At 46.5% G+C, this 60357-nt stretch overlaps 1 protein-coding gene across 1 annotated transcript; it reads right to left on the bottom strand.

Moving 5' to 3' along the window:
- Positions 1 to 1822: 1822 nt before the first annotated feature.
- LOC132833302 (broad substrate specificity ATP-binding cassette transporter ABCG2-like) lies at positions 1823 to 51543 on the bottom strand. Its single transcript, XM_060851468.1, has 15 exons — positions 51425 to 51543; positions 47794 to 47853; positions 47567 to 47681; positions 46199 to 46351; positions 43026 to 43183; positions 36938 to 37089; positions 34319 to 34402; positions 31183 to 31433; positions 26961 to 27043; positions 22791 to 22880; positions 20618 to 20742; positions 18137 to 18291; positions 17108 to 17197; positions 13396 to 13496; positions 1823 to 1970 (listed from the first exon to the last, which is right to left on the bottom strand). The coding sequence occupies exons 1-15, from the start codon at positions 51541 to 51543 to the stop codon at positions 1823 to 1825; spliced, it is 1884 nt and encodes a 627-aa protein (XP_060707451.1).
- Positions 51544 to 60357: the final 8814 nt, after the last annotated feature.

Below are 60357 nucleotides of genomic sequence, written 5' to 3'. Positions count from 1 at the left end.
TCAAAGGAAGGTACACTTAACACAAAAGTTAGCATTCAGGTGCAGCAAGTAATGAAGTTAAATGTAATTTTAGCCTTTATTGCCATGGGATTGAAATTTAAAAATAGGGCGGTCTTGTTTAAAATCACACACCAGGTTATAGTCCAACAGGTTTAATTGGAAGCACTAGCTTTTGGAGCGACTCTCCTTCAGCGGGTGCCTGTGGAGGGCACAATTGTAAGACACAGAAGTCTTGTTGCAATTGTACAGGATGTTGATGAGACTGCACTTACAGTACCTTATTCCTAGTTTTTATTTAAGAGGATGTACTGGTGTTGGAGGCAATTCCAAAGAGATTCATTTGGCAGGTTCTTAGGAGGAATGGTTTCACTTATCAAGGACAGCTAAACAAGTAAGACTTCATTAATTAGAGTTTAGCAGAAGGAAGCATGAATCTTATTGAAACAAAATTCTGAGTGGGTTTGACAAGGTAAATGTTGAGAAGATCTTTCCACGAGTGGGGAAAATCTTGACGTATGGCACACAGTAACTGAGTGTCCCTCAGTTAAAACTGAACTGTGGAGGAATTTCCTCTCCCAGAGAATGGTTGATGTGTGAAATTCTTGACCTTTGATCCCAGATAGTTGTGGGGGTTCAATGATGGAGTATTTAAAGAGATGGTGGATTTTGAAATATCAGGAAATTAATGGCGATAGTGAGCTGGAGTGAAAAAAGAATTGAGGCCATGGACTGAATGACCTTGATCTCAATAGTGGGCCAGGCCTGAGGAGCTGAATGACCTTCATCTCATCCTATTTCTGATGCTCTTACTCAGAAGACACCGATTGTTGGTTTCAAGAGGAGAAAAATTACAAATGTAGTCTTTGTTTATCTGGGAAGGGAGCAGAACAGTGAGTTCCGGATTCCTACTCCCCATCTTGTGAAGAAGCACCTCCTTCCACTCCTCACGCCCTTCCCCCCCCCCCCCCCCCCCCCAGAATAGCGCACATTGAATGATCAAGTTCACTCCTCAGTAAAGAAGTGTTTCCAGCACCACTCGAGAATGGAAATCAGTAGTGTCCCACCCCCAAAAAAAACAGACTGTATGGTTCTAATTGCCTCTCTGTTGAAGCTGACAATTAGTGTCTTATCTGTGCATGGGATTTTTGGGATCAAGCTAATCTAAATCCATCAGAATTTCCTGATCCCCTTTACATCTGCATTTTTTTTAATGAATTGAACTGAAATATTTGCTTTTATTTCTGTCTCTAAAGATACTGCTGACATTCTGAGCGTCTCCAATGTTTTCTGTTTTTGTTACTATATTACAATTGCTTCTCTGGTGGATTATATATGGGGGTGGGAATGTTAATGAATAGAATCTATTCTCCCTCTGTGTTGCTATCCATTTTTGAATTACCAGTAATTTATACAGTTTGAACATAACTGTGATACATGACAGTGTGTGAATGTACCAGTATGTTCACAGTTAATCCATGTTGAGTATTTTTTACATGTTGTGTACAGAATATTAAGCTCAATATTAGGGGAGTTAACTCTTGTTTACAAAGATAGCCATTCCCAAAACTGGAGCAAAACGTGGTCAAAATAAACATATTTATTAAGATACAAGTAAATAATTTCAAAAGGTGAAGCAAGTTTCAGTTTGTCCCACTTCACGGGGATTTCAGTAGCTTGAATAAATATGAACGTGCTTTCAGTCTGAGGAATTGGGAAAGTCTGTGCTCTGTGGCTGCAGGAAGGCAAAGTGATTGAAGTTCATCCACAAATTATTTATTCCATTCTTAATATCCAGACCAAAGGGTGGTCCTCGACTTACAGCTCATGAGAATTTCTTCATGCAGAAGAGTTTCAAATATGCAATGCAGAGGAAGGTGGTGAACAGCACACTTAATCCCACATGGTTCTGCCACAGATCCCATGAGGCTGTGCCAATCCCCATGTCCTGAAGGTGCTGAGTTCCTGTGCATCTGTAATGCAAAAGGATCAAATCAGGATTTTAACAAAAGGATTTTAAAAATAACATATGACAGTATTTACTGCAGAGAAGCTGATGCTTCAGCCCAGTCGGCCAATGGTGCTGTGTGTATTCCACTCCTCCCTCTCTTGCTATCTCGTGCTCTCTCTCTCTCCATACGTTATTCCTAAACCACGACATTTACCCAGCTTTCCTGTCATTGTATCTACATTATTCACCTCCCCCATTCCACGTGGGGCCAAATTCCACGTTCTCATTGCTCTCTAGGGATTGTGTGTAATTAAGGATGTTCTGGGGATGGAGGGAGTGCAGCAGAGGTTTAACACACTGGTTCCTCAGATGAAAGTACCGACGTTTGAGGAGAGGTTAGATCAGTGAGGATTATATTTGTCAGAGTTCAGAAGAATAAAGGAGGTTGGGGGAGATCTTGTAGAAATTTATAAAATTTTATCAGGTCTAGACTTGGGTAGATGCAGGAAGGATGTTCCCAACGACCAGGTGGTCCCGCACCAGGGGGACACACTCTGAAGGATACAGGTAGGCCAATTAAGACGGAGTTGAAGGGAAAGTCTTCACCCAGAAAGTGGCAAACCTGTGGGATTCTCTGCAGCAGAAAGTGGTTGAAGCCAAAGCATTGAATGTTTTCAATAAGTAGTCTTAGGGTGAAAGGGATCAAAAGGTATGGGGAGAAAGTGGGAACAGGGGATTGAGTTGGATGATCAGCCATGACCATACTGAATGGTGCAGCAGGCTGGAAGGGCAGAATGGCCTACCGCTCCTTTTTTTGCCAAGTTTCAAGGCATTTCTCCTGAATGCTGATTTGATATTACACCAGCGGCAGCGGTTTGTGCGTGTTAGTCTCATTCCTTGCTGTGGAGAGTGTTGTATGTGTGTGTTAGTCTCATTCCTTGCTGTGGAGAGTGTTGTGTGTGCGTGTGTTAGTCTCATTCCTTGCTGTGGAGTGTTGTGTGTGCGTGTTAATCTCATTCCTTGCTGTGGAGAGTGTTGCGTGTGCATGTTAATCTCATTCCTTGCTGTGGAGAGTGTTGTGTGTGCGTGTTAGTCTCATTCCTTGCTGTGGAGAGTGTTGTGTGTGCATGTTAATCTCATTCCTTGCTGTGGAGAGTGTTGTGTGTGCGTGTTAGTCTCATTCCTTGCTGTGAAGAGTGTTGTGTGTGCGTGTTAATCTCATTCCTTGCTGTGGAGAGTGTTGTGTGTGCGTGTTAGTCTCATTCCTTGCTGTGGAGAGTGTTGTGTGTGCCTGTTAGTCTCATTCCTTGCTGTGGAGAGTGTTGTGTGTGCGTGTTAATCTCATTCCTTGCTGTGGAGAGTGTTGTGTGTGCGTGTTAGTCTCATTCCTTGCTGTGGAGAGTGTTGTGTGTGCGTGTGTTAGTCTCATTCCTTGCTGTGGAGAGTGTTGTGTGTGCGTGTTAGTCTCATTCCTTGCTGTGGAGAGTGTTGTGTGTGCATGTTAGTCTCATTCCTTGCTGTGGAGAGTGTTGTGTGCGCGTGTTAGTCTCATTTCTTGCTGTGGAGAGTGTTGTGTGTGCGTGTTAGTCTCATTCCTTGCTGTGGAGAGTGTTGTGTGTGCGTGTTAGTCTCATTCCTTGCTGTGGAGAGTGTTGTGTGTGCGTGTTACTCTCATTCCTTGCTGTGGAGAGTGTTGTGTGCGCGTGTTACTCTCATTCCTTGCTGTGAAGAGTGTTGTGTGTGCGTGTGTTAGTCTCATTCCTTGCTGTGGAGTGTTGTGTGTGCGTGTTAATCTCATTCCTTGCTGTGGAGAGTGTTGCGTGTGCATGTTAATCTCATTCCTTGCTGTGGAGAGTGTTGTGTGTGCGTGTTAGTCTCATTCCTTGCTGTGGAGAGTGTTGTGTGTGCATGTTAATCTCATTCCTTGCTGTGGAGAGTGTTGTGTGTGCGTGTTAGTCTCATTCCTTGCTGTGAAGAGTGTTGTGTGTGCGTGTTAATCTCATTCCTTGCTGTGGAGAGTGTTGTGTGTGCGTGTTAGTCTCATTCCTTGCTGTGGAGAGTGTTGTGTGTGCCTGTTAGTCTCATTCCTTGCTGTGGAGAGTGTTGTGTGTGCGTGTTAATCTCATTCCTTGCTGTGGAGAGTGTTGTGTGTGCGTGTTAGTCTCATTCCTTGCTGTGGAGAGTGTTGTGTGTGCGTGTGTTAGTCTCATTCCTTGCTGTGGAGAGTGTTGTGTGTGCGTGTTAGTCTCATTCCTTGCTGTGGAGAGTGTTGTGTGTGCATGTTAGTCTCATTCCTTGCTGTGGAGAGTGTTGTGTGCGCGTGTTAGTCTCATTTCTTGCTGTGGAGAGTGTTGTGTGTGCGTGTTAGTCTCATTCCTTGCTGTGGAGAGTGTTGTGTGTGCGTGTTAGTCTCATTCCTTGCTGTGGAGAGTGTTGTGTGCGCGTGTTACTCTCATTCCTTGCTGTGGAGAGTGTTGTGTGCGCGTGTTACTCTCATTCCTTGCTGTGGAGAGTGTTGTGTGCATGTGTTAGTCTCATTCCTTGCTGTGGAGAGTGTTGTGTGCGCGTGTTAGTCTCATTCCTTGCTGTGGAGAGTGTTGTGTGCGCGTGTTAGTCTCATTCCTTGCTGTGGAGAGTGTTGTGTGTGCGTGTTAATCTCATTCCTTGCTGTGGAGAGTGTTGTGTGTGCGTGTTAGTCTCATTCCTTGCTGTGGAGAGTGTTGTGTGCGTGTGTTAGTCTCATTCCTTGCTGTGGAGAGTGTTGTGTGCGCGTGTTAGTCTCATTCCTTGCTGTGGAGAGTGTTGTGTGCGCGTGTTAGTCTCATTCCTTGCTGTGGAGAGTGTTGTGTGCGCGTGTTAGTCTCATTCCTTGCTGTGGAGAGTGTTGTGTGCGCGTGTTAGTCTCATTCCTTGCTGTGGAGAGTGTTGTATGTGCGTGTTAGTCTCATTCCTTGCTGTGGAGAGTGTTGTGTGCGCGTGTTAGTCTCATTCCTTGCTGTGGAGAGTGTTGTGTGTGCGTGTTAGTCTCATTCCTTGCTGTGGAGAGTGTTGTGTGCGCGTGTTAGTCTCATTCCTTGCTGTGGAGAGTGTTGTGTGTGCGTGTTAGTCTCATTCCTTGCTGTGGAGAGTGTTGTGTGTGCGTGTGTTAGTCTCATTCCTTGCTGTGGAGAGTGTTGTGTGTGCGTGTTAGTCTCATTCCTTGCTGTGAAGAGTGTTGTGTGTGCCTGTTAATCTCATTCCTTGCTGTGGAGAGTGTTGTGTGTGCGTGTTAGTCTCATTCCTTGCTGTGGAGAGTGTTGTGTGTGCGTGTTACTCTCATTCCTTGCTGTGGAGAGTGTTGTGTGCGCGTGTTACTCTCATTCCTTGCTGTGGAGAGTGTTGTGTGCGCGTGTTAGTCTCATTCCTTGCTGTGGAGAGTGTTGTGTGTGCGTGTTAGTCTCATTCCTTGCTGTGGAGAGTGTTGTGTGTGCGTGTGTTAGTCTCATTCCTTGCTGTGGAGAGTGTTGTGTGCGCGTGTTAGTCTCATTCCTTGCTGTGGAGAGTGTTGTGTGTGCGTGTTAGTCTCATTCCTTGCTGTGGAGAGTGTTGTGTGTGCGTGTTAGTCTCATTCCTTGCTGTGGAGAGTGTTGTGTGTGCGTGTTAGTCTCATTCCTTGCTGTGGAGAGTGCTGTGTGTGCGTGTTAGTCTCATTCCTTGCTGTGGAGAGTGCTGTGTGTGCGTGTTAGTCTCATTCCTTGCTGTGGAGAGTGTTGTGTGTGCGTGTTAGTCTCATTCCTTGCTGTGGAGAGTGCTGTGTGTGCGTGTTAGTCTCATTCCTTGCTGTGGAGAGTGTTGTGTGCGTGTGTTAGTCTCATTCCTTGCTGTGGAGAGTTGTGTGTGCGTGTTAGTCTCATTCCTAGCTGTGGAGAGTGTTGTATGTGCGTGTTAGTCTCATTCCTTGCTGTGGAGAGTGTTGTATGTGCGTGTTAGTCTCATTCCTTGCTGTGGAGAGTGTTGTGTGTGCGTGTTAGTCTCATTCCTTGCTGTGGAGAGTGTTGTATGTGCGTGTTAGTCTCATTCCTTGCTGTGGAGAGTGTTGTGTGCGTGTGTTAGTCTCATTCCTTGCTGTGGAGAGTGTTGTGTGTGCGTGTTAGTCTCATTCCTAGCTGTGGAGAATGTTGTATGCGCGTGTTAGTCTCATTCCTTGCTGTGGAGAGTGATGTGTGTGCGTGTTAGTCTCATTCCTTGCTGTGGAGAGTGTTGTGTGTGCGTGTTAGTCTCATTCCTTGCTGTGGAGAGTGATGTGTGTGCGTGTTAGTCTCATTCCTTACTGTGGAGAGTGTTGTGTGTGCGTGTTAGTCTCATTCCTTGCTGTGGAGAGTGTTGTGTGTGCGTGTTAGTCTCATTCCTTGCTGTGGAGAGTGTTGTGTGTGTGTATGTGCTAGTCTCATTTCTTGCTGTGGAGAGTGTTGTGTGTGCGTGTATTAGTCTCATTCCTTGCTGTGGAGAGTGTTGTGTGTGCGTGTATTAGTCTCATTCCTTGCTGTGGAGACTGTTGTGTGTGCGTGTTAGTCTCATTCCTTGCTGTGGAGAGTGTTGTGTGCGTGTGTTAGTCTCATTCCTTGCTGTGGAGAGTGTTGTATGTGCGTGTTAGTCTGATTCCTTGCTGTGGAGAGTGTTGTGTGTGCGTGTTAGTCTCATTCCTTGCTGTGGAGAGTGTTGTGTGTGTGTATGTGCTAGTCTCATTTCTTGCTGTGGAGAGTGTTGTGTGTGCATGTTAGTGTCATTTCTTGCTGTGGAGAGTTGTGTGTGCGTGTTAGTCTCATTCCTTGCTGTGGAGAGTGTTGTATGTGCCTGTTACTCTCATTCCTTGCTGTGGAGAGTGATGTGTGTGCGTGTTAGTCTCATTCCTTACTGTGGAGAGTGTTGTGTGTGCGTGTTAGTCTCATTTCTTGCTGTGGAGAGTGTTGTGTGTGCCTGTTACTCTCATTCCTTGCTGTGGAGAATGTTGTGTGTGCCTGTTACTCTCATGTCTTGCTGTGGAGAGTGTTGTGTGTGCCTGTTACTCTCATTTCTTGCTGTGGAGAGTGATATGTGTGCATGTTACTCTCATTCCTTGCTGTGGAGAGTGTTGTGTGTGCGTGTTACTCTCATTTCTTGCTGTGGAGAGTGATATGTGTGCATGTTACTCTCATTCCTAGCTGTGGAGAGTGTTGTGTGTGCCTGTTACTCTCATTTCTTGCTGTGGAGAGTGATATGTGTGCATGTTACTCTCATTCCTTGCTGTGGAGAGTGTTGTGTGTGCCTGTTACTCTCATTTCTTGCTGTGGAGAGTGTTGTGTGTGCCTGTTACTCTCATTTCTTGCTGTGGACAGTGATGTGTGTGCGTGTTACTCTCATTCCTTGCTGTGGAGTGTGCAAGGGAGTGTCACTGGGTTGAGGTTTTGGCCAATAAGGAGAGATTGAAGGAGATCTCACTGAAACACAAAATTCCTACAGCTCTTGACAGTCTAGATGTAGGAAAGATAAAAGCAAAATACTGCAGAGGCCGGGAATTGGAAACAAATGCAGAAAATGCTGGTGAAACTCTGCAGATTTGGCAATATATGCAGACAGAGAAGTAGAGTTAATGTTTCAAATCCAATATGACTCTTAAAAATAGCGTCAAAGTGTTAACTTCCTTCCTCTGGGATGCTGCAGGACTTACTGAGTTTTTCCTACAGTTGCAGACAGGAGGTTTCTCACTGGCTGGAGGTATCTATGAACAAGGGCCACAATCCTCCCTGAGGTCAGAGATAAAGAGGAATTTCTTCACACAGAGGGTGGTAATCATTTGGAATTCTCTGCCTTGGAGAGCAGTGGGAGCTCATTCACAGACAGCATGATCCTGAGAGGGATCAATTGATTAGATTAGCTACAGTGTGGAAACAGGTCATTGGGCCCAACAAGTCCACATCGACCCTTCGATCTCTTCATCCTCAAAATATTTTGAAGAATGATGCAGGAAAACGCAGTTGAGGTCATGATTGAGTTGGAATGGTAGAGCAGGCTCGATGGGTCAAATAGCCTTCCCCTGCCCCTCTTCCCCATGATGTATTAATGTGACTATTTAATTATTTACTTATGGCCACTAGTTTTGAAAGATCGGCTCACTCTGTTCAACCCTCTGCATTTTCCGAAGGCCCTCCATCAGGTGATTTTTCTGTTCCTTTGAGAAGAGACCTCCTAGTGTCCTTTCGTTATCATCCTGTAGGTCCTTTTTACACCTTCTCCAGTGCTTATCCTTATTTTGGAATATGGAGAGCACAACTGTCCAATTGTTGGCTCTGATTGTGGCGCCCACCCTCTCGTCTGTGAGTGTCCTATCCCAGAGTGGAGTGGGACAATTGGGCCCTGACACTATCTGCAGGACTGAGGGAGGGCTGCACCCTCAAAGGGACTGATGTTGAGATCAGTTGTTAAGCTGGGTCCCCACCTGCTCCCACAGGTGAGTGTAAAAGACAGTGTGTAATCAGGTAAAATATTTCCTTTGTGTATTGATTCTCACATTACTGTTTGTGGGAGTTGGCTGGGTGACGATTGGCTCTTGAGTTTTCGACAACACAGTAACTACTGCACTTCATTGGCTGTAAAATGCTTTGCTTTGTAAAATGGTTGTGAAAGGTGCTACAGAGATGAAGGCTCTTCTTTAAGTTTAACTAGTCCAGGTCACAGTGAGTGTAGGATGGCTGCTGCTTTACTGTGACTATGAATTTTAAAATCTTTAATGGGTAACATCAGAAAATGTCCTCCTCCTCTAACCAAAACCAAAAGGCTGCTGTGCACTGGATTGGTACAGTGACTAGTTTCTTTATTTTTGTTTTAGTTTTCAGTTGTCTCGTTGGGAATTTAGAATCGTGGGGATGAAGTGTAGGGCAGCTGAATGTTCCTCCTGCAGAATGTGGGAGGTAAGGGTCACCACTAGGGTCCCTGCTGACTACATCTGCGGGAAGTGCACCCAACTCCAACTCCTCGAAAACAGAGTTAGGGAACTGGAGCCGGAGCTGGATGAACTTCGGATCGTTTGGGATGCAGAGGGAGTTATTGAGAGGAGTTACAGGGAGGTAGTCACATCTCAGGTACAAGAAAAAGACAGATGGGTTAAAGTCAGGGGACGGAAAGGGAACCGGCAGGCAGTGCAGGGATATCCTGTGGCTGTTCCTCTCAAGTATACTGTTTTTGATAGGGGAGGTGGTACTTACCAGGGACAAGCAATGTGGCACAGGTCTCTGGCACAGATTCTGTCCCTGCTGCTCAGAAGGGAAGGGGGAAGAGGAGCAGAGCAGTAGTCATTGGGGTCTCCATAGTTAGGGCAACAGATAGGAGGTTCTGTGGGAACAGGAGAGACTCACGGTTGGTGTGTTGCCTCCCAGATGCCAGGGCTCGTGATGCCTCTGATTGTGTTTTTGGGATCCTCGAGGGAGAGGGGGAGCAGCCCCAACTGGTGGTCCATAGAGGCACCAGCGACATAGGTAGGTAAAAAGAAGGCAGAAATTCAGGGAATAGGGTGGAAGCTTAGAGCTAGGACGAACAGAGTTGTTGTCTCTGGTTTGTTGCCCATGCCACGTGCTAGTGAGGCGAGGAATAGGGGGAGAGAGGAGTTGAATATGTGGCTACAGGGATGGTGCAGGAGGGAGGGTTTTGGATTCCTGGATAATTGGGGTTCTTTCTGGGGAAGATGGGTCCTCTACAAACAGGATGGTCTTCACCTAAACCAGAGGGGCACCAATATCCTGGGGAGAAATGTGCTAATGCTCTTCAGGTCAGTTTAAATTCATTCAGCAGGGAGATGGGAGCTGAAATTGTGGGTTGAGTATACAGAAAGTTGACAGGAGTGAAGTCAGAACTAAGATTTCAAGATCGCAAGAAGGCACCGGTAGACAAGAGGTTGGTTTGAAATGTGTCTACTTCAACGCCAGGAGCATCCGGAATAAGGTGGGTGAACGTTCAGCATGGGCTGGTACCTGGGACTTCGATGTTGTGGCCATTACAGAGACATGGATAGAGCAGGGACAGGAATGGTAGTTGTAGGTTCAGAGGTTTAGATATTTCAGTAAGAACAGAGAAGATGGTAAAAGAGGGGGAGGTGTGGCATTGTTAGTTAAAGACAGTATTACAGTTGCAGAAAGGATGATTGAGGACTCGTCTACTGAGGTAGTTTGGGCTGGGGTTAGAAACAGGAAAGGAGAGGTCACCCTGTTGGGAGTTTTCTATAGGCCTTCAAATTGTTCCAGGGATGTAGAGGAAAGAATAGCGAAGATAATGCTTGATAGGAGCGAGAGTAACAGGGTAGTTGTTATGGGGGACTTCAACTTTCCAAATATTGACTGGGAATACAACAGTTCAAGTAGTTTAGATGGGACAGTTTTTGTCCAATGTGTGCAGAAGGGTTTCCTGACACAGTATGTAGAGAGGCCAACAAGGGGTGATGCCATATTGGATTTGGTACTGGGGAATTAACCAGCCAGGTGTTAGATTTGGAGGTAGGTGAGCACTTTGGAGATAGTGACCACAACTCAGTCAGTGATGGAAAGGGATAGGTATATACCACAGGGCAAGAGTTACAGCTGGGGGAAAGGCAATTATGATGTGATTAGGCAAGATTTAGGGTGTATAGGATGGGGAAGGAAACTGCAGGGCATGGGCACAATTGAAATGTAGAGCTTATTGAAGGAACAGCTACTGCGGGTCCTTGATCAGTATGTACCGGTCAGGCAGGGAGCAACCTACAGAGCGCGGGAGCAGTGGTTTACTAAGGAAGTTGAATCTCCTGTCAAAAGGAAGAAGAAGACTTATGTTAGGATGAGGCGTGAAGGCTCAGTTAGGGCGATTGAGAGTTACAAGTTAGCCAGGGAAGACCTCAAGAGAGAACTCAGAAGGGCCAGGAGGGGATAGGAGAAGAAGTCATCGGTGGATAGGATCAAGGAAAACCCTAAGGCTTTCTGTAGGTATGTCAGGGCGGCACGGTGGCACAGTGGTTAGCATTGCTGCCTCACAGCGCCAGGGATCTGGGTTCAATTCCCGACTCAGGCAACTGACTGTGTGGAGTTTGCACGTTCTCCCCGTGTCTGTGTGGGTTTCCTCCGGGTGCTCCGGTTTCCTCCCACAGTCACAAAGATGTGCGGGTCAGGTGAATTGGCCATGCTAAATTGCCCATAGTGTTAGGTAAGGGGTAAATGTAGGGGTATGGGTGGATTGCGCTTCGGCGGGTCGGTGTGGACTTGTTGGGCCGAAGGGCCTGTTTCCACACTGTAAGTAATCTAATCTAAGAAAAAAAAAAGAATGACTAGAGCAAGATCAGGGCCAATCAAGCATAGCAGTGGAGTCAGAGGGGATAGGGAAGTGCTGAATGAATACTTTTCATCAGTACTCACACTAGAAAAAGGCAATGTGGTCGAGGAGAATACTGAGATACAGGCTACTAGACTCGATGGGACTGAGGTGCATAAGGAGGAGTTGCTAACAATTCTGGAAAATGTAAAAATAGGTAAGTCCCCTGGACCGGATGGGATTTATCCTCGGATTCTCTGGGAAGCCAGGGAGGAGATTGCAGAGCCTTTGGCTTTGATCTTCATGTCGTCATTGTCGACAGGACTAGTGCCAGAAGACTGGAGGATAGCAAATGTTCCCTTGTTCAAGAAGGGGAGTAGAGACAACCCAGGTAATTATAGACCAGTGAGCATTACTTCAGTTGTGGGTAAAGTGTTGGAAAGGGTTATAAGTGATAGACTTAAAATCACCTTGAGAGGAATAAGGTGATTAAAGATAGTCAACACGGTTTTGTGAAGGGTAGGACGTGCCTCACAAACCTTATTGAGTTCTTTGAGAAGGTGACCAAACGGGTGGATGAGGGTAAAGTGGTTGATGTGGTGTATATGGATTTCAGTTAGAGGTTTGATAAGGTTCCCCACGGCAGGCTATTGTACAAAATACAGAGACATGGGATTGAGGGTGATTTAATGGTTTGAATCAGAAATTGGCGAGCTGAAAGAAGACAGAGAGTGGTGGTTGATGGGAAATATTCATCCTGGAGTTCAGTTACTAGTGGGGTACTGCAAGGATCTGTTTTGGGTCCACTGTTGTTTGTCATTTACATAAATGACCTGGATGAGGGCATAGAAGGATGGGTTAGTAAATTTGCGGATGAAACTAAGGTCGGTGGAGTTGTGGATAGTGCCAAAGGATATTGTAGGTTACAGAGGGACACAGATAAACTGCAGAGCTGGGCTGGGAGGTGGCAAATGGAGTTTAATGTGGAAAAGTATGAGGTGATTCACTTTGGAAGGAGTAACAGGAATGCAGAGTACTGGGCTAATGGTAAGGTTCTTGGTAGTGTAGATGAGCAGAGAGATCTCAGTGTTCAGGTACAGAGATCCTTCAAAGTTGCCACCCAGATTGTTAAGGTTGTTAAGAAGGCATGTGGTGTGTTAGCTTTTATTGGTAGAGGGATTGAGTTTTGGAACCATGAGGTCATGCTGCAGCTGCACAAAACTCTGGTGCGGCTGCACTTGGAGTATTGTGTACATTTCTGGTCATTGCATTATAGGAAGGATGTGGAAGTTTTGGAAAGGGTGCAGAGGAGATTTACCAGGATGTTGCCTGGTATGGAGGGAAGGTCTTACGAGGAAAGGCTGTTTTCATTAGAGAGAAGAAGGTTGAGAGGCGACTTAATTGAGACATATAAGATAATCAGACGGTTAGATAGGGTATACAGTGAGAGCCTTTTTCCTTGGATGGTGATGGCTAGCACAAGGGGACATAGCTTTAAATTGAGAGGTGATAGATATAGGACAGATGTCAGAGGTAGGTTCTTTATTCAGAGAGTAGTAGGGGTGTACAATGCACTGCCTGCAACAGTAGTAGCCTCGCTGACTTTATGAAGGGCATTTAAATGCCATTGGATAGGCACATGGAAGAGAATGGAATTGTGAAGGTTAGATGGGCCTTAGATTGGTTCCACAGGCCAATGCAACATCGAGGGCCGAAGGGCCTGTACTGCGCTGTAATGTTCTATGTCCTATATCCCATCGCGCTGATGTTAGCAGCTGGTTCTGGTATCAGACCAAGAAATCCTGGCTCTTTGCGAGAATTCCATTTCTTATGCACCTTCCAAACAAATGACCACTTATATCTAGAAGGACAAGGGCAGCAGATACATTGGAATGCCACCCTCTACAAGTTCCCCTCCGAGCCACTCACCATCCTGACTTGGAAGTATATCGCCGTTCCTTCAGTGTCACTGGGTCAGAATCCTGGAATTCCCTCCTTAACGGCATTGTGGGTCTACCTACAGCACATGGACTGCAGGGGGTCAAGAAGGCAGCTCACCCCCACCTTCTCAAGGGGGCAACTAGGGACGGGCAGTAAATGCTGGGCCCAGTCAGTGACACCCATATCCCACGACTGAATACATTTTAAAAATTACTTACGAGATCTCAACCGGGGTTGGATTTGGACAATGACAGCCTTTCCCCATATCCGACACATTATATGAAAAGGTCAAGTCCACAAATTCGTTCACCATGAGAGCCTGTGAGATTGAACAGGTCAGGAGTTACACTGGGGAGCCAGTGCATTTGGAAGACAGTATTCTTTGAGGAAGGCCAGGTAAATGCTGGGAATGGTAACACTGTGCTTTTGTTATTGGGCAAGTAACCTGGAGCTGAGTCCATATTCTACCGTGACTTTGAGAATTTTAGTTTCATTAATTAGATATATTTGGAATTTAAAAAGCTAGTCTCACTGATAGTAACCAGGCAACATCAGATTGTTGTGAGAGCCCATCTGGTTCATTAATGTCCTTTAGGGAAAGAAATCTGCCCTCCTTACCTGGTCTGGCCTACATGGGACTCCAGACCCACACCAATGGGATTGACCCTTAACTGTCCTCTGAAATCTAGAAGGACGAGGGCAGCAGATACATGGGAACACCACCCCCTGTGAGTTCCCCTTCACGCCATTCACCATCCTGACCTGGAAATATATCACTGTTCCTTCAGTGTCACTGGGTCAGAATCCTGAAATTCCCTCCCTAAGGGCATTGTGGGTCACCCCCACCCTCTCAAGGGGCAATTAGGCAGTTCACCCCCTCCCAGTTGAATAAAGGAGCTCAGTAGTGCCTTGTCCCTCAGCACACAGTCTGCTTGTCCATGTCATTGCGATTTTAACGTCATCACTCACTTCCAGAAAATAGTCCCATTAATTCGCTTCATAACAATGATGAACATTTTGCAGCCACGAACATATTAGAGAAAAGATGAATAGATGACAAAGGGTTCTCTCCCAGGTGGTTATTTATCAGTTCTGTTGTTTTTACCATTCTGTCAACAATAATTGTTAGTGCCTGGACAGTGTGATATCAATGAAGAAAGTAATTCGATATCAGATCAGTGCTGGGCACACGGGCAATAAATGGGACCAATCAGAGAGAGAGCTAAATTACAGAGAGTATCTACTGTGTAAACCCAGAGGGCAGGGAATGCATATGTATTTATAGATATACATTGTGTATGTGCATATACCTATATTTTATATATGTCACACTTTTCATGAAACCAGCCAATATTATTAATTACTAGTTCAGTCTCTCAGTTCAGACTATCAAGTTACTAAGTGTAATACCAACCACCACATTCCCCCTTGGCACAGGCTTCCAGTGAAAGTCTTTAACCAACAAAAATGAATTTCATTTATATGGCAGCTTGAAGGTGATCAAATATCCCAAGACAGCATTACAGATTGACACCAATGGCGACGATGATAGGGGGTCACACAGGAAACAGATTGTATGAGGGAAGGGGCGGGGGGAGTTAATGATACAACACAATCCAGAGGAGGCCAGTGTGACTGTGATAGCTCTCCAAAGGGACAATTCACCTCACTTCAACCTCCCCCACACTCTCAGTCAGTCCATTCCAGACCCTAACCACTGCCTGACCCACACTCTCAGACAGTCCATCTCAGACCCTAACCACTGCCTGCCCCACACTCTCAGTCAGTCCATTCCAGACCCTAACCACTGCCTCCCCCACACTCTCAGACAGTCCATTCCAGACCCTAACCATTGCCTGCCCCACACTCTCAGACAGTCCATCCCAGACCCTAACCACTGCCTGCCCCACACTCTCAGTCAGTCCATCCCAGACCCTAACCACTGCCTGCCCCACACTCTCAGTCAGTCCATCTCAGACCCTAACCACTGCCTGCCCCACACTCTCAGTCAGTCCATTCCAGACCCTAACCACTGCCTCCCCCACACTCTCAGACAGTCCATCTCAGACCCTAACCACTGCCTGCCCCACACTCTCAGACAGTCCATTCCAGACCCTAACCACTGCCTGCCCCACACTCTCAGTCAGTCCATCCCAGACCCTAACCACTGCCTGCCCCACACTCTCAGTCAGTCCATCCCAGACCCTAACCACTGCCTGCCCCACACTCTCAGTCAGTCCATTCCAGACCCTAACCACTGCCTGCCCCACACTCTCAGACAGTCCATTCCAGACCCTAACCACTGCCTGCCCCACACTCTCAGTCAGTCCATCCCAGACCCTAACCACTGCCTGCCCCACACTCTCAGTCAGTCCATCCCAGACCCTAACCACTGCCTGCCCCACACTCTCAGTCAGTCCATTCCAGACCCTAACCACTGCCTCCCCCACACTCTCAGACAGTCCATCTCAGACCCTAACCACTGCCTGCCCCACACTCTCAGACAGTCCATTCCAGACCCTAACCACTGCCTGCCCCACACTCTCAGACAGTCCATTCCAGACCCTAACCACTGCCTCCCCCACACTCTCAGACAGTCCATCCCAGACCCTAACCACCCAATGACTGCAAAAGGTTATCCCCATCTTATCATCACTCCTTTTGTCAGTCTTCATCAATCAATGCCCTCAGATTCTTGATCCTTCCACCAATGGGAGCTGGTTTTCTCTCTCTCTCTCTCCGCTCTGCCCAGACCCCTCGTGATTTTGAAAACCTCAATCAAAATTCCTCATGAGTTTTTCTTCCCCAGGGAGAACACTCCCACCTGTTCATTAATTAGGTTTTGAGAGAAGGATGTTCAGAAGTTGAGAAAGACTGCTGTTGGATTACAAAATAGACAAACAGGAGGTTGGAAGAATACAGCTTCAGGAGGTGGAAGAGTCAACATTTCGGGTGTAACCCTTCTTCAGGACTGGGGGGTGGGTGTGGGGGGAGCTGCAGATAAAGGGGATAGTGGGGGCATGGTGGTGAAGTTGGGATAGGTGAACACAGGCAGAGGGAATGACCAGGTTGGCCGATGGGAGCAATGGATCTGGTTGGTGGCAGTGAGCAGTGAGGGGGGAGGGGGAAAGGTCGGGAAGGGAGTCAGGGGATAGGGAGGGAGGTTACTTGAAATTGGAGAAATCATTGTTGAGTCCTCCAGGCTGTAGGCTGCCCAGGTGAAGATGAGATGTTGTTCCTCCAATTTGGAGTTTGATTCATTGTGGCAATGGAGGAAGCCAAGGATGGTCATGTCAGAAAGGGAGTGGGAATGGGAATTAATATGGACAGTGACTGGGAGGTCAGTCGGCCCCTGTGGGCCTGGCTGAGATGCTCAGAAAGCCGTTCCCTAAGTTTACGTTTAGTCTCCTTGATGTAGAGGAGGCCGCACTGGGAGCACCTGATGCAGTAAACCGGGTTGGAGGGATTACAATGGAGCCAATCTGGGAGTGAGCCTGTATCCTTGTGAAAAAACTGACTGGACCAAACCCTCCTTTATCATCTCAGATTTAATTCACCCACAGCATCTGGATTTCCATCTGAATACTCAAGGCCTGATCTCCTCAAACTGTTCTCCATGTGTCTAGAAACCTCGTTACCCATTGGCTGGTGAACTGTTTCTAAACTGAGTTTACCTCAGCAGTGCACTTGTACTTTCCTTCTGTATACAGCCCTCTACCCCCTTTTCCTTCAACTAGCTACTTGGTCAATCACACCGTGGTCCCCCAGCCTGACTCCGGGATGGATGGTGTTTGATCAGTGTTTCTGTGAAGTTTGTAAGGAGGATTTTCCAGTTTAAAGATACTCTCTCTCTCTCTCTCCCTGTTCCTCTCTCTCTCTCTATATAGATATACAAATTGTATGCAGTGATTATAATTGCAAGCCACTTACAGTGATTCCGTAGCGAGTGATGCTGAGGTATTGTAACCAGCTCAGCCACTTCACCATCCCTGGCAGATGCACCAATAATCCAGAATAGATCTAAGTGTAATTATTCAGAGTCAATCTTTTTCACAGATAGACCACAGACAACATCACTCCTACAACTAGACCATTCAATCCCAATACAGCATATCAGGGCCAGGCCCGAGGGGCTGAGTGGCCTCCTCCTGTTCCTATATTCCGCTCTCTAATGGCTCAGTTGGTTCTTCTCGTCCCTGAGTCACAGAGTTGTGTGGATAATGTTCCATTGTCGAAGCTCCAGGCAGGAAATGCAGGATCAGTCACTCCCCTCCAGTCCTGAGGGGACTGATTATGACCCCAGCATTCAGTGGCTGAGCAGGGGTTCCCTACCTACACCAAGCCCCACTCCACCCCCGCACCACCCCCCTGTTGTGTTTTCTGCATGTTGATCCAGGGCAGAGAAAGACAACTTAACATAGACCGAAAGACACTCTCCCCAAGATAACATAACATTGACAACAATGAGCATGAGGAGTCTGGAACCAATCATTCAAAATGGTGATGGAGTGCCCAACGAGTGACGTCTCTCTGACAGTGTCGTGGCAGGAACGATGAGGCAGAGGGAAGGAAGCAGACCCCGTTTCTCTGGATCTCCCTGCCCTCTGGGACCCCAGGAGAGGTAATAGACAGGAAACCCAGAGGAAGGATTTCATAGAATGATGGGAATTCTGTATTTGGGATATTGGGGGATGAAGAACCAATCAATGTGACAACAATTTGGCAGGTGATGGGTGAAAAATGGGAGCTTCTTGCCAAATGGAAGGAAAGTTACTCCAAGCCAACACTCAGGAAGAGGTCAGCTGTCCAGGCGTTTTCCTAACAATCCCATTCCCACTGTCACATCCAGGATCTTCCAACATTGACATGCTTCGGGGTAAATTGGCCACATTTCACCCTTTTACATTCTGACTAAGTAACCTGGAAAACGCGTTTGATTTGTTTGTTGGTTTGACTTACAGTCATCATGACGAAAGTGAGCGATAGCATGATGATCGCAATCGTTACAGAATTCCCACCAGCTGCAATTGCCAGGGCTAAAGCTGAAGAGGTGTATGAGACCATGACCAAGGTGAGTATTGATATAAAAATCGCAGGAACTGTCCGTTTCAGACCTGGGACAAAGAGTAAAACAGAAGTCTGAGCCCACAATCACTCTGGCTGAGATTACCATGAAGGAGTCTCCTTCTCATCCTTTCCCCTCGCCTGAGGCAAGGTCAGCCTCAGGTTAAACCACCCCCCGTCGTCTCCCTCTCTCTAAGGAGGGAGCAGCCCAATGGTCTGCTAAGACAACAGCAACTTTACTCCAAGAACCTCAGCAGGACAGCCATGGAACAGGCCCACAGCCCACTGTGTCTGTGATGACCATAATGCCATTCCAAACTAATCCCATCCGGATCCCCTATTCCCTCCCTCTTCATGTGTCTGTCTAAATGCTTCTTAAACATTGTTAATGTATCTGCTTCTACCCCCTCCCCGGGCCACACGTTCCAGGCATCCACTACCCGCTGTGTAAACACAAACTAACCTTGCACATCTCTTTTAAACTTGCCCCCTCTCACCTTAAACCAAAGCCCCCTGGTAATTGACACTCCCATCCTGGGACAAAGACTCTGATTATCCACTGTATCCATGCCTCTCGGAATGTTGTATACGTCTATCAGTCTCTGATGTTCCAGTGAAAATATCCGGGTTGGGACAGCTCTTATTCCCGTCTGTTTTTACGTAACTCAACAACAACTGTTCAACTGGAGAAGAGTCAAACTGGACCTGTAAGATTCACTCTGTTTCTCTCTCTCCACAGATCTGCCAGACCTGCTAAATTTCTCCAGCAATTTCTGATTTTGTTTCAAACTGTTTAATACCAAATGGTTTAAGGAGAAAGAAAATCTTCACGATGTTGATTCTAAATGAACCATCGAGGAATTCAGTTGGTACCTGAAATTATATGCTCTCTCTTATCATATCCTCTTATCCAGGAAATTACTCCATGGGAATTTTACTCATAGCTGGAGTTCTTCTTAGGATATGTCCCCCACTTGGTGAGTTCCTCAATGGGCCAATCCATTAGGTTCCACAGCTATCAATCTGTTAGTGTCTCATCTGAAACCTTGGGGGTCAGTTCTCCAGGTTACTACCCAGTGAGGCTCGTAATAACATCAGAGATCCCTAGAAATCAACTGCAGAGGCTCAGGGATATGGATCTTTGCTTGCTCATTATAATGAACAGAATGTGTGCTGACAAATGCCTAATCCTCCCTCCCAGCAAGACAGGAGGAGAGGGATGGGACGGAAGGAATTCTGAATCTTTACATGCAGCAAGTGGTGATGACTTGTTTATCACTGCCTGTGGATGTGGGGCTAATAGTTATTATATAATATTTATGATAAATAACTTCCTGCAGAATTTGAGTAGGATCCTGTAGAGAATAAATTGGAGTTAACAGGGATTGGATGAGGGATTGGGACCCTGCAAAGAGCTGACATCAACTTGATGGGCTGAATGGCCTCTTTCGGTATCATAATGGCGATGCAACTGTTCAGGTGATGAGACTTGTCTAATCTTATCTGATGTCCTTCCTTTGATGCGTTAACAAGTTGGTGGAGTTTGGGTTGAAAGATTGAAGCTGAGATTCAGTGCAGAAAAGTGGGAGGTGATACACTTTAATTGGAAGAACATTGTAAAACGACATAAAATAGAGGGTACAATTCGAAAGGAGGGAGTGTGTAAAGATCATTGAAGGAGGCAGGGTAGATAGAGGGAGCAGTTAGTGAACTATTCAGTGTCCTTGGCTTTATCAGTAGGATCACAGAGTTCAAAAACAAAGAGGTGATATTGAACTTGTACAGGACACTTGTTAGACCTCAGTATTGCATACAGCTGTGGGCACCACATTATAGGAAAGGAGTGCGTGCCCTGGGGAGAGTGCAGGAGGAATTTACAAGAGCGGCTCCAGGAATGAGAGGCGTCAGTGATGGGGATAGAGTGAAGAGGTGGGCATTGTTGTCCCTGGACAGAAGGCGGCTGTGTGGAGATCTGAGAGAGGTTTCCAACTTCATCAGGGGGCTGGACAGGGTGGATAGAGAGAAGTGATTCCCGCTGGCAATGATTGAGAGGGTGTAGATTTAAAGGGATGTGTAAATGAAGCATGGGTGGAGTGAGAAAACCCTTTCTCACCCAGTGAGTGGTTCGAGTGCACTGCCTGGAAATGTGGTGCAGGCAGCTTCAGTTGAGACTTTCAAGAGGGTATTGGGTGGTTATTTGGATAGAAATGACACCTGGGGGTACAGGGAAAAAGGCAGGAGGTTGGCGCTGGATAATTTAATGAGCCAGTACAGGCACGATGGACAAATGGCCTCCATGCTGTAACGACTCTGTGATTCTGAATAGTTTTATGGTGAGAGTTTGAAAACTTAAGGAGCAGCTTGGTTTCCACTGACCTGTGAGGAAGTAGGTAGTGCTGTTATAGATAATGCTCGACATTGTCCTCAGAGGGATCACTTCAAATGCTAACTTGGAGATGAAGTATGCTGGCAACGAGTAGTACCCACTGATATATTCATGGCTAAAGGAAAACAAAATAAAAATCAACAAATATCACTGAGTGACATCAATCACAACTTTGAGATTCTGCTGAAGGTACAACTTTTGAAATTACTGCCGAAAGATGTGTCTAAACTGTGGTGGACAGGCTTAGCTTCACAACTTGTTTGAATTGTTTCAGAAAGCGCCCGACCAGAGTAATTGAATGCAATCATCTGGTGACCTTTTCTAATAACAAGTGAAAGACCTTACAAGCAGTTTATCTCAGGATTACGTTGAGATTTAGTGGCTCAGACTGAGGTACATTAAACCCACTGTATACAAGACCATAAGTAATAGGAGCAGGAGTAGGACATTCAGCCCTTCAAGCCTGCTGTACCATTCTCTGGGATCGTGGCTGATCCGATGTTCCTCACATCCACTTTCCTGCCCTTTCCCTGTAATCCTCAATTCTTCGTCAGATCAAGAAGCTCTTGAACTTGTGAGGTTCTGATAAGTTATGGTCCGATTCCAACAGTGTAGGTTCTCTTCAGACCTTCCCTGATATACTGTGTTTATAATACATAATGTAAGGTATAGAATGACAGATTCATTCAGTAACATTTTTGTAATACAATTAAACCACAATGTCTTGCATTTATATAGCACCTTTACCCCAGTAAAAGTTCCCCAAGACGTTTCACTAACACAAGTTCACCATTCCAGCTACTGAGAGAGTTATTGAGTTTTTATAGGATGGAAAAAGGCCCTTCAGCCCACACTGGTCTTGAGGCATCTTTCTATTCTAGCTCCCTTTCCTAGCATGTGGTCCATAGCCTAGTTTACTACGACATTTTAAGTGCTCATTGAAATAGTTCTTAAATGTCTGTTCAGACCTATTCAGCCACTGCTTTGTGATAAACCCAGCTTTACTGAGTGCTAAACCCCACCCTGCTCACAGAGTGGAGAAGAATTAGGGCAGCACAATGGTGCAGTGGTTAGCACTGCTGCCTCACAGCGCCAGGGACCCAGGTTCAATTCCAGCCTTGGGTGACTATGTGGAGTTTGCACATTCTCCCTGTGTCTGTGTGGGTTCCCTCCGGGTGCTTCGGTTTCCTCCCACAGTCACAAAGATGTGCAGGTTAGGTGAATTGGCCATGCTAAATTGCACGTAATGTTCAGGGATGTGTAAGTTAGGTGCATTACTCAGGGGTAAACATCAGGGGATGGGTCTGGTAGGGGCTTGTTGGGCCGAATGGCCTGTTTCCACGCTATAGGCATTCTATGATGAATACCAGCCCCAGTGATGTTGAATGACAGAATAAATAGTTGTTACTGCTGCAGCAGAAGCAAAGCTCTGTTATGGGAACACCAGTAATGATTTCACAAGTTCCGTCGCCTCCCATTGAACATGCTTGATCGTATTTTTCTGATTAGGCTGGGAGTAAAGTTTGAGGTCATTGTGGAAATCCAGCTGTTCAATCACAAACTCTCAATAAACATTTTGGACTGGGTCAGATTGCTGACCTTTGACATGGAAGTGAACCTTTATTAAAAGTGGGATTGCTCTCCTTTGAGAACAGGAACATTTAAAAGGGACCTGCAAAATAATTTGAATGGAATAAAGGGCCATTAGACACCGCAGCTGAAGTAGGCCATTCAGCCCATTGAGACTGTTCTGTTATTCAATGGCTTGTGGCTGATCTGATCATCCTCAACTCCACTTTCCTGCCTTTTCCTGATAACCCTCAATTCCCTTCCTTATTAAACATCTGTTTCTCTCAGCCATGGATATAAACAAGGAGGAAAAGGGCAGTGGGAGCTGATTCAATAGGAACTTTCTGAAGGAAGTTGGAGAAATTGAAGGAAAAAGCTTGCAAGGACAGCAGGTGAAAGCATGTGACTGGGACTCATTGGCTTTCCAAGACTTTCCTAGAGCTTGCACGGGTCAGATAGAGCAAATGGCCTGATTCCATACTTGGAGATTCTGTTTTGAAAATTCTTTGGGTGGATGTTAGATGGGAGCAGCTGCCACTGAGAGACCCTGTTCTGATTTAGTTTCTGTACCATGTCAATCCAACAAGTACCTACATTAAAGTCTTCTTTTCTGTGACCAGAAGTTCAATGCTGGAGATACTGCTGTACATCTGGCAATTAACAATAAAAAACAAGAGCCCAGATCTGTAAGGAAAAGAAATAAACTAATTAGTCCAAAGGACAGTGACAGAGTTGGTCTCTCAACCACGACAATGTTTCTTGACCACCAACAGTAACTCAGCCCCAGCTCCATTTGTAGATCAATAGACCAGAGGGGCTGAATGGCCTCCTCCTGTTACTGTGTCACAGACCAGAGGGGTTTCATGGCCTGTACACATTCCTGTGTAACAGTGTGGAGGGGCTGAATGGTCTCCTGTTCCTGTGTAACAGACCAGAGGGGCTGAATGGCCTGTACACTATCCTGTGTAACAGTGTGGAGGGGCTGAATGGCCTCCTGTTACAGTGCCACTCAATACCTTGATATGGAGGGATATCAGCATTACTAGACCATCACTGGGTAAAGGTCCTGGAGCAGGGGTTAGTTCTGGGCCTCTGAACTGCTCGTGTACTGCTCCTAAACATGAAGAGGTCGGCCTGCATTGCAATGCTGGCCTGTAGTTTCTCCCTGTCCCCGTGTTATCGGAACGCTGTCTCCCTGTCCCCGTGTTATCGGAACGCTGTCTCCCTGTCCCCGTGTTATCGGAACACTCCCTGTCCCCGTGTTATCGGAACACTCCCTGTCCCCGTGTTATCGGAGCGCTGTCTCCCTGTCCCCGTGTTATCGGAACGCTGTCTCCCTGTCCCCATGTTATCGGAGCGCTGTCTCCCTGTCCCTGTGTTATCGGAGCGCTCCCTGTCCCCGTGTTATCGGAGCGCTGTCTCCCTGTCCCCGTGTTATCGGAGCGCTGTCTCCCTGTCCCCGTGTTATCGGAGTGCTGTCTCCCTGTCCCCGTGTTATCGGAACACTCCCTGTCCCCGTGTTATCGGAGCGCTGTCTCCCTGTCCCCGTGTTATCGGAATGCTCCCTGTCCCCGTGTTATCAGAGCGCTGTCTCCCTGTCCCCGTGTTATCGGAGCGCTGTCTCCCTGTCCCCGTGTTATCGGAGCGCTGTCTCCCTGTCCCCGTGTTATCGGAATGCTCCCTGTCCCCGTGTTATCAGAGCGCTGTCTCCCTGTCCCCGTGTTATCGGAGCGCTGTCTCCCTGTCCCCGTGTTATCGGAGCGCTGTCTCCCTGTCCCCGTGTTATCGGAACACTCCCTGTCCCCGTGTTATCAGAGCGCTGTCTCCCTGTCCCCGTGTTATCGGAGCGCTCCCTGTCCCCGTGTTATCAGAGCGCTGTCTCCCTGTCCCCGTGTTATCGGAGCGCTGTCTCCCTGTCCCCGTGTTATCGGAGTGCTCCCTGTCCCCGTGTTATCGGAACGCTGTCTCCCTGTCCCCGTGTTATCGGAACACTCCCTGTCCCCGTGTTATCGGAGCGCTGTCTCCCTGTCCCCGTGTTATCGGAGCGCTCCCTGTCCCCGTGTTATCGGAACGCTGTCTCCCTGTCCCCGTGTTATCGGAGCGCTGTCTCCCTGTCCCCGTGTTATCGGAGCGCTCCCTGTCCCCGTGTTATCAGAGCGCTGTCTCCCTGTCCCCGTGTTATCGGAGCGCTCCCTGTCCCCGTGTTATCGGAACGCTGTCTCCCTGTCCCCGTGTTATCGGAGCGCTGTCTCCCTGTCCCCGTGTTATCGGAGCGCTCCCTGTCCCCGTGTTATCGGAGCGCTGTCTCCCTGTCCCCATGTTATCGGAGCGCTGTCTCCCTGTCCCCGTGTTATCGGAGCGCTGTCTCCCTGTCCCCGTGTTATCGGAGCGCTCCCTGTCCCCGTGTTATCGGAGCGCTCCCTGTCCCCGTGTTATCGGAGCGCTGTCTCCCTGTCCCCATGTTATCGGAGCGCTGTCTCCCTGTCCCCGTGTTATCGGAACGCTGTCTCCCTGTCCCCGTGTTATCGGAGCGCTGTCTCCCTGTCCCCGTGTTATCGGAGCGCTGTCTCCCTGTCCCCGTGTTATCGGAGCGCTGTCTCCCTGTCCCCGTGTTATCGGAGCGCTCCCTGTCCCCGTGTTATCGGAGCGCTGTCTCCCTGTCCCCATGTTATCGGAGCGCTGTCTCCCTGTCCCCGTGTTATCAGAGCGCTGTCTCCCTGTCCCTGTGTTATCGGAACGCTGTCTCCCTGTCCCCGTGTTATCGGAGCGCTGTCTCCCTGTCCCCGTGTTATCGGAGCGCTGTCTCCCTGTCCCCGTGTTATCGGAGCGCTCCCTGTCCCCGTGTTATCGGAGCGCTGTCTCCCTGTCCCCGTGTTATCGGAGCGCTGTCTCCCTGTCCCCGTGTTATCGGAACACTCCCTGTCCCCGTGTTATCGGAACACTCCCTGTTCCCGTGTTATCGGAGCGCTGTCTCCCTGTCCCCGTGTTATCAGAGCGCTGTCTCCCTATCCCTGTGTTATCGGAGCGCTCCCTGTCCCCGTGTTATCGGAACGCTGTCTCCCTGTCCCCGTGTTATCAGAGCGCTGTCTCCCTGTCCCCGTGTTATCGGAACACTCCCTGTCCCCGTGTTATCGGAACACTCCCTGTCCCCGTGTTATCAGAACACTCCCTGTCCCCGTGTTATCGGAATGCTCCCTGTCCCCGTGTTATCAGAGCGCTGTCTCCCTGTCCCCGTGTTATCGGAGCGCTGTCTCCCTGTCCCCGTGTTATTGGAGCGCTCCCTGTCCCCGTGTTATCGGAACGCTGTCTCCCTGTCCCCGTGTTATCGGAACACTCCCTGTCCCCGTGTTATCGGAATGCTCCCTGTCCCCGTGTTATCGGAACGCTGTCTCCCTGTCCCCGTGTTATCGGAACACTCCCTGTCCCCGTGTTATCGGAATGCTCCCTGTCCCCGTGTTATCAGAGCGCTGTCTCCCTATCCCCGTGTTATCGGAGCGCTGTCTCCCTGTCCCCGTGTTATCGGAACGCTGTCTCCCTGTCCCCGTGTTATCGGAGCGCTGTCTCCCTGTCCCCGTGTTATCAGAGCGCTGTCTCCCTGTCCCCGTGTTATCGGAACGCTGTCTCCCTGTCCCCGTGTTATCGGAGCGCTGTCTCCCTGTCCCCGTGTTATCAGAGCGCTGTCTCCCTGTCCCCGTGTTATCGGAACACTCCCTGTCCCCGTGTTATCGGAGCGCTGTCTCCCTGTCCCCGTGTTATTGGAGCGCTCCCTGTCCCCGTGTTATCGGAGCGCTGTCTCCCTGTCCCCGTGTTATCGGAGCGCTGTCTCCCTGTCCCCGTGTTATCGGAACACTCCCTGTCCCCGTGTTATCGGAACACTCCCTGTCCCCGTGTTATCAGAGCGCTGTCTCCCTGTCCCCGTGTTATTGGAGCGCTCCCTGTCCCCGTGTTATCGGAACGCTGTCTCCCTGTCCCCGTGTTATCGGAACACTCCCTGTCCCCGTGTTATCGGAATGCTCCCTGTCCCCGTGTTATCAGAGCGCTGTCTCCCTATCCCCGTGTTATCGGAGCGCTGTCTCCCTGTCCCTGTGTTATCGGAGTGCTGTCTCCCTGTCCCCCTGTTATCGGAGCGCTGTCTCCCTGTCCCCGTGTTATCGGAGCGCTGTCTCCCTGTCCCCATGTTATCGGAACACTCCCTGTCCCCGTGTTATCGGAGCGCTGTCTCCCTGTCCCCGTGTTATCGGAACACTCCCTGTCCCCGTGTTATCAGAACACTCCCTGTCCCCGTGTTATCAGAGCGCTGTCTCCCTGTCCCCGTGTTATCAGAGCGCTGTCTCCCTGGCCCCGTGTTATCGGAGCGCTGTCTCCCTGTCCCCGTGTTATCGGAGCGCTGTCTCCCTGTCCCCGTGTTATCGGAGTGCTCCCTGTCCCCGTGTTATCGGAGTGCTCCCTGTCCCCGTGTTATCAGAGCGCTGTCTCCCTGTCCCCGTGTTATCGGAGCGCTGTCTCCCTGTCCCCGTGTTATCGGAGCGCTGTCTCCCTGTCCCCGTGTTATCGGAGCGCTGTCTCCCTGTCCCCGTGTTATCGGAGCGCTGTCTCCCTGTCCCCGTGTTATCGGAGTGCTCCCTGTCCCCGTGTTATCAGAGCGCTGTCTCCCTGTCCCCGTGTTATCAGAGCGCTGTCTCCCTGTCCCCGTGTTATCAGAGCGCTGTCTCCCTGGCCCCGTGTTTTCGGAGTGCTGTCTCCCTGTCCGTGAACCATACTGACCGGTTGTGCAGACCGACACGATTGGTCTTCATTCGGTAAAAGGCACATCCCAAAACCAGACACAGTAACACTCCAATTGTTACCTAGAGCCAAGCAAAGAGCTGTCAGTGCACCTCGACCTGCCCAACGATCGAAACAAACAAGAACAATAACTCCTGACACTCCGATCATGTACCTCGACTTGTTAAAGTCCTTCTTTCAGATCGACATTGAGCTGAAACTCTCCCTGTTCTCTCAGGTCAGTGTTATCAATTCCCCAGGCACTGTTTCAAAAAGGCAGCGAGGGGAGAGAGCACTCTCCCTGATATCCCCTGCTCAATATCTACCCCTTAACTCACCTGGCTCGAAAAGAGATTACCTTGGCATCATCCCTTTGTGGTATGTGGGATCTTACTGTGTGATAATTGGCTGTTGCGTTCCTATACAATAAGGATGATTGCACATTGTGGCTGCAAGGCTTGGATATCCTGAAGAAGTATGAGTCTTTCCTTAAACACATTGCCTATAGTTACAGCTCTTTTCCGAACTCCCACATTTGTGGGATTTCCAGGCGTTCCCAGTGTTAACTCGCAGTGTCTCTAGTAATGGTGCCCTCTGGGTTTACACATATCGGCACATTAACATGACCTTGCAATTGGTTATTGGCCTCTAGCAGCTACAAACCCCAGTCAGAAGGAGTAGGTGGTATCATTCTGATGGCTACAGGGATGAAAGGGATTATGGGGAGAAGGTGGGGACTGAGTAGGATGGTCAGCCATGATTCCATGAAATGGTGGAGCAAATGGCCTACTCCTGTTCCTATTCTCTATGTTTTGATGTCACCATGGAGTATTTGTACATCCACCATCCCTGATAGCCCTCGTATGCATGAACTCAGCAGCTGGGATCAGCAGTTTTATTGAATTGCAACTTGTTGATGATTTTTTTCACTAACTGTGGTGCCTTCCAGTGTTTGTTCACCAATTACAAACTGGAATTTGATGGAAGTTTGGTCACATTAAAGTCATGCTGTAATGAGAAGCAGGGTGAGGGACACGAGAGTTCTTGGTGGGGTATCCATGTAACACAGGAGATGGAGCTTTACCTCTGAACACGTTTCAAGAGTGTGTTATAAACTCTCTGAACAGGCTGGTTAGAATGACCTCCAAAATAACCCCAATGGTAAGATTCTGGCATCCTGGTGAGTTGGAAGTGGTTAGTTTTGCAAACACATACCACGTGCTCTTCCTCCACCTCCCCCCTCCCAATTTCTCTCTCCTTCGGTATATTCTTTGCTCTTTCGCTGACCTACCCCTTACCCACCCGAACAGAGAGCCCAAAGACAGGACTGGGATTGTTAGGCTGTGCAGGGAGAGGCTCCACAGGAATACACACACCATCCCGTTTCTAGGGCAGTGAGTTCAAACTCAATCTGGCAGGAAATCCCCAGTATGTTTCATTGAGTCTGGGAATTGCTATTTCTTCATTTACTAATGATGTGGAGGGACTGTTGTTGGTCTGGGGACAGAGTTAAAAATCACACCACACCAGGTTATAGTCCAACAGGTTTATTTGGAAGCACTCGCTTTCGGAGCGACGCTCCTTCATCAGGGGGTTGTTGCTCCAGAAGCTCGAGCTTCCAAACAAACCTGGTGTTGTGTGATTTTTAAACTTCATTTACTAATAAAGTTCAGCATGGTTTAGCAACTATTGTCTAACATTTTAAAGTTTCTGAAGCGAATTAAAACAATTGACAATGTACTTCTTGACTGTACCTGAAAATTCAAATCAGCAAATGCACATTCATCCCATAGACTTGTGTCTGTGTGTGTGTGTGTGTCTGTGTGTGGGTGTGTCTGTATGTGTGTGGGTGTGTCTGGGTGTGTGTGTTTGTGTCTGTGTGTGTGTTTGTATCTGTGTGTGTGGGTGTGGGTGTGGGTGTGTCTGTGTGTATGTGTGTTTGTGTCTGTGTGTGTGTTTGTGTCTGTGTGTGTGGGTGTGGGTGTGTCCGTGTGTATGTGTGTGTGTGAGTGTGTATGTGTGAGTGTGTGTGAGAGTGTGTGGTTGTGTGTGTGGGTGTTTGGGTGTGTGGGTGTGTGTGTGGGGGTGTTTGGATGTGAGTGTGTGACTTAATATCTAGGTATGTTAAATAAATTCACATCAGTTGTATGTCCAATATATCCTCCCTTTCTCTCAACTGACAAAGGGGCAGCGGTCCGAAAGCTTGTGATTTCCAATAAACCAGTTGGACTATAACCTGGTGTTGTGTGAATTTTGACTTTGTCCATCCCAGTCCAACACCAGCAACTCCACATCTTAAGTTATCAAGAACAGTTAAACAGGGTTAGCCTTTATTGAGATGAGGGTGATCTCATTGAAATGTACAAAGTTCTGAGGGGCTTGCCAGGGGACAGGGTGAGATGATGTTCCCACCAGTTTTGGAGTGGGGGTGGAATATCAGTTAGAGAATAAGGGGACACTATTTTAAAAACTGAGATGCAAGGAAATTTGTTCTCCCAGAGGAGAGTAATTGTCTAGAATTCTTTGCCCAAGGGTGGTGGAGGCTCAACCAGAGAGGATTTAAAGTGGAGGTGGGTAGGGTTTTGGAGGTGGGTAGGGTTTTGGAGGTGGGTATAGTTTTGGAGGTGGGTAGGGTTTTTGAGGTGGGTAGGGTTTTGGAGGTGGGTAGGGTTTTGGAGGTGGGTACGGTTTTGGAGGTGGGTAGGGTTTTGGAGGTGGGTACAGTTTTGGAAGTGGGTAGGGTTTTGGAGGTGGGTAGGGTTTTGGAGGTGGGTACAGTTTTGGTGGTGGGTATAGTTTAGGGGGTGGGTGCAGTTTTGGAGGTGGGTAGGGTTTTGGAGGTGGGTGCAGTTTTGGCGGTGGGTACAGTTTTGGAGGTGGGTGCAGTTTTGGAGGTGGGTAGGGTTTTGGAGGTGTGTACAGTTTTGGAGGTGGGTAGGGTTGTGGAGGTGTGTACAGTTTTGGAGGTGGGTACAGTTGTGGAGGTGGGTAGGGTTTTGGAGGTGGGTACAGTTGTGGAGGTGTGTACAGTTTTGGAAGTGGGTAGGGTTTTGGAGGTGTGTACAGTTTTGGAGGTGTGTACGGTTTTGGAGGTGGGTAGGGTTTTGGAGGTGGGTAGGGTTTTGGAGGTGGGTAGGGTTTTGGAGATGGGTACAGTTTTGGAGGTTTGTACAGTTTTGGAGGTGGGTAGGGTTTTGGAGGTGTGTACCGTTTTGGAGGTGGGTACACTTTTGGAGGTGTGTACGGTTTTGGAGGTGGGTAGGGTTTTGGAGGTGGGTAGGGTTTTGGAGATGGGTACAGTTTTGGAGGTGGGTACAGTTTTGGAGGTGGGTAGGGTTTTGGAGGTGTGTACCGTTTTGGAGGTGGGTACACTTTTGGAGGTGGGTAGGGTTTTGGAGGTGGATACAGTTTTGGAGGTGGGTACCGTTTTGGAGGTGGGTAGGGTTTTGGAGGTGGGTACCGTTTTGGAGGTGGGTAGGGTTTTGGAGGTGGGTACCGTTTTGGAGGTGGGTGTAGTTTTGGAGGTGAGTAGGGTTTTGGAGGTGAATACAGTTTTGGAGGTGGGTAGGGTTTTGGAGGTGGGTAGTTTTGGAGGTGGGTAGGGTTTTGGAGGTGGGTAGGGTTTTGGAGGTGGGTAGGGTTTTGGAGGTGAATACAGTTTTGGAGGTGGGTAGGGTTTTGGAGATGGGTAGGGTTTTGGCGGTGCGTAGGGTTTTGGCGGTGGGTAGGGTTTTGGAGGTGGTTAAGGTTTTGGCGGTGGGTAGTTTTGGAGGTGGGTAGGGTTTTGGAGGTGGTTAAGGTTTTGGCGGTGGGTAGTTTTGGAGGTGGGTAGGGTTTTGGAGATGGGTAGGGTTTTGGCGGTGGGTAGGGTTTTGGCGGTGGGTAGGGTTTTGGAGGTGGTTAAGGTTTTGGCGGTGGGTAGTTTTGGAGGTGGGTAGGGTTTTGGCGGTGGGTAGTTTTGGAGGTGGGTAGGGTTTTGGCGGTGAATCTGTCTGTTGTATCAGATTCCAGTGTGGGCCCTTTTGCTGAGATTCCTGTTTGTTGTCACTCTGTACATGGTGATAAAAACAACATGGCTCCCTCCCTCAGCAGGGTACTCCTGAGAGCATCACACCTTCCCTCACAGACCCACCTACAGATTTAATAAACCTTATTCTTACAGCAGCTAATGCAAACCCCAAAGATTACAAATGAAACTCAATGACTCCTCTCTGAACCTTACCGTTAAAATTGGCACACGTGGATCCCCCAGGTACTTTCTGAAAATCCGCCTGCCCAGCCATTTCAGTTGGTGGGAGAACGATGTTGTCTGGGTGATGTGATTTGGGGAATGTAAGATCTGGCGCAGCCGGCTATAATCAGAGAGTTTCACTAATAGTGTCATCAGCTGATTGAAATGTGTCGATGCATGATACCAACGCAGCAATGTCTCACAGATCGTGGAGTCTCCCGGCTGGTCAGTGGGTCCAAAACCTACAGCGAAATGTCAGAAAACACTTCAGTGCATTACTGATACACTTACCATTGCAGAACCTCAACCAATCAGTATGTCTGGTGTCCCACTGTCCCATTTATCTACTGCTAACCCTCCATTCCCTGGCATGGAAATTTCTCTGCTGCTAGCAACAAAATTATTCAAAGACTCTGCCCCCACCACCCTCTGAGGCAGAGAATCCAAACTTCCCTAAAACTCTGAGAGAAAATCATTCGCCTCATCTGTATCTTAAAACGGAGTTCCCTAACTTTTAAACCACGCCCCCCCCCGCTCTGGACTCACCCACAAGAGGAATTGTCAGAGTCGACTCTTACACACTTCAAGCCGGTTGTCCCTGACTGTTCTAAACCCCAGTGGGTAGAAGGCCAGTCTGTTCAAACTCTCTTCATCAGACACCCCACTCAGTTCAGCTGAAATCCAGGAAACCTCCTGAGAACAGTGTCCAACTCAATTCCATCCTCCCTTCAAAGAGGATGGCTGAGCGAAATGGGAGCAATGAGTGCGACAAGGCCGCGAGCTCCTACAGAGAATCAAAGGGTGAAATAGCCTCCCTCTGGACTGCACCATTCAACCAGGAGCCTTGTTACAAGCAACTGGGACCCATCTGTTTCTGGTACCCAGTCAAACTAGAGCTTTCTCCATTTGTTCCAAACATTTCCCTGAGGCAGCCAACCAGAAGTGACAGAGATAGGGAGAGGTGTAGAGGCTGGAGGGGGTTACAGAGATAGGGAGAGGTGTAGAGGCTGGAGGGGGTTACAGAGATAGGGAGGGATGTAGAGGCTGGAGGGGGTTACAGAGATTGGGAGAGGCGTAGGGACTGGAGGGGGTTCCAGAGATAGGGAGGTTCACTACTCAGATCCCTTGGCATCATGGTAGCCAACAAACCCACCAACACACTAAAACAGCAGCTATTGAACTTGAAAGACCCTATACAGACAACAAGCAAAACTAAAGTCATTTACAAAATACCGTGCAACAACTGTAACCAACACTACATTGGACAAACAGGCAGAAAACTAGCCACCAGGATACATGAACACCAACTAGCCACAAAAAGACATGACCCTCTCTCACTAGTATCCTCACATATGGATGAGGAAGGACACCACTTCACCTGGGACAACACATCCATCCTCAGACAAGCCAAACAAAGACACGCACGAGAATTCCTAGAAGCATGGCATTCCAACTGGAACTCTATCAACAGACACATTGAGTTAGACTCCATCCACCCCCTGAGAAAAGGAACAGGACGTGACTTCACCACAGGAAATGACATTGCCAACCCAAAGAAACCCAAACATATAAATAGAAAGCAGGAATCATCAGCTGTGCTTCATCCGGAGGCTCACTGATGATGTTACCTAGTAGGGTGGTGAAATGTCTGAAAATGAACCTTCCAGCTCAGTGAGCAAACCTACATCCAGAACTTCAACCTGAGTTACAAACCTTCTCAAAACTCGCTATAGGGATGGGGTGTAGGGGGCTGGAGGAGGTTACAAAAATAGGGAGGGGTGTAGTGGGCTGGAGGGGGTTATAGAGATAGGGAGGGGTGTAGGGGGCTGGAGGATCTGACGGAGATAGGGAGGGGATGTAGGGGCTGGAGGAGGTGACAGAGATAGGGAGGGCTGTAGGGGCTGGAGGAGGTGACAGAGACAGGGAGGGGGTGTAGGGGCTGGAGGAGGTGACAGAGATAGGGAGGGGTAAAGGGACTGGAGGAGGTGACAGAGATAGGGAGGGGTGTAGGGGACTGGAGGAGGTGATAGAGTTAGGGAGGGGTGTAGGGGCTAGAGGAGGTTACAGAAATAGGGAGGGGTGTAGTGGGCTTGAGGAGGTGATAGAGATAGGGAGGGGGTGTAGGGGCTGGAGGAAGTGACAGAGATGGGGAGGGGTTGTAGGGGCTGGAGGGGGTGTCAGGGATAGGGAGGGGGTGTAGGGGTTTAAAGTCTGGTTGAAGATTTGTAGCTCGGGTGTCCGTTGTTGTGGTTCTGTTCGCTGAGCTGGAAGTTTTTGCTGCAAACGTTTCGTTCCCTGGCTAGGGAACATCATCAGTGCTATTGGAGCCTCCTGTGAAGCGCTGCTTTGATGTTTCTTCCGGTATTTATAGTGGTTTGTTCTTGCCGCTTCCGGGTGTCAGTTTCAGCTGTAGTAGTTTGTATGTGGGGTCCAGGTCGATGTGTCTGTTGATGGATGTTCTTGCCGCTTCCGGGTGTCAGTTTCAGCTGTAGTGGTTTGTATATGGGGTCCAGGTCCATGTGTCTGTTAATGGAGTTTGTGGATGAATGCCATGCCTCTAGGAATTCCCAGGCTGTTCTCTGTCTGGCTTGTCCTATGATGGTAGTGTTTTCCCAGTCAAATTCATGTTCCTGGTTGTCTGAGTGTATGGCTACTAGGGATAGCTGGTCGTGTCGTTTTGTGGCTAGCTGATGTTCATGGATGCGGATTGTTAGCTGTCTTCCTGTTTGTCCTATATAGTGTTTTGTGCAGTCCTTGCATGGTATTTTGTAAACTACGGGGTGTCAGGGATAGGGAGGGGGTGTAGGGGCTGGATGGGGTTACAGAGATATGGAGGGGTGTAGAGGCTGGAGGAGGTGTTAGGGATATGAAGGGCAGAGGGGGATTTGAAACAATAATAGAATTTAAAATGAGAGTCCTGGTTGGGTGGACACACAGATTTCTGAATTGATTTGAACAAAGTTTAAACCGTTTAAACTGCCCTCTTTTCTGTTTACCTGGATGTAATAAATGATGGATCGAAAAGCCAAAAGTGCGCGATACAGGGGTATTATTTTTACGTGGCAGTCACAGCAATATCGGGAATTATTAAATAAATGATGGAACGCTGCTCATTGCTAGAACATACCATTCTCCATTTGATTTGCTGCAGCTTTGCACAAGATATCAAGCACAACATCAACAGGGTTACTATGCACATGAAACTTGTATCCTGCGATCACAAAAGAAATAATATATTAAACTCCATAACTGGCAACAATGTATCATCAAATTTGTTATTGATCCTTATTAAAGTTTTAGTGATTGTGACACCGTCAATCAGATGGACCTCACAGAATCTGAGTTCCCTGATTGGGGCTGTTAATCTGGTCCAATCAGAGAGCCCTGGCTGACAGATACAAACAGGGGAATCCAGGAGAAAAAAAAGTTTAAAAAAATAAATAAACAGGCGAGTCACAGATTCTGCTCACTCCGAGAGCTGGTCTGAGGGAGCTGGATCAATGTGAAGGACTCTCCCCCATGTAAATAAAAGGGGACTTGGTGACAGGATACCAGCCTCTGTGGAGTTATTTCATTAGGATCTTCAGAAAAATACTGAACAAATAATTCCAGGAGAGAGAGAGAATAGATAAGGGAACAATGCGCTGGCAGATGTTCAGATAAAATTTGTGGAGGTGACAGTATATAATGGATTTCAGGCAAATCTGTGCCACACAAGTGGGTACTGTTTGTTCCTGAGAAAACTTCTCTCCATCATGTTCATAATTGTACCTTTTTGATTGTATAGACTCAACTGTCTGATGGGCTTTTTCTGTACTGAATGATTCTATGATTCTATGATCATGAATAAGGTACCTTAATATTTTAAAAATGAATTTATTTTCATTTATCCAGCAGCCAGTTGAGGAGGAAATTGGATGTTATTACTCTAGCCCCTGGCGAGCTCTCTGTTTCCCATTAGACCCCAGAGTTCAGGAGAGCATGCGCGGGATGGGTCACAAACTCCAATTCCATCTCTTTTCAAACAGCTAAAGGACTCAGCCATTAAGATGACGGTGCTCCTGTGTGGTGGAGAGCGGTAGAAACAATAGGAGACAAAGGGACAAGGGACCAACTGGGAGGGCAGCCTGGCTAGCAGAATCAGATAGAGAGGGGCAGAAAGGGAGACCCTGGTGGGAGAGATGCTGTGGTTAGCAGGCACCATGCTGTCAGAAATCAGGAGAAGCCAGGAAGCTGCTGGAAAATCTCTGACTCTGCATTGGATCGAGACAGACAGTCTAAGTTGAAGTGTTGTATTTGACTCTGAGAATGTGGCTCATCAAATCTTGGCAGACAATGAGTGTAACTGGGGTTTGGGGTTAACATTTGGAAGCCTTTTAATTGTTCAGTGCAGCTGGGAGTGGGGGTGAAGGAAGCCCACAGGCAGTATCTGCTTGGAGCAGCTTCGTAAAAACGCTGTAGTAGTGCCAGCATAGTGAGGCTAGCTGCCTGTGAAAGACCCAGAACTGTACCCATGATGCCATATAATAGATGCTGCATTGCACTCTTGGAAATCCAATGGCATTCAATCTCATGGGAAGAGCAGTCATTAAATCAAACTGTAATCAATAGGCTTTTGAGAGTTTCTCAGTCTCTGGTACAGAGATAACATTTGAATGAGATTGGTGACCCACTATGTCGTCTTAACTGGGGAGGGGGTGGGAGGGGAGGCTTTTGAGAAATCCATGGGATAGATGTTTTTTAACTGAATCTTGTTATTCCTTGTGCAGTGATGGGTGTTTGACACCAGTTTGTCTGCTACACTATATTTAACTCAGGTTAATTAACAATGTTTGAGTATAAATTGCATATGAAGACCATTTTACTTTTCTAACTCTACAATAAAATTTTATTTGTTCAGACCCGCAGAATGAGATTTATTAATTTCTCTCAGTAAGTACCTGGAATCTCAAACCTTGGTCTATCTTTATGAAGATGAGATTGGACTCTACCCACCCTGTAAATGTGGTGGTCTCATTGGGACTAAAACATTGATAAACAAAAGAGTGAACAGTTGAATGGAGGGGTTCAGTAGGGGAACATTGACGTACACTTTCTCAATGTATCTCAAGAAATTGAAAATGCCATTCTTGTGGTTATAACAAAACCTGACCACGGTATATCACTCCCATCATTGTACATCCAGGATTAATTCTGTATCCCTTAGCTTTATTAGGAGAAAGCAGGAGAATGGGGTTGAGAAACATATATGTTATGACCAATCAGTGGAGCAGACTCAATGGGCTGAATGGCCACATTCTGCACTGATTTCTCATGGTTGTCAGATCATCATTTTGAAAAAGAATAGGTGAGTTCTCCCTGGTGTCTTGGTCAATATTTCTCCCAACACCAATATCACCAAAATAGGAAATCCAGTCGTTATCACACAGCTGTCTGTGGGACCTTGGGTAAAGATTGTTTGGCACATTTCCCGTGACTATATTCGGGAAGCATGCCAATGATTTCAAAAGGTCTTGGGCTGTCCCCTTGTGTAATGAAGAATCTCTAAAAATGCAAGCCCTTTCTCAAACTGGATAATTCTTGAATTCTCAACAAAATCCTTTCTCTCAAGATCAGCTACTGAGTCAGTCAGTTAACCTTTAATTGGCATTCTCTTTGGAATTTGAAAGCGAGAAATTGGCAAAAATGACTTAATAAACTCAAAGAAAAAACCCCAACACATTTCTGATTCATTCGAAATCCTTACCCATTGCTTTAAAGTGATCAATGGAGTTCCGAGCAGGCCCATGGTACATGACTTTGCCATTGGTCAGCAGTGTCAGAGAGTCGAATTGTTTAAACATTGAATAGCGAGGCTGGTGGACTGAGAAGATAATAGTTTTCCCTTGCCGTGCTAACCTGTGGGGAATGTATTTGGACATTTGTGAATATTTGTGGCAAAAGAAAATCCCTGAAGCCTTCTCACGGAGTCGACAGAAAGGCAACTTTCACTGATGGTGACTCACTGCTGCAGACCAGGAGACCAAATCCCACAACAGGAGATGGTGGTTTTTAAATTCAATTAATAAACCTGGGATATAAAGATAATCTCAACATTGGTGGCCGTGACAACTACTGCGAAAGTTCAACAAGTTTATTAATGTCCTTCAGGGAAGGACATCTGCTACCCTTACCCTTAATGTAGGTGACTCCGAATTGAAGTGATTCAGCACGTCCCTGAGATCAAGGGCAGTTAGGGACAGGTAAAGAATGCTGGCCTGACCAGGGATGCCCACATCTCATAAAAGGACCGTGTATCTCCAACAGGCACAGTATATCTATATCAAAGCAGTTCTTCCAAAGAGCTGCCACAAGTGTGATGGGCTGAATCACCTCCTATCTCTATCCAACAACAGATGTGTAAAATCCTGCATAACACCATCCACCAAACCTCACTCCCATTCCAAGGGAGAGCAAACAGAGATCTTTTAAAGTAAAGGGGGTTTGGTAGGATGGATTTTTAAAAAATCATTTGTGGGATGTGGGTGTTGCTAGCTGAGCCCAGCATTTATTTGCCCCGTCCCTAGGTGCCCCCTTGAGAAGGTGGGGGTGAGCTGCCTTCTTGACCCGCTGCAGTCCATGTGCTGTGGGTTGACCCACAATGTCCCTTAGGGAGGGAATTCCAGGATTCTGACCCAGTGGCACTGAAGGTGATATGTTTCCAAGCCAGGTTGGTGAGTGGCTCAAGGGGAACTTGCAGGGGGTGGTGATCCCATGTATCTGCTGCCCATGTCCTTCTAAAGGAAAGTGATTATGGGTTTGGAAGGTGCTACCTAAGGATCTTTGGTGAATTTCAGCAGTGCATCTTGTAGATGGTACACACAGCTGTTACTGAGCGTCAGTGATGGAGGAAGTGGATGTTTGTGGATGTGGTGCCAATCAAGTGCCTGCTTTGTCCTGGTTGGTGTTGAGTTTCTTGAGTGTTGTTGGAGCTGCCCCCGTCTAGGGCAAGTGGGGAGCATTCCATCGCACTCCTGACATGTACCTTGTAGATGTTGAACAGGCTTTGGGGAGTCAGGAGGTGAGTTAATCTCCACAAAATCCCCAGCCTCTGACCTGATCTAGTAGGCACTGTATGTGGTTAGTGGGGGATTCGGTGATGGTAGCATCATTGAATGTCAAAAGGACGGTCGTCAGATCGTCTCTTATTGGAGCTGATCATTACCGATGTTTTCGCGAAGCTGCATGCGCGTGCAGCCATTGCAAGATTCTTTGTACACTGATCACGGAATTGACTTCGGCTTGGGAAATTTCTGCTGCGCATGGAGCTTGGAGTCTGTGCAGTTGGAATGAAAGTTAGAGGGAAGACTGGGCATTGCCTTGTGTGGGGTGAATGTTCCTGATGACCTGAACTACAGCCTCTGGCCAGTAGGTGGCTCAGTTAAATGACTGGCATCTTGCCCAGTTGCATGGCTGTCTATAGTTATAATGAGCCACTTGCTGACAGTGTGCAATATGAGAGACGCACCAGCACATGGACAGAAATATTCTTCTGATACTCTCACTGTGTGGCAACATTTCTAGCTCATGCTTTTGCTGCATTTCTCTCAACTTTGTTTCATTCGAAATCCTTTAATTGATATTTATTCTGTTTTCTACCAAGGGTATCTCTCACTGTAACTGGCCAATCAATTGTGTTAAATCACTCCATGGGTTTGACAAACAAAAAAAACCTATATTTTTGGCAATTACATTTCTAATGTTTAATGTAAAAGTTAATTTTTTCCTTTAAATTGCACATTTTCAAACAGTAGATTTAAATGCATCCATTGAATTACCTGTCATTTAAATATTTGCATTAAATATATCGCATTGAGTTTTATTGTGGTCTAATGGGAGCTTCTTGTTTCTACACACAGATAGGAACATGGCTGTATGTTTATATATGTGTGTATATATGTATACACCTATATGAGTCAACATGTATATAGTAGATCGCTTAACGGGATGTTGGATTCACAGCAAATAAACAGGTCATTTGACCAACTGTGAAGATGACTTCTTCCTTCCTTTTATGCACCACATATCATTGCTTTCCTTATTCCTTCACCTCTTATTCTACTTTCTCCTTCTGCCTATCTATGGTCTTTGCCTCAACCATTCCCTGAGATCTCAGGGTCCCCATTCTCACTCCTCTCGGGCTAACACAATTTCTCCCCCAGCTCCAATGGGGGTGATTAGTGACCATCTCATTTTGATGATCACTCCTCTTCAATCCTTCCTGAGTGGCAATCATTGATGCATCTCACCCTAAACTGCAAAACAACCCCCACCCTCCATCTCACCCTAAACTGCAAAACAACCCCCAACCCTCCATCTCACCCTAAACTGCAAAACAACCCCCAACCCTCCATCTCACCCTAAACTGCAAAACAACCCCCAACCCTAAACTGCAAAACAACCCCCAACCCTCCATCTCACCCTAAACTGCAAAACAACCCCCCACCCTCCATCTCACCCTAAACTGCAAAACAACCCCCCACCCTCCATCTCACCCTAAACTACAAAACAACCCCCCACTCTCCATCTCACCCTAAACTGCAAAACAACCCCCACCCTCCATCTCACCCTAAACTGCAAAACAACCCCCAACCCACCATCTCACCCTAAACTGCAAAACAACCCCCAACCCTCCATCTCACCCTAAACTGCAAAACAACCCCCGACCCTCCATCTCACCCTAAACTGCAAAACAACCCCCAACCCTCCATCTCACCCTAAACTGCAAAACAACCCCCGACCCTCCATCTCACCCTAAACTGCAAAACAACCCCCAACCCTCCATCCCTATTAATGTAAAGGGAATGGAGTGTAAAATCAGTGAGGAGCCCTGGCTGAGACAATACAAGGCACTAGTCAGAGCACAGTTGGAATACGGTGAACAGTGTTGGGCCCTGTGTCGAAGGGAATGTAGACTGGGATTGGAGAGAGTCCCGGGAAGGTTCACTCAGCTGATTCTGGGGATGGAGGGACTGTCTAATGAGGAGAGATTGGGTAGGTCGGGCCTGTATTTATTGGAGTTTAGAACAATGCAAGGTGACCTTATTGAAACACAATGAGGAGGAATTCCTTCTCTCAGAGTGCAGTGAAACTGTGGAACTCTTTACTACAGAGAAAAAAAGTGGCTGACCAACTCAATACATCCTTTAGTTCTGTGTTCACAAAGGAAGACACAACTAACTTACCAGAAATGTCAGGTAACACAGGATTTAGAGAACGGGAGGTACTGAAGGAAATTAGTGTTAGTCAGGAAATAGTATTGGGGGAATTTGAAAGGATTGAAGACTGATAAATCCCCAGGGTCTGATAATCTACATCCCAGAGCACTTAAAGCAGAGGCTCTAGAAATAGTAGATGCATTGGTGATCATCTTCAAAGATTCTATAAGCTGTCAAGCAGTTCCTACAGATTGGAGGGGAGCTAATGTGGCATCTCTATTTATGAAGGGAGACAGAGAACCAACCAGAAACAGTATATCATTCTGCATGTTGTTGGTACTGGGGGAGTTCCAGAGTCCATTATAAATGATTTAATAGCAGAGTGCCTGGAAAACAGTGACAGGATTGTATTTACAAAAGGGAAATCATGCTTGACAAAGCTCTGAGAAGTTTTTGAGAAGGTAGCTAGCAGAATTGTTGAAGGGGAGCCACTGGATGTGGTTTATTTGGAATTTCAAAGGTTTTTGACAAAGTCCCACATAAGAGATCAGTGTGTAAAATGATAGCACATGGGGTCAAGGGTGATGTATTGGAAAAGATAGGAAACTGTGGCAGGAAACAGGGAGTAGAAATAAACCTTATATTTTCCCAAATGATTCAGTGACGAGTGGGGTACTTCAGAGATCAGAGCCCAGCTATTCCCTAAATATATCAATGTTTTGGATGAGGGAACTAAATTTAATACCTTCAAGTTTTCAGATGACACAAAACTGGATGAGCTGGGAGAAGGATGCAGAGAGGATCCACTGTGATTTGGATAAGACAAGGGAGTGGGCAACTACATTGCAGATGCAGAATAATGTGGATAAATGTGTGGTTATCCAATTTAGTAGCAAAAATAAAAAGGCAGCTTATTTTCTAGACGGTGATAGACTGGGAAAGGGGAAGTGCAATGGGATCTGGGTGTCATTGTACACAAGGTGCTGAGTGTAAGTAGGTGTAGCAGGTGGGGAAGGAGGTCATTGGTACATTGAGGAACAGGGATGTGTTGCTGCAATTATACAGGCGCCTTGGTGAGATGACAGCTGGAATACCGTGCACCATTTTGGTCTCCTTATCTGTGAAAGGATGTTCTCGCTATCAAGACAAGATTTACCAGATTCTGGGCTGGTAGGACTGATGTATAAAGAGAGATTGGACTGGTTAGGATTATATTCCCCAGAGTTCAGAGGAACGAGGGGGATCTCACAGAGCTCCCCTGTAACAGGACCAGACAGAGACAATGCAGGAGGGATGTTCCTGATGGTCAGGGAGACTAAGACCAGGCTTACAGTAACTTACAGGAGAAGGATATGGGGTGGGTCATTTAGGACTGAGATGGGGAGAGATGTCTTCACCCAGAGAATGGTGAGCCTGTGGAATTCTCTGCCGCAGACAGCGGCTGGTGTCAAAAACATTGAATGTTTTCAAGGAGGTGGTGGATGTAGCACCTGGGCTAAAAGGATCAAAGGGTGTGGGAGAGAAAGCAGGAACAGGGGACTGAGATGGACGATCAGCCATGACTATACTGAATGGTGCAGCAGGCTCGAAGGGCCAAATGGCCTACTCCTGCTCCTGTTTTCTATCTTTTTATGATGGAGTACCACTCTCCAGCTTTTTCCCCATTTCCCTGCACTGCATCACTCTCCAAATACCCATTCAATGTCAGATTGAAGACCACAGTGGAACCTGCCTCCACCATATTTGCAGACAGTACATTGAAGACCCTAATCACACGCTGGTGATAATGTTTCCTCTCACTTCACCCTTGCTTCACTTTAAATCTACACCCTCTCGTTCCTGTTTCCTTTTACGAGCAGGAACAGCTGCTTCCTGTTTACTCTGTCCAGCCTGCTCATGATTTTGAACATCTCCTCTTGGCCTCCTTCTCTCCAGGGTCAACAGCTCCAACCACTTCAATCTCTCCTCATCACCGAAGCTTCTCATTCCTGGAACGTTCTAGTAAATCACGTCCGCTCTCTCTCCAGGGTATTCCTGCCTTTCCTATAATGTGGCGGCCACACCTGGGCATGACACTCCTGCTCGGTCTAACAAGTGATTGTACAAGTTCAACATCACCGCCTTGCTCCTCTACTCTGTGCCTTTATTAATAAAGTCAAAGACACTGTGTACTTTATTAATTGCTCCCTGCCACCATCAGTGATCAGTGCACATATACACCCAGCTTCCTCTGCTCCCTCTGCTCCCTCACCACTTTTACAACGATTGCACCCTTTCCTTTATGTTATCTTCAATGTTCTTCCAACCAAAGTGCATTGCCTCACATGTCTCTGCATTGACTGTCACCCGTCACCTCTCTGCCCACTCCACCAACATGTGGGGTTCCACACCATCCTCCAGTCAGTTTACAAAGCTTCCAAGTTTAGAGTCACCAGAAAACTGTGAAATTGTTCCCTGCCAACTGTGATCCAGATCATTAATATTATTATAAGGCCAATCATTAATATCACATCAACAGCTGCAGGTCCCAGTGGCCTTTTGTTTTTGATCAGACAGCAGCTCAGGAAGCTGGAGACAAGACTGAACACTCTGGGGAAGAATTCCGAGAGAAGGACAGCTTTCATTTGACACTCATACCTTCTCAGTAACTGCAGAACAGCATTTGCGTTGCTAGTATCCAAACCACTTGTCGGTTCATCCAGGAACAGAACTCCAGGATCCTTTAGCAGCTCCATCGCAATACTGGCTTTCCTTTTCTCTCCATCAGAGACACCACGAGTCAACAATGTTCCAATCTGGCAAAAATATCAAAATGTTTTGGAATAAGTACTGGCCTAATGAGCAATACCTGCATCCCATGTGAGAATAAATAATTGTTAAAAACCTGATTCTCAATATACATTATACAAGGTTAAGGCAAAATGGAACTGCAGGAGCCAGTTCAGCCCATCGTGATAGTATCAGCTGGGTGAAGTGTGACAGGAAGATACCCATGAGTGGAGACTGTGGGGGGGCGGTGTAGAGAAGGGTCAGAGAGCAGCTCATACTCAGTTACTCGTTCTCAGGAAAGGTCAATCAATCTAGTAACCCTCCCAGACCTCAGCAAAACAGAAGGTTCTGGAATGTGTATCCTGACTAGTATCACCAGGTTTACTCAAATCTAGACAACCCTTTAAATCTGTGTGCTCTGCTTCCCAATCCTCAATCAAATCTCCCCCAAACCCTCTCCTCTTCAAGGTAAACAGTCCCAGCCTTTCCAATTGATCCATGTCACCGAAGTTGCTTATCCCTGGAACCATTCCTGTGAATGCATTTGATTATCCTCTCTAAAGCCTTAATGGAAACTTCATGTAAAATGTAAATTTACATCTAAATTTAAATGTAAATTTACATCCTTCTGAAAGTATGGTGCCCATGATTGGATGTAATCCTCCAGTTGAGGTCATTCCAAAATGCTTCTCATCTAATCAGGTGAATTGGTCATGCTAAATTGCCCAGAGTGTTAGGTGCATTAGTCAGAGGGAAATGGGTCTGGGTGGGTTACTCTTCAGAGGGTCGGTGTGGACTTGTTGGGCCAAAGGGCCTGTTTCCACACTGGAGGGAATCTAATCTAATCTAATCTCATCTCATGCTGCATTTGCTTTATTGGCCACTTCAAAGCTACCTTCATTGTTTGATGCATTCGCCCCGTCATCCTCCTGCTCCTGCACTTGCTGGAACACAGAAAACAGGAGTAGACCATTCGGCCCTTCCAGCCTGCTCCACTATTCAATATGATCATGGCTGACCATCCAACTCACTATCCTGCTCCCACTCCCATATCCTTTGGTCCTTTTTAGCCCTGAGAACTACATTGAACTCCTTCCTGAAAACATTCAATGTTTTCACCTCAACTGCTTCCTGTGGCAGAGAATGCCACAGCTTCCCCACTCTCTCGGTGAAGACATTTCTCCCCATCTCCATCCTTAGGCCGGGACCCCCTGCACCTGGATTCCCTGCTCACTGGGAACACCCTTCCTGTGTTGACCCTGTCTAGTCCTGTTAGAATTTGACAGTTTTCAGTGAGACCCCCCCCCTTATCCTTCCAGAATTCGACCTTTTATTTCATAGTTTCATCTCTTTAATTTTATTCAGCATTGTCCGTCTGTTTGCTTCCTCCCAAAGTAAATCATTCACCATTTCTCTGCATTAAATTCCATTGAACACAGACTGTGCGTTTCACTAACTTGCAAATGTTCTGGAGTCAATTAATATTCTCCAGAAGCTCTCAATATTTTCATTACAAATTTTGAAGTGATTCCCTGAAATCTCAAAGGTCACTGGGTCACAAATAAACATCCAGAAAAGCAATGGCTCTAACATTGACATCTGGCAAACTCTATACATCACTGCACTCAGAGAACCGATCGTGCACGAGGACTCTGTTTCCCATCACTCAGTCAACTCCACAGCCACTGTCCCTCTTATTCCAAGGATCTCAACTTTGTTGAGACAACTGCATGATGTAACAACTTATCAAGTGCCTTTTGGAAGCCTTTGTAAAACAAATTGGCCAATTCCACCTAGCAATGTTCTCAGTTACTTCATCAAAAAACTCAGTCGAAATTAGTTAAACTGATTATTTGCCTTAGCAAACCCACACTGGCTTTGCTCAATACACCTACATTTCTTGAAGTTCCTGTTAGTTTTGTCCTTACCATCGCTATGGTTAGTGAGGTGACAGCCAACATTCAGTGGTTACCTCTCCTGAATCTGAGTCAGGACGTTGTGGCTTCAAATGCTGTCCCAGAGATGGGAACAGTTTGGAGGGAGGGCAGCACTGTCAGAGGTACTGCCTCGCAGAGGGTAGTTTAAATTGAGCCCTTCACCTTTCCCTAAAGGGGACATGCAAGTTCCCAACAACAGCAGCGTTTGGCCAATATTTATCACTCAATTAAAATCACAACATCAGAGTGGCCATGAGAAGCATTTGTAGTAAAATTAGGAAGCAGAAAGAAATAGCTCCGAGAGATGAAACGGGTTTTGAACTGAAATGTAATCCTTGGTGGCATGGGTTTCCAAAGCTCCTGGATTCTACCCAGTGAGAATACAACGAGGGGATGGAGGGGATCTGTTTTCACTTAATGTGATTTGATTCAGCTTGACCTAAGGATCTCTCTCACAACCTAACAGGGAGCAACGCCTGAGGCTCAATGTTTGAGGCACATCTGGCTATTTGCACTGAAGTTCAGACCATCCCAGTGGATCATAGGGTCTGCAGAAGGTCCCATCAAAGTACAGGAACAGCGACAATGTGCATTTCTGTAGCACCATTAGCATGGCGAAGCACGTCAAGATGCCCCATGGGTGCATAAAGAAAAGTGATAATGAGCCCCATGAGGGGATAGAGGCACAGGTGACAAAAGGCTTGGTCAAGGAGTCAGGTTTTGAGGGGCTGCATCTGAGGGGAGAGGACAGAAAGAGATGGCACGAAGTTCAGGTCTCAGAAAGCTGAAGGTCGGTCCTGTGAGGGATGCCTCAGCCTGAGTACAAGTCCACACTGGACACAGACATCACACTCCCTGAAGCATGGTGTCTGGATGTACAGTCTAAGAAAGGAACCAGCCCCAGTGAAGATGCTGGTATCAATGCTAACAGAGGAGCTAGTGATGTGAACAACTCCACCAGGGACCTCATGGAGGAATTAGCTCTGAATCAGAGTCAAGTCACATGAGTCCATACAGCAGACAAGAGGAACAGTAATATATTATAACACAAGGGAGCACATTAACCAGACAGGACTAATCACTTTCTCCAGTCACAAGCTGTACCCTAGAGTTCTCTATTTTACTGAGTCCCAGCTCTTCAATAAGTTTATCGATTCGTTTTGTTCTTTCGGATTTGGTGAGATTCTTAGGCAGCCTCAGTGCAGCACAGAATTCCAAGTTCTCTCTCACAGTCAGAGTCCCAGTCATCATGTAATCCTGTACAATGAAAGAGGTTTTCATTATGTGAAGAACAGCACATTCAGAAACACCAACTACAGCATCACATCAACTCGGGCAATGCCAATTATGAGCCAATTACATTGTAAGCTGGCCCATGAGGGATGTGACAAAATAGGAAATGCGTATCCATCAATTTGAATGGATTTTAAAAAAGAAGTTCATTCAGGGGATCGAGGGTCACTGGCTGGTTCAGCATTTACTGCCCATCCCTAACTGCCCAGAGGGTCATTTAAGAATCAGCACATTGCTGTGGGTCTGGAATCACATGTCAGCCAGACCGGATAGGGATGGCAGATTTCATTCCCTAAAGGACATTAGGATAATTGAATTAAAACCAGGTTTAGCTCCCCGAACTGGCCTGTGCGAACATCAGGTCGGGTGTGTTTGTTTGAGTTTGTAACTTGGCAATGCCTCAATTTAAAAATCCTTATCCTGGTTTTCAAATCCCTCCATGCCAGCAACCACCTGAGTCTCTACACCTCTGGAAGGTGATTGTCCCTCAGAAGGGGTGGTATTCCCATGTATCTATGGCCTGTCCTTCTAGATTTCTAAATGGAAGTGGTTGTGGGTTTGGAAGGAGCTTCTAATGGTCTTTGGTGAATTTCTGCAGTGCATCTTATGGATAGTACACACTGCTGCTACTGAGTGTCCATGGATGAGGGAGTGGATGTTTGTGGATGTGGTGTCAATCAAGCGCCTGCTTTGTCCTGGATGGTGTCGAGCTTCTTGTGTGTTGTTGGAACTGCCCCCATCCAGGCAAGTGGGGCGTATTCCATCCCACTCCGGACTTGTGCCTTGTAGATAGTAGACAGGGTTTGGGGAGTCAGGAGGGGAGTGGAATTCTCAGCCAGTAACAATGTTCCAAAGCAGCTAGATTAGGGTTAGAGTCATGGAGTCTTTACGGTGCAGGAGGAGGCCATTTGGTCCATTCAGTCCATGCTGAGTCTCTGTACAGCAATCCAGTCAGTCCCTCAGCTCCATTCTATCCACCTAAATGTTAGTTACCGTGCATTAAAACATAATTCATCATATTATGGAAGACCAGGTACATATAGGGAAGGTATAAAAGAAAAACAGGAATTGTTGGAGAAACTTAACGGCCTGTGTGGACAGAAAACAGAGTTAACATTTAAGTCTGGTCTGATCTCCAGATAACAAGGTAGTTAGAGAGTGAAGTGTCACAATTCTCACATATATGACATATCCAGCGATGCAGTTGAAGTTTGTTGGTTGCTGGACACCATCAACGAGGACCTCCCCACTAAACCCTGAGGGCTCTTTCCTTGCAGCCAGAATGTCCAATAACCTGGGACAGAGAGAGAGAGAGAGAGAGAGAGAGAGAGAGAGAGACGGTAAGCAGCTAACCTTCGCCTGTCTTTACACAGAGCCAGGGCTGAGACAAATACCAAGACACTCACGTGGTTTTCCCACTGCCCAGGGGGCCCATGATGGCATTCAGGCCAGGCTTCATGATCCCACTACAAAACAAGGAAACACGCAAACAGTAACACACGTGTGCTCATGTACACATACCAAACACAGGAAACATCAGCTACATGCAGGGCTCTCAGGCCAGCCCTTTAGACAGCCATGGCCCTCAATAATAAAGCGAGCAGGTGCTCTGGCCAATCTGGTTTGTCCAGCTGCAGTCAGACCTCCTTGCTCCTGCACTGAGAGCCTATATACCGTCCGCGTTCCTATCTGCTCACTACATCTTTCAGTGACCAATGTACAAGTCTACAGTGCATACCCATGTGCTATACAGTGTATAATCATGTGCTGTACAGTGTATAATCATGTGCTATACAGTGCATAACCATGTGCTATACAGTGTATAATCATGTGCTATACAGTGTATAATCATGTGCTATACAGTGTATACCCATGTGCTATACAGTGCATAACCATGTGCTATACAGTGTATAATCATGTGCTATACAGTGTATACCCATGTGCTATACAGTGCATAACCATGTGCTATACAGTGTATAATCATGTGCTATACAGTGTATACCCATGTGCTATACAGTGTATAATCATGTGCTATACAGTGTATACCCATGTGCTATACAGTGCATAACCATGTGCTATACAGTGTATAATCATGTGCTATACAGTGTATACCCATGTGCTATACAGTGTATAATCATGTGCTATACAGTGTATACCCATGTGCTATACAGTGCATAACCATGTGCTATACAGTGTATAATCATGTGCTATACAGTGTATAATCATGTGCTGTACAGTGTATACCCATGTGCTATACAGTGTATACCCATGTGCTATACAGTGCATAACCATGTGCTATACAGTGTATAATCATGTGCTATACAGTGCATACCCATGTGCTATACAGTGTTTACCCATGTGCTATACAGTGCATAACCATGTGCTATACAGTGTATAACCATGTGTTATACAGTGTATAACCATGTGCTATACAGTGTTTGATCATGTACTATACAGTGCATAACCATGTGCTATACAGTGCACAACCATGTGCTATACAGTGCATAACCATGTGTTATACAGTGTATAACCATGTGCTATACAGTGTTTGATCATGTACTATACAGTGCATAACCATGTGCTATACAGTGCACAACCATGTGCTATACAGTGCATAACCATATGCTATACAGTGTATAATCATGTGCTGTACAGTGTCTAACCATGTGCTTTACATTACATAACCATGTGCTATACAGTGTATAACTATGTGCTATACTGTGTATACCCATGTGCTATACAGTGCATAACTATGTGCTATACATTGTATACCCTTGTGCTATACAGTGTATAATCATGTGCTATACCGTGTATAACCATGTGCTATACAGTGTAAACCATATGCTGTACAGTATATAATAATGTGCTATACCGTGTATATCCATGTGCTATACAGTGTATAATCATGTGCTATCTGGTGTGTAATCATGTGCTATACAATATATAACCATGTGGACTATACAGTGTATAATCATGTGCTATATAGTGTGTAATCATGTGCTATACAGTGGACACCCATGTCCTATATTGTGTATAACCATGTGCTATACAGTGTATAATCATGCGCTATACTGTGTGTACCCATGTGATATACAGTGCATAACCATGTTCTATACAATGTATAACCATGTGCTATACAGTGTATAATCATGTGCTATACCATGTATAAGCATGTGCTATACAGTGTATAATCATATGCTGTACAGTGTATAATAATGTGCTATACCGTGTATATCCATGTGCTATACAGTGTATAATCATGTGCTATCTGGCGTGTAATCATGTGCTTTTTTTTTAGATTAGATTAGATTACTTACAGTGTGGAAACAGGCCCTTCGGCCCAACAAGTCCACACCGACCCGCCGAAGCGCAACCCACCCATACCCCTTACCTAAGGTATACCCCTTACCTAACACTAGGGGCAATTTAGCATGGCCAATTCACCTGACCCGCACATCTTACAATATACAATATATAACCATGTGGACTATACAGTGTATAATCATGTGCTATATAGTGTGTAATCATGTGCTATACAGTGGACACCCATGTCCTATATTGTGTATAACCATGTGCTATACAGTGTATACCCATGTGCTATACAGTGTATAATCATGTGCTATACAGTGTTTAATCATGTGCTATACAGTGCATAACCATGTGCTATACAGTGCACAACCATGTGCTATACAGTGTATACCCATGTGCTATACAGTGCATAACCATATGCTATACAGTGTATAATCATGTGCTATACCGTGTATAACCATATGCTTTACAGTGCACAACCATGTGCTATACAGTGTATACCCATGTGCTATACAGTGCACAACCATGTGCTATACAGTGTATAACTATGTGCTATACTGTGTATACTCATGTGCTATACAGTGCATAACTATGTGCTATACATTGTATACCCTTATGATATACAATGTATAACCATGTGCTATACAGTGGATAATCATGCGCTATACTGTGTGTACCCATGTGATATACAGTGCATAACCATGTTCTATACAATGTATAACCATGTGCTATACAGTGCATAACCATGTGCTATACAGTGTATAACCATGCGCTATATAGTGTATAACCATGCGCTATACAGTGTATAACCATGTGCTATACAATGTATAACCATGTGCTATACAGTGCATAACCATGTGCTATACAGTGTATAACCATGCGCTATACAGTGTATAACCATGTGCTATACAGTGCATACCCATGTGCTATACAGTGTATAACCGTGTTCTATACAGTGCATAACCATGCGCTCTACAATGTATAACCATATTCTATACAGTGTAAAACGATGTGCTGTAAAGTATCCAACCGTGTGCTATGATATTGAAAATATCCTCTGTGGTGGGATATCAGCAAAAGCTTTCTGAAACCCAAATACATCACTTCCACCTATTCTCCCTCATCTACTCTACTAGTTACATCCGCACTAAGCTCTAGTAGGTTTCACAAGTATGACTCCCCAGTCATTAATACTGGATGCTGACTGTGTATCTGTTTGTATTTTTACATATCCTGTCACCATATCCTTTACAATAGACTCCCCGGTATTCCCCTTCTCCTGATCCTAAACTATCTGGTCTCCCTCCATTCTTTTCAAATAGTATGGTTACATTTGCCACCCTCCAACCTGGTGGGAATGCACTGGAATGTACGCAGAAATGTACACCGGAATGCACCGGAATGTAAGCAGGTTTGGAACATGATAACCAACATTTCCTTGGCATACCTTTGGTACACTGCAGTATTTCCTTGGCATGCCTTTGGTACACTGGGATATCGATGATCAGGCCTTGGGGAGTTTCTAACTTTCAGTACTGTTAATCTCTCTGGAACCATTTCTGTTACTAACGCATTTCTTTTTAAATTCATCTTGGTCCCTGTATCTTTTAAGCAACAGAGCTAACCAATAAAACCACCTTGTCCATAGACCCCAATCCCATATTCACCAACCTCTCCTTGTAGCTGAGTTTCATCTCAATGGAGTTAAACTTAAGGAAAGGAAGCTACCTGACACCAATTAAGACCTCCTTAGTGGATTTGGTACGTCGATAAAAGTAACCGTGTTTTATTTTCACTTTATAGGAAACATTGAAGAAACTGATAATCATGCCGTGAGGATATTTCATGAGATTAGGTTCCTCCTGTTCGTGTTGGCTTGTTTTGAAGAGCCTCATTTCTGAATCAGGATTCATTCTGTCGCCTGCTGCTGATGGTTCAGAAACATCATATGTCGCAGCATGAGATGTCATCAGAATGCTGTTAATTTTCATGGCGATAGGCTCCTCCTCCATTATCAGTTCATCAGTGCCCACAAGTTTTTCCACTGTATTGGGTACTTTTTCAGGAAGGTCTAAACTGCTCCCTGATGATTCTGCTGAAGACACTGTTGTACTCAATAATTCTTCATATGATGTAGTTACTGTCAGGTCACGCGCTACGTCAGTCACACCTTGCTCGCTATCCATTGCTGTCTCTTGGTCAATGTTTGGTTTTTCACTGCCAACAGCGTTCATGCCCACCTCAGTCTTTGCTGCAACACTCTGCGGTGTTTCATTTTTGGTGAAATTGTCCATGTTTGTTCAATCTTTTACCCTTCCATTTGTCATCTGTATGCAAAAAGAATGTCCAAAAACAATCAGCATTCTGGGGTGGGGTCACCATTGGTCAGAAAACAAATGGGAACATCCACATAACACCATGGTGCCAGCAACTTGTCACCCTGAGGCTGCAGGCTCAACTGGAGAGGTTCAGCTCCTGGCTCAGCCAAACCTGCCCAGCAGAACTGTGATGGGGCCCTCTCTTGATGTCAAGTTCTTTTTTCTCCTTACAACTTGATGCAACTGCAACATGCCAACTTCTGTGAACAAACAAAATGTTATTAAGCAAATGCAGTACAAGCTTTGGAGAAATCGTGAATACTCCTCGCCACGCCTCAGAGTTGTGTCCAGGGGTCTGTCTCTCCAGAGGAACCTTTAACACACACCTTTCAGGGCTAACGGGGTCATGGCAAAAGCTGTCTCTGAACAAAGGTAAAAATCTTTACCTCACAGTCAGTAGTGCCCACAAAACAACCCCTAGTCACTCCGTCATAGTCACACGCCACTCAAGATATAACGTAGTGGCCACCTCACCTCCAGAGACAATGTGACGTAAATCATCCCTGATTGGTCAAATCTGTTGCAAATCATTAAATTAGATTAGATTACTTACAGTGTGGAAACAGGCCCTTCAGCCCAACAAGTCCACACCGACCCGCCGAAGCGTATACCACCCAGGCCCATACTCCTACATTTACCCCTTCACCTAACACTACGGGCAATTTAGCATGGCCAATTCACCTAACCTGCACATTTTTTTGGGATTGTGGGAGGAAACCGGAGCACCTGGAGGAAACCCACACAGACACGGGGAGAATGTGCAAACTCCACACAGAGAGTCGCCCGAGATGGGAATTGAACCCGGGTCTCTGGCACTGAGAGGCAGCAGTGCTAACCACTGTGCCACTGTGCCACCATCATGTTTTATAACTATAGGGGAGTACTCAAATTCCAACTGTAATGGTCTTATTGAGTTCTGGATGAAAATGTAAATCATCCCTGAATGGCAAGGAAAGGACCATGTAAACCTCCCACATTCCTTCTATAAAACACAGACACACCACCTTACCCCCTACCCCCCCAGTGCATTCAATTTCTTGCAGGTCAGTAGACAAAATTAATACTTTAATATCTCACTGTTTTGGCTGAATGTAGCTCCAACAAGGCCCAAGCAGCTCAATACCTCCAGGAAATGGCAAGGTATCTTATTCATAAGATGAGGGCATGACAGGCAAGGCCAGTGTATATTATCCACCCCTAATTGTCAATTAAAAGTCAACTACAATGCCTGAAGCCATTGTAGGGCAGACTGGGTAAGGATGGCAGATTTCCCTGCCTAAAGGATATTATTGAACCAGATGGGTCTTTTACAATTGATGGCAATTGCATGGTCACTGTTCCAGATTTGTTTATTGAATTTAGATTTCACCAACTGCCATGGGGCCTTAACCAGTGCGTCACTGACCAGCTAAACAGTCAATCCTTCCATCAGCAGCAGTGCCCCGCAGAGACAGCACTGTGCATCATCCACAAACCTAGCTCTTTCACAATCACCTTATACTCATCTGGGACTAGAGCTAAGGGCGTTGAAGACACAGCTAAACTGAGTCTCCAGGAAATACTGAAGGGTTTAGTTTAATAATTCATTCATGGGAAGTGAGCATCACTGGCTGGGTCAGTATTTATGATCCATTCTTAATAGCCCCTTGAGAAGGTGGGGGTGAGCTGCCTTCTTGAACCGCTGCAGTCCATGTGCTGTGGGTAGACCCGCAATGCCCTTGGGGAGGGAATTCCAGGATTCTGACCCAGCGACACTGATGGAACGGTGAGATATTTCCAAATCAGGATGGTGAGTGGTTTGGAGGGGGACTCACAGGGGGTGGTGTTCCCATGTATCTGCTGCCCTTATCCTTCAAGTAGGAAGTGGTGATTTGGAAGGTGCTGTCTGAGGATCTTTGGTGAATTTTGATGGATGTAGTGAAGATACTTCCACACGTGAGAGGTTTCAAACTGTGAGACCATCAACATTAAACAGTTACTAACTAAACCAATCAGAAATTCAGGCAAAACATTTTCATCCAGAGGATGGTGAGAATGTGAAAATTCCCTCAATAGGGAGGGATTGAAGGGAAAGGTTTTGATACATTTATATTTTGAAATAGATGAGGGAAGAAGGAGTAAAAGGCTATGTTGATAAAGTCTGAAATGTCTTCACTGTGGATTGTAATAGGTTGAAAATGTTGTATTTTCATTTCAGTTGGAGGTTAATCAGAGCCTGTTACCCACAACTCTCCTGCCCCAACGTGAACGGGATTAAAATAAAAAAAACTCACTTCAGAACAGGCGGTGCATCTGCTCCAGAGACAAGGAGCTGCATCCAACAGCTGAGATTGGGCTTGACCATCTGATTCAGAGAATTTAGGGAGATGATGATGCCACCAATCCCCTTGAAACAAGAATAAAATTAAAGAGATAGAAATGATGACCCGAACAAGGAGGATGAACAAGAAAGATGAATAAAGAGGCCTTCCCATTCCCAAAGGTTGAACATTTATTCAATATGCGCATTGGAATTACTAAGGAGTCAAGTGCAGGAACATTTATTATCAAAATGCAAACCAATATACAGGGGCAGGAAATAGTTAACAATTGGAACTAAACTAAAACAAACATTTTTAAATTCCTTTTCAAATTTAATATTTGAGCAGAATCGTATTTTGCTAGACCACAAAATTCCAGTAATGACCCAATCTGAAACACAGGGCAATATGGAAGGAGTGTCACTGTCAGAGGGTCAGCGCTGAGGGAGTGCCGCATTGTCGGAGGGTCAGGATTGAGTGAGCACTGCACTGTCAGAGGGTCAGTGCTGAGGGAGTGTCGCACTGTCAGAGGGTCAGTGCTTAGAGAGAACTGCACTGTCGGAGGATCAGTGCTGAGGGAGTGCCACACTATCGGCGGGTCAGTGCTGAGGGAGTACTGCACTGTCGGACGGTCAGGGTTGAGGGATCACTGCACTGTCGGAGGGTCAGGGCTGAGGGAGCACTGCACTGTTGGAGGATCAGTGCAGAGGGAGTGCCGCACTGTTGGAGGGTCAGGGCTGAGAGAGCACTGCACTGTCAGACAGTCAGTGCTGAGGCAGTGTTGCACTGTCAGAGGGACAGGGCTGAGGGAGTGCTGCACTGTCGGAGGATCAGTTCTGAGGGAGTGACGCACTGTCGGAGGGTCAGTGATGAGTGAGTGCCACACAGTCAAAGGGTCAGTGCTCAGAGAGCGCCGCACTGTTGGAGGGTCAGTGCTGAGGGAGTGCCGCACTGTTGGAGGGTCAGTGCTGAGGGAGCGCCGCATTGTCAGAGGGTCAGTGCTGAGGGGGTGATCCTGCTGATTTAAGATCCTCCCTCAATGCATGCCCAGTTTGAGTTAAAGGTGTAAAGCTGTTATCGTAATTTTCCAACTAGCACTCAAAGGAAGTGTTGCAATGTGTTTCTGGGAGCTCGAGGCTGGAGGTTGTTGGTTTACAGGGAATGAACCTGCAGTCCTGCTGGGAACCTCTCTCAGCTGCTGGATCCCTGCAGGATCAGGCCCTGTCTGTCATTAATTTCCACCCATTTGCCAAAATCTTATAGAACTTCCTCACAGCCTCATTGTGGCCTAGAGGGATTTACTGCCAATGAGTTACCTCTGACGTCTGCTCATTCCTTTGATGAAAAATGACAGGACAGTTGTACATGGTAACATCTCCAAACTGCCAAGTAACAATGACCAGAATATCTGTTTCTTCACCCTGGTCAAGGGTCATTTTCTTTGAAGAAACAGGGAATGAGCAAAAGCCCTTGTCACATCCCATTCTGCTGCTGGAAGCAGAGATTAATCGCCAGCCCCTGGAAGATGATTAACCAATCTGTGTCCTACAGTTCGGGCAGTGTTTAAACTGAGAGCTCTTACCTGGTGACAGGAGCCCAGTGGAAGGGAATTATTTAACTTCAAGATCCCTCCCTCCCCCTGGAGCCAAGAATCATGATTGGAGCTCACATTGTGATGTCAGACATGGTAATTGGGTTCCTGGTCAGCTGACCCATTTTGTTTTGTTGTGATTCTTGTATGGAGTTGCTCTCACTCTGAATTATATTCTATTGAGATATTCAAGATATCTTGACACGGAACATCTTCTTACTGAGTATCCCAACACTCAATATCTTGATACTAAATATTTTGATACTGAGTATCTTGAAGTACTGATATATTCTGGATCAAGACATTGGGTATTGAGATTTCTGTTTTGAGATATGCAGTATTGAGACATTCGGTATAGACTAATCCTGCATCAAGACACTTGGTATCAAATTGTTCCGAATTGAGTTACTTTGTGTTGAGTAATATTGAGTTGAAAGAATGGTGCTGGAAAAGCGAGGAGCAGGAGAATTGACGTTTCAGGCATGAGCCCTTCATCAGGAATCAAGGGTTTATGCCTGAAACATCGATTCTCCTGCTCCTCAGATGCTGCCTGACCTGCTGCGCTTTTCCAGCACCACTCTCTCGACTCTGATCTCCAGCATCTGCAGCCCTCACTTTCTCGTTCTTCGAGTAAATCTGTGTTGATACATTAAGTATGGACAGGGCTTTAAACTGACAGAGAGGGTGCAGGGACAGGATTCAGGTGAAAGGAGCTTTCCAAATCCAAAGAGAAAAGGTGAAGCATTGGAACAGCACAGGGAATGTGACTGAAGGCAACAGAAAGGAACAGGAAGGGACAGAGTTTAATGAAAATTGCACATCAGTGGATAGGTTTGTATTATTTCGCATCAATCAATTTTGACTGAGTAATTCTGTATTGATTAATTTTGAATGGGTTACTTTGTATCAACTAATGTTTTATTGAATAATTCTGCATCGAGGAATTTTGGCACAGTCTGGTTGGTTGAAATGTAAATATTTGTGTGTGATGCAGTTGAAAGATTCGAACTATTGAAGAACTGAATTATATTACCTCCAGCTTTAACCATTTCAATGTGATTCCCAACTCACCTGGAACTTTCCACTATCTTTAGATCATTCAAACTCCAGCTGCTCCATATCCTGATGTGGTTCACATCTTGGGCTTTGTAACCTTGTGCTCTCTGGGCAACATTCCTGGTTCAGTGACAGCCTCCTTTCCAATTTCTTGTATTCAACTCCCTCGATGTCCTAGGCTCTTACTATCTCTGTCAACCTCTCCAGCTCCTATACTCTCCCTCCCTATCTCTGTCACCTCCTTCAACCCCTACAACCCTCCCTATCTCTGTGCCCTCCTCCAGCCCATATACCCCCTCCCTATCTCTGTGCCCTCCTCCAGCCCACACTATTGATGGTTTTCCCTGATGTTTTATTGCTGGCTTGTTGTCACCATCCTAGTTTCCCTCACTGCATTATGGCCAGCTCTGGCTAAGCCATGGGTCTTGTTTGCTGAATCCCTTAACCTCTTCTCCTCCTTCCTCATTGTAGATGCTCCTGAAATCTTCCCACTTTGATCAAATTCCTGGTCATCCAATCCCCGTTTATCTTGTTGTCAAATTTTGTAATGGCCAGCTTTTGTGATACACTTTGTGACGTTTTATAATGTTACAGGTCTTATATAATGACCTTCCCCCCACCATAAGGTCAAGGGTGGGGCTGTTCGTTGATAAGTGCGCAGTGTTCAGCTCCATTCGTGACTCCTCAGACACTGAAGCTCTCCATGTTCAAATGCTGCAAAAGCTGGACAATATCCAGGCTTGGAATGACAGTGGCAAGTAACATTCACAACACACAAATGCCAGGCTATGACCATCTCCAATAAGAGACAATCTAACCACTGCCCCTTGATATTGAAAAGTGTTACCATCACTGAATCCGCCACTATCAACATCCTGGGGCTTACCATTGGCCAGAAACTCAACCAGATAAACACCGTGGCTACAAGAGCAGGTCAGAGACAAGGAATACCACAGCAAGTAATTCATCACCTCACTCCCCAGATCCTATCCACCATCTACAAGGCACAAGTCAGCAAGGTGATGGAAACTCCCCACTTGCCTGGATGGGGGCAGCTCCAACAACAGTCAAAAAGCTCAACACCATCCAGGACAAAGCAGCCTCATTTATTGGCACCACATCCACAAACACCCCCTCCCTCCATCACCCGACGCCCAGTAGCAGCAGAGTGTACTATCTACAAGATGCACTGCAGAAATTAACCAACAATCCTCAGACAGCTGACAAAACTGTGGTTGCTATCACTTAGAAACTAAAAGAGAAATTGCTGAAAAAGCTCAGCAGCTGTAGAGCATCTGTGGAGAGAAATCAGAGTGAACGTTTCTGGGCCAAGTTCTGAGGAAGGGTTATTGGACCCGAAATGTTTATTGTGATTTCTCTTCCCAGACCTGCTTAACCTTTCTGGTAATTGCTGTTTCTGATTCTCAGACAGCACCTTTCAAACCCATGACCACCTTCCATCTAGAAGGACAAGGGCAGCAGATACATGGGAACACCACCCCCTGGAGGTTCCCCTCCGAGCCACTCACCGTCCTGATTTGGAAATATCTCACCGTGCCTTCACTGTCACTGGGTCAGAATCCTGGAATTCCCTCCCTAAGGGCATTGTGGGTCTACCTACAGCACGTGGACTGCAGTGATTCAAGAAGGCAGCTCACCCCCACCTTCTCAAGGGGGCAACTAGGGATAGGTAATAAATGCTAACCCAGCCAGCAACATCTCATCTGATGAGTGAATAACATAAAATACAACTTATTGTCATTTTAGTTGTTAGGTTTGTGGTTCTATAACGCTCACACCACAGGCAAATTTGCACTGTTACCCTTGCAGATGGAAAGGCTGACACCTAAAGGGAAGAGCTGGCTCAGAGTTCAGCTCCTGGCCTGTTATCTCACAGCCTGTGGGTCACTTTCATTAACACTTTCCCGTGATGTTGCTGATTGATTAAAATGAGGAAATGGTGACATTTCCTACAGCAACTCGTTATCAGTAAGTTTTGATCATAAACTTATTTCTTTTCTCTTACAGCATGAGTCAGTTCAAAATTACACACGTGTTCTACATAAACTTTACCAACACAAAGAGGGAGGCCGTTCAGCCCAACACCTTGTGGTGGTGCTAGCTCTTCAGGCAGAGCTGTTTAAACTGATCCCATTTCTCTGCTGTCTCTCCATATTGTTTAATGCTCTTCCTTACCCAAATACCTGACTATCCCCCTTTGTGTCAGTCCCCACTTCTGGTCAAATGCCACATTGTACCAAGCTGCTGGGTGAACAGGAGAAACTCAGTAACAACCAGACAGGCCTGTGCTGTGGAGTCAGGAGAGACCTCAGGCCTGGGGAAGGGAGGAGAGGGGAGGGCTGGAGAAGGCCCTTATGGAGAACATCCATGTGGAACCCTGGGGTCAAACCCGGGGCTGTACTGAGAAGGAGGGAGAGTGTCCCTGCACATTCTGTCAGCAGGTTGTACCCCTGGTGATGCCTATCCCCCCTCTGCAAAGCAGAGGGAACGGAGACTGAAAACAGTTATTGTGCGATCTGAGGGTGGAAGGGATGTTTATTTGTTTACCTGGTTCCCAGGCAGAAACCTGAGTGGCTTCCTCTTCTGTTTATATTCAGAGTGACAAATTAGACAGGGCTGACCCCAACCACTGAAGCCAGCACAGGCAGAGCATCCCACAGCCTCGCCATTCCTACTTTAAGTGGGTGTTGTTTCCCTTCATGAGTAAGATTGGTGGGAGACGGAAGTTCTTGCGAATGAATCATTTCTGGAGTAATGGGTTTCATACAGTGAAGAGGCCCGGGTTTTCTGAGGAATTGAGTAACTTTCTCATTGAATAGCAAACAGCCAATCTCTGCCCAAACCACCTCTCACTTGCCTGGACCATTCACCAGGAACAGTCAGCTTTGGCAGTTACTCAATAACATCAGGGTAAGGTCAGACATTCTAATGACCTTTCTACTAGGGGGTCATTCCCCCCCCCCCACATTGTGCTTCATCTGAGGCTGTATATATTTCTACATATCCTATTCAAGCTGATGGGAGGTGATAGTGATGGAAAGGTGCAGTGATCACACTGTCCAGGTGCAGTGAGGTAATTCAGTCTCCACCTTCATAAAAAAACTTTGCATTGACACTGGGCCTTTCATAAGAGCTGGACATCCTGATGTACCTAGCTGCCACAGTGTGCTGGCAAGAGGTACAAATACCAAGGCAGCAACTTAACAAATAATCTGTCCTTTGTGATTTTAGTTGGTGGCTAAATATTGACTAAGATCTCATGAGGAATCTGCTGATCAAATAAAAATTAATGGCCGTGAGGTCTCTTTTGGCCAG

The sequence above is a fragment of the Hemiscyllium ocellatum genome, chromosome 36, assembly GCF_020745735.1.
Source record: "Hemiscyllium ocellatum isolate sHemOce1 chromosome 36, sHemOce1.pat.X.cur, whole genome shotgun sequence".
NCBI classification, from domain to species: Eukaryota; Metazoa; Chordata; class Chondrichthyes; order Orectolobiformes; family Hemiscylliidae; genus Hemiscyllium; species Hemiscyllium ocellatum.
The sequence above is the reverse complement of the archived record's forward strand: the minus strand, read 5'-3'. Positions and strand labels throughout refer to the sequence as shown.

Coding starts and splice junctions, on each gene's coding strand:
- LOC132833302 (XM_060851468.1), bottom strand. CDS start 51,543: ATGAAATATCCTCACGGCATGATTATCAGTTTCTTCAATGTTTCCTAT. Junction 47,854..51,424: donor GAGGTCTTAATTGGTGTCAG/GTAGCTTCCTTT, acceptor CTTGTTTTGTAG/TGGGATCATGAAGCCTGGCC. Junction 31,434..34,318: donor AGCAAATCAAATGGAGAATG/GTATGTTCTAGC, acceptor ATTTCGCTGTAG/GTTTTGGACCCACTGACCAG.